Source organism: Salvelinus fontinalis, chromosome 2 (genome assembly GCF_029448725.1).
Source record: "Salvelinus fontinalis isolate EN_2023a chromosome 2, ASM2944872v1, whole genome shotgun sequence".
Taxonomy (NCBI): domain Eukaryota; kingdom Metazoa; phylum Chordata; class Actinopteri; order Salmoniformes; family Salmonidae; genus Salvelinus; species Salvelinus fontinalis.
Window position 1 is genome coordinate 59943826 of NC_074666.1, and position 69871 is coordinate 60013696.

The window sequence follows — 69871 nt, forward strand, 5'->3', positions numbered from 1 at the left end:
TGACGTAGCTTCGCTTGGCGCAAACTGTATTGAAAAGTAAGGATAAATTAAAAAATGTAATAACGCAATTGTATTAAGAATTAAATTGTCTATCAATCCCTGTCCACCCTATATTTTTTAGTCACGTTTATGAGTATTTATGTATAAGAGTAGATCACTGTCTAAGTGGCGCAAGGACGTTTTCTTTACCAGCTTGTCTACATTTCACATTGTCTAACCATGATTTTGGTGGCTAAATATAAACATTTTCGATCAAACTGTATATGCATGTTGTAATGTGATGTTACAGGAGTGTCATCGGAAGAATTCTGAGAAGGTTAGTGAAAAAATTAATATCTTTTGGCGATGTTGACTTTTATCGCTCACTTTGGCTAGAATCAATGCTGGGCTGCTAATTGCTATGTGCTAAGCTAATATAACGATTTATTGTGTTTTCGCTGTAAGACACTTAGAAAATCTGAAATATTGTCTGTATTCACAGGATCTGTGTCTTTCGATTCGTGTATGCTGTGTATTTTTACGAAATGTTTGATGATTAGTAGTTAGGTAAACACGTTGCTCATTGTAATTATTCTAGTCCATTTGTGATGGTGGGTGCAATTGTAAACTATGCCATATACCTGAAATATGCACTTTTTTCTAACAAAACCTATCCCATACCATAAATATGTTATCAGACTGTCATCTAATGAGTTTTTTTGTTGGTTAGGGGCTATAAATATCTTAGTTTAGCCGAATTGGTGATGGCTACTGGTGTTGGTGGACAAATAAAAGATGGTGGATTATGCTAATGTGTTTTTAGGTAATAGATGTACATCTTTACATATTGTGTCTTCCCTGTAAAACATTTTAAAAATCGGAAATGTTGACTGGATTCATAAGATCTGTGTCTTTCATTAGCTGTATTGGACTTTAATGTGTGAAAGTTAAATATTTTAAAAAAATATTTTTTTTGAATTTCGCGGCACTGGTTTTTCAGTGGGGGGGGGGGGGGGTGTGCCGCTAGCGCCACGCTGATCCTAGACAGGTTAAGTAGCAACAATTCCGACATGCCGCCATCTTCTAACTCTGCAACTTCCTCTCTTTCAAGGAACCTCATAATGTGAGTCATCAATGATATGCGGGATTTGTCTTGAACATCTCTTCTCTGTTCGCCTGATATGTCAAGGAAATCACATATCTCTAGTAACTTGTCTTTAGTCAGGGTGTGCAATTCTCCTACTACCTCTTCCTGTAGTTCTTCCAAGGCGGTTGTCATGTTGACAGAACAGGAGGAACTTTTACTGTGCAGGAGTTGACTCTGAATTAGATGGTCCTTACTGTCTCTGATGGTCGATCAATGGCCTCAGTTGACACGTACTTAACCACCAACTTCCAGCTCTCCTCGAACAGCAACACTTTCCTCACTGCAGCCTGCCTGAGTTATTATGTGGGGATTTAGCTGGCTCGGAATTCAGCGACCAGGATGTGGAAACTGGACATCTGAGCAGCTATCTCAGCGGAGCCTCCAAAAATGTTACACCCCTGAAAAAGGGTAGAAAGAATCACGAGAGCGTGATACGGAATGTTTACTCATGGAACGTTTAGTGCAATGAGAAAAAAGACCGCGAATTCTCCGTGAACTTGAGTGGAGACCAGAGCAATCGATCTCAGGCTCATAGATTAAGAGCATTTAGTAGATCACAGATTAACACTTTTATCCACGACAACATAAAGTAATCAACATACCGTTTACACATTCCTCTCACAATTCGTACCCTTTGTATGCTTGACGGATTTTAACATTGATTATATAAATGTTATCAATCTATCAACTAATACTGAATGCATGATCTTCTTAACCTTAGATGTTTTAAGATCCTCACATACTATGAATTTACTTATACTTTTTAATGTATAACAGGCTATTAGTATTTCCTTTAACCTGTCACAACAGCATTATTCTAAAATATATTAACTTATTCCCCCCCCCCCCTCAATCTACACACAATACCCCATAATGACAAAGCAAAAACAGGTTTTTAGAAATGTTTGCAAATATATAACATTTTAAAATTTACTATCACATTTACATAAGTATTCAGACCCTTTACTCAGTACTTTGTTGAAGCACCTTTGACAGCGATTACAGCGTTGTCTACTTGGGTATGACGCTACAAGCTTGGCACACCTGTATTTGGGGAGTTTCTCCCATTCTTCTCTACAGATCCTCTCAAACTCTGTCAGATTGGAGGGGGAGCGTCGCTGCACAGCTATTTTCAGGTCTCTCCAGAGATGTTTGATAGGGTTCAAGTCTGGAGTCTGGCTAGGCCACTCAAGGACATTGAGACTTGTCCTGAAACCACTCTCGCGTTGTCTTGGCTGTGTGCTTAGGGTCGATCTCATCTTGAAAGGTGAACCTTCGCCCCGTCTGAGGTCCTGGGTGCTCTGGAGCAGGTTTTCATCAATGATCTCGCTGTACTTTTCTCTGTTCATCTTTCCATCGATCCTGACTAGTTTCCGAGTTCCTGCGGCTGAAAAACATCCCCGCAGCATGAGGCTGCCACCAACATGCTTTATGGTAGGGATGGTGCCAGGTTTCCTCCAGACCTGACGCTTGGCATTCAGTCCAAAGAGTTCAATCTTGGTTTCATCAGACCAGAGAATCTTGTTTGTCATAGTTTGTTTGTCACAAAGTGTTAAATTTAAACTAATGTTGTCAGCTACTCTAGTTTGAGAGGATTTCCAGTTGCTCTGGAAAGTCCATTGTAATTATGGCAATGTTCTACTCAGTCCAAGCGCATTGTCCTCATGTGCCTGTACACAACTCATTCACTAACAATAAGTCCCAAGAGAATTATCGTCGATTATTGTCACAGCCGTGTATGTCCCCCCTCAAGCCGATACTACAATGGCCCTAAAGGAACTTCACTGGACTTTATGCAAACTGGAAACCATATATCCTGAGGCTGCATTTTCTGTAGCTGAGGATTTTAACAAAGAAAATTTGAGAACAAGGCTACCTAAATTCTATCAGCATATTGATTGTAGAATACACTGGACCACTGCTACTCTAACTTCCGAGATGCATACAAGGCCCATCCCCGCCCACCCTTTGGGAAAACTGACCACAACTACATTTTGCTCCTCTCTTCATATAGACAGAAACTCAAACAGTATGTACCCGTGACAAGGACTACTCAACACTGGTCTGACCAATCGGAATCCACGCTTCAAGATTGTTTTGATCACGCGTACTGGGACACGTTTCGGGTAGCCTCAGAGAATAATATTGATTTCTACGCTGATTCGGTGAGTTTATAACGAAGTGCATAGGAGATGTTGTACCCACTGTGACTATTAAAACCTACCCTAACCAGAAACCGTGGATAGATGGCGGCATTGGCTCAAAACTGAAAGCGCGAACCACCTGATTTAACCATGTAAAGCTGACTGGGAATATGGCCGAATACAAACAGTTTAGTTATTCCCCGTGGCCGACGTGAGTAAGACATTTAAACGTGTTAACCCTGCAAAAGGCTGCCGGCCCAGATGGCATCCCTAGCCGCATTCTCAGAGCATGCGCAGACCAACTGGCTTGTGTGTTTACGAACATATTCAATCTCTCTCTATCCCAGTCTGCTGTCCCCACGTGCTTCAAGATGGCCACCATTGTTCCTGTACCCAAGAAGTCAACGGTAACTGAACTAAATGACTACCGCCCTGTAGCACTCACTTCTGTCATCATGAAGTGCTTTGAGAGACTAGTCATAGATCATATCACCTCCACCTTACCTGTCACCCTAGACCTACTTCAATTTGCATACTGCCCCAATAGATCCACAGACGATACAATCGCCATCACACTACACACTGCCCTATCCCACCTGGACAAGAGGAATACCTATGTAAGAATGCTGTTCACTTACTCCAGCTCAGCATTCAACACCATAGTACCCTCCAAGCTCATCATTAAGCTTGAGGCCCTGGGTCTCAACCCCTCCCTGTGCAATTTGGGTCCTAGATTTCCTGATGGGCCACCCCCAGGTGGTGAAGGTAGGAAACAACATCTCCACTTCGTTGATCCTCAACACTGGGGCCCCAAAGGGTGCATGCTCAGCCCCCTCCTGTACTCCCTGTTCACCCATGACTGCGTGGCCATGCACACCTCCAACTCAATCATCAAGTTTGCAGATGACACAACAGTAGTAGGCTTGATTTCCAACAACGACGAGACAGCCTATAGGGAGGAGGTGAGGGAACTCGGAGTGTGGTGCCAGGAAAACAACCTCTCACTCAACGTCAACAAAACTAAGATGATCGTGGACCTCAGGAAACAGCAGAGGGAGCACCCCCCCTTTCCACATCGATAGGACAGCAGTGGAGAAGGTGGAAAGTTAAGTTCCTCGGCGTACACATCACAGACAAACTGAAATGGTCCACCCACACAGACAGTGTGGTGCAGAAGGCACAGCAGCGCCGCTTAAACCTCAGGAGGCTTAAGAAATTTGGCTTGTCACCTAAAACCCACACAAACTTTTACAGATGCACAATTGAGAGCATCCTGTCGGGCTGCATCACCACCTGGTACAGCAACTGCAACGCCCACAACAGCAGGGCTCTCCAGAGGGTGGTGCGGTCTGCCCAACGTATCACCAGGGGCAAACTACCTGCCCTCCAGGACACCTACAGACCACGATGTCACAGGAAGGCCAAAAAGATAATCAAGGACAACAATCACCCAAGCCACTGCCTGTTCACCCGGCTTCCATCCAGAAGGCGAGGTCAGTACAGGTGCATCAAAGCTGGGACCGAGAGACTGAAAATAGCTTCTATCTCAAGGCCATCAGACTGTTAACTTTTTAGGGATAGGGGGCAGCATTTTCACTTTGGATGAATAGTGTGCCCAGAGTGAACCGCTACCTACTCTGTCCCAGATGCTAATATATGCATATTATTATTACTATTGAATAGAAAACACTCTGATGTTTCTAAAACTGTTTGAATGATGTCTGTGAGTATAACAGAACTCATATGGCAGGCAAAAACCTGAGAAAAAATCCAAACAGGAAGTGGGAATTCTGAGGCTGGTCGATTTTCAACTCATCGCATATTGAAATCCAAGTGGGATATGGATCTGTTTGCACTTCCTACGGCTTCCACTAGATGTCAACGGTCTGTAGAACGTTGAATGAAGCTTCTACTGTGATGTTGAGCCGGATGGGAGCTGTTTGAGTCAGTGGTCTGGCAGAGAGCGAGGTCCTGGTCACACGCATTCCACATGATATCGACTTGCGTTCCATTACTTCTATAGACACAAAGGAATTCTCCGGTTGGAACGTTATTGAATATTTATGATAACAACATCCTAAAGATTGATTCTCTACTTAGTTTGACAAGTTTATTTGACCTGTAATATAACTTTTTGAAGTTTTTGTCCGAAGTTCACCTGGACCTGCACGAGCGTTTGGATATGTGTACTAAACGTGCTAACAAAAGTAGCTACTTGGACATAAATAATGGACATTATCGAACAAAACAACAATTTATTGTGGAACTAGGATTCCTGGGAGTGCATTCTGATGAAGATCATCAAAGGTAAGGGAATATTTATCATGTAATTTCATATTTCTGTTGACTCCAACATGGCGGAGAAATGTTGTTTCTATCTGAGCGCCGTCTCAGATTATTGCAATGGTTTGCTTCTTCCGTAAAGTTTTTTTTAAATCTAACACAGCGGTTGCATTAAGAACAAGTGTATCTTTCATTCTATGTAAAACATGTATCTTTCATCAAAGTGTATGATGAGTATTTCTGTTATTTGATGTGGCTCTCCGCAATTTCTCCGGATATTTTGGAGGCATTTCTGAACATGGCGCCAATGTAAACTAAGATTTTTGGATATAAATATGCACATTATCGAACAAAACATACATGTATTGTGTAACAATAAGTCCTATGAGTGTCATCTGATGAAGATCATCAAAGGTTAGTGATTAATTTTATATCTATTTCTGCTTTTTGTGACTCCTATCTTTGGCTGGGAAAATGGCTGTGTGTTTTTTGAACTTGGCGGTGATCTAACATAATCATATGTTGTGTTTTCGCTGTAAAGCATTTTTTAAATCGGACACGATGCGTAGATTAACAAGATGTTTATCTTTCATTTGCTGTATTGGACTTGTTATTTTTGAATTTCCCGCGGTGCCTTTTCAGCGGAATGTTGTCGAGGGGTTCTGCTAGCGGAACGTGTGTCCTAGAAATGTTAAACAGCCATCACTAACCCAGCATACCACCCTGCTTACCACTGCTGGCTTGCTTCTGAAGCTAAGCAGGGTTGGTCCTGGTCAGTCCCTGGATGGGAGACCAGATGCTGCTGGAAGTGGTGTTGGAGGGCCAGTAGGAGGCACTCTTTCCTCTGGTCTAAAAAAAAATATCCCAATGACCCAGGGCAGTGATTGGGGACGCTGCCCTGTGTAGGGTGCTGTCTTTCGGATGGGACGTTAAACGGGTGTCCTGACTCTCTAAGGTCATTAAAGATCCCATGGCACTTATCGTAAGAGTAGGGGTGTTAACCCCAGTGTCCTGGCTAAATTCCCAATCTGGCCCTCAAACCATCATGGTCACCTAATAATCCCCAGTTTACAATTGGCTCATTCATCCCCCTCCTCTCCCCTGTAACTATTCCCCAGGTCGTTGCTGCAAATGAGAACGTGTTCTCAGTCAACTTACCTGGTAAAATAAAATAAAATTAGTAACGTTTGCGATTCATTTTGTATGCATTTTGATGGAGGGAAACTGGGTGAATTATTGACTGAAGCGCATCAGCTAAACTGAGTTTTTATGGATATGAAGAAGGACATTATCGAACAAAAGGACCATTTGTGATGTAACTGGGACTTTTTGGAGCGCCAACAGAAGAAGATCATCAAAGGCAAGGCAGTTGATATATCTCTATTTCTGACTTTCGTGTCGCACCTGCCTGGTTGAAATATGTTTTTCATGGTTTTGTGTGCGGGGCGCTGTCCTCAGATAATTGCATGGTGTGCTTTCGCCGCAAAGCCTTTTTGAAATCTGACACAGCGGCTGGATTAACAAGAAGTTAAGCTTTATTTTGATGTATTACACTTGTGATTTTATGAAAGTTAAATATTTATAATTCTGTCGTTTGAATTTCGCGCTCTGTAATTTCACCGGATGTTGGGCAGGTGGGACGGTAGCGTCGGTAGCGTAAGAAGTTTAAACAAACTATAGTTTTGGCAAGTCGGTTAGGATATCTACTTTGTACATGACAAGTCATTTTTCCAACAATTGTTTACAGACAGATTATTTCACTTACAATTCACTGTATCACAATTCCAGTGTGTCAGAAGTTTACATGCACTATGTTGACTGCGCCTTTAAACAGCTTGGAAAATTCCAGAAAATGATTTCATGGCTTTAGAAGCTTCTGATATGCTAATTGACATAATTTGAGTCAATTGGAGGTGTACCTGCAGATGTATTTCAAGGCCTATCTTCAAACTCAGTGCCTCTTTGCTTGACATCATGGGAAAATCTAAAGAAATCAGCCAAGACCTCAGAAAAAAAATTGTAGACCTCCACAAGTCTGGTTCATCCTTGGGAGCAATTGCCAAACGCCTGAAGGTACCACGTTCATCTGTACAAACAATAGTACGCAAGTATAAACACCATGGGACCACGCAGCCATCATACCGCTCAGGAAGGAGACGCATTCTGTCTCCAAGAGATGAACGTACTTTGGTGCGAAAAGTGCAAATCAATCCCAAAACAACAGCAAAGGACCTTGTGAAGATGCTGTAGGAAACAGGTACAAAAGTATCTATATCCACAGTAAAACAAGTCCTATATCGGCATAACCTGAAAGGCTACTCCAAAACCGCCATAAAAAAGCCAGACTACAGTTTGCAACTGCACATGGGGACAAAGATGGTACTTTTTGGAGAAATGTCCTCTGGTCTGATGGAACAAAAATAGAACTGTTTGGCCAAAATTACCATCATTATGTTTGGAGGGAAAAGGGGGAGGCTTGCACGTCGAAGAACACCATCCCAACCGTGAAGCACGGGGGTGTAAGCAGCATGTTGTGGGGGTGCTTTGCTGCAGGAAGGACTGGTGCACTTCACAAAATAGATGGCATCATGAGGCAGGGAAATTATGTGGATATATTGAAGCAACATCTCAAGACATCAGTCAGTAAGTTAAAGCTTAGTTGCAAATGGGCCTTCCAAATGGACAATGACCCCAAGCATACTTCCAAAGTTGTGGCAAAATGGCTTAAGGACAACAAAGTCAAGGTATTGGAGTGGCCATCACAAAGCCCTGACCTCAATCCTATAGAAAATTTGTGGGCAGAACTGAAAAAGCGTGTGTGAGCAAGGAGGCCTACAAACCGGACTCAGTGACACCAGCTCTGTCAGGAGGAATGGGCAAAATTCACCCAACTTATTGTGGGAAGCTTGTGGAAGGCTACCTGAAACGTTTGACCCAAGTTAAACAATTTAAAGGCAACTCTGCCAAATACAAATTGAGTGTATGTAAACTTCTGACCCACTGGGAATGTGATGAAAGAAATAAAAGCTGTAATAAATACTTCTCACTACTATTATTCGGACATTTCACATTCAAATAAAGTGGTGCTCCTAACTGACCTAAGACAGGGAATTTTTACTAGGATTAAATGTCAGGAATTGTGAAAAACTGAGTTTAAATGTGTATGTAAACTTCCGACCTCAACTGTATATATTCTTATTCCATTCCTTTACTTAGATTGTGTGTATTAGGTAGTTGTTGTGGAATTGTTAGATTACTTGTTAGATATTGCTGCATGGTTAGAATTAGAAGCACTTCGCTAGACTTGCAATAACATCTGCTAACCATGTGTATGTGACCAATAAAATTTGATCGGATTCATCAGTAATAGCCTAAACATAGAGGTTCCAAGTCATTGTTTATTTTATTTGTTTTACCTCAAAACAACATCAATACACTGTTTAGCAATAGGCTACAACAGTATCTTATCTGACCTGGTCAATACCAAGAAAAAATCGAATTGACCTCCATCCCACCACCCACTCATTTAGACTGCTAAAATATGAAGATCCACAGCCCCCTCCCCGCTTTCATCATGGGGGACAGTCAAGAGATTTCCTGTGGCTATATTTCCTGTCGTCGTCATCTCAGTTTAATAGCTGAAGTAACAGATCAGTATTTAGCCTAGCCCTTAGGGCGACACATTCAGAAATCAGAACAGTGGATAGTTTTTAGACAGAGGGGATATTCTCTCCTTGGCGAAGGTGAGGAGAAATACAGTAGAAGACCGGTTGACAGGTTACAGGCAGGGGGGCTCTATCCTTTCTGTGTTTCCAATGGGTGAATAAATACCACGTAGGCACTGGCTAGTAGTAGTGGCCTCTATTTCAACAGAAATGGCAAACATCTGACCAATTCAATTGAACACTATGCACCATACAGTTCACTCTGGTGACGTTGCAGGAAAATGACTACCCCCCCTTTCCCCCTAAAAACTTTCAGACTCGCTGCAAGGAAAGTTGCGCCCCCTCGCCCGGATTCATATTTTCAGAACATTTGTAATGATAGCTGTAATTCTGATCTTACATATGTAACTTACATTATGGTTGGTGCTAGGAAAGTTGCGTTTGGCTGTCATCTAAACATACATAAAAATTGACCAGTAACGAGGAATGACACCCTGCCCTTGTAAATTACAGTAACGTTAGCTAACTAATATGCTAGCCACATCAATACCATCAGAAAACAGAGACCATACCTCACATTTAAACACACTTACCAAATTGCCACGCGGTCCTTCGGATAATTCAGACGTTCGATATTTCCAAGGAAATAAGGCAGAGAATGTTCAGAGTTGCGGCAGACGAGGGCAATGAAGACCCGCGGGGCAAGAAGTGGAGATTCGGGGCTCCAGCGCTCTTCGGGGAAGTATCCTCGAGCTGGTCCGGAGAACAGTATCGTCAGGGCGGTGGACAGAAGGAAGTTGTACCCGTGCATCGCAAAGCACAGCAAGTGGAGAAAAGCAAGTTATAAACTAACAAAGAAACACACTATGCAGAAGGAGCAAATATTTCACTGACTTGAAGCCCTTCCATATGAAAATATGTCACCACCGACAAAAACGCAACACCTCAATTACAACGCTGCAAACAGTCTCAACGGTATTCAACCAGAGGATTAAAGGAGATGTCCTTCAATGTTTAAAGGGGATGGGCCTAAATTACACAGTGGTTGTTACAATGTAACAGCAAGTTTATGACATATTGAATAATAATTTTTGCATGTGGAAACTACTACGAATTTAGCAATTTATTTGTTTTACCTTTATTCATCAATTCTTAATGTTAATATTGATAATTCTATACACATCTTTCTTTTCATCATTGTACCCTTTAGCCAAGAAGGGCATGTGCTATTTAAGTTTATCATCAAAATCCAAAATTTTTTGGTTAGACAGAAGTGCATGTCCTAAATTATATCGCCCACTTTGATAGTCAAATGCAAAGTCGAACTTTAAAGTACAGAGGTCAACAGATTAGTAACAAAGTAAACACTGGTCCCATATGGAGACTTTCTGGCTGAGGCTAGCTACCATACAACCCGCTAGTTGGAATCCCATACAGTTTCACGAGATTGTACACACTAAAGTTTTCATGACATCAGAACCCTGAAACTTTAATAGTAAATCTATTTGTATTATTATGACGTGACACCGTTTCCTCTGGAATGAATCATCCAGCAACTACTTCAAATGGTTTCCCCATCCCGATACATACACTCAGCACAGTTCTACAACTGATGTGTTAACAATCCAATGTTTTTCCTATTCATTCATTCACTTACATCCCATTTTCATGATATGTAGGTTTTAATCTCATGTCTAAAACGTAACACCGTTAAATAGAAACAGGAATGTTCAGTGATATCCTGTACATTTCTCTCTGTGGATGTTGAGTTATTCAATTCCTTTTTGTCCTTCTCTTTGGTCTTTAGAGTTTTGCTGCAGAGCCTGGTCTCTCCACCTGGAGTGTCAAGGAGGTAGCAGCTGGTTCATCTATGAGCCAGAACAGCTCACCTTGGCTGGGGACCACTCTGGCTGCAGGTAGGGCCGGGCCTTCCCCACCCTCCAGCACTTGCTGTGGGAGACCAAAACAGAAACTCACAAGTTGAAAGGAAACGCTCACTTGTCGTAGTGTTATCAACAACCACAGAAATGCTCTCAATCCATTACTGTTGTACAGCGACATTTATTTTAGTGATTATTAACAATTTTATAACAGTGAATGACTGGTAAACATAAATACAAATAAACTGAATCAATTCTTCATAGTGACATTTCTTGATTCTTAATAGGTTAGGATCAGAGTGAGATATTATTGCATCAGAGAGGATGCCAGTTTGGAGGATAGGATACAGTACCTTTAGCACTGGTGCTTTGCTGCCCCCTGTTGACACAAAGACCACACAGCGGGCTAAGTTCACCATGGGAAATGTCATGGTCACACGTTGTGGGGGGGGCTTGGGCGAGTCACTGATTGGGGCCACAATTTTCTGGGTTTCCTAAAAGAGTGGTAAACCCAAAACACAAGAACGGTCCATACATAGCCAGTGGAATGACTAAAACAACACATGCATGACAGGACAGGTGTATCCGTGTGTGTAAAGGAACACATTAAATAAACACAGTACTGGACAGAACCAGACCTAAATTAACTGAAAGGAAGAATCTAAAGATATTTTTTTAAACCTTACACTGAGACTCCACAAAATACTGTCTGTACATTCATGTATAGCCCCATACCCTTGAATCCGTATTTAAACCTACCGCATATTACAGTTGAAGTCGGAAGTTTACATACATTTAGGTTGGAGTAATTAAAACAAGTTTTTCAACCAATCCACAAATTTCTTGTTAACAAACTATAGTTTGGCAAGTCGGTTAGGACATCTACTTTGTGCATGACACAAGTAAGTTTTCCAACAATTGTGTACAGACAGATTATTTCACTTACAATTCACTGTATCACAATTCCAGTGGGTCAGAAGTTTACATACACTAAGTTGACTACGCCTTTAAAAAGATAGGAAAATTCCAGAAAATGTTGTCATGGCTTTAGAAGCTTCTGATAGGCTAATTGATATCATTTGATTCAATTGGAGGTGTACCTGTGGATGTATTTCAAGGCCAACCTTCAAACTCAGTGCCTCTTTGCTAGACATCGTGGGAAAATCTAAAGAAATCAGCCAAGACCTCAGAAAATATATTGTAGACCTCCACAAGTCTGGCTCATCATTGGGAGCAATTTCCAAACGCCTGAAGGTACCACGTTCATCTGAACAAACAATAGTACGCAAGTATAAACACCATGGGACCACGCAGCTATCATACCGCTCAGGAAGGAGACGCGTTCTGTCTCCTAGAGATGAACGTACTTTGGTGCGAAAAGTGCAAATCAATCCCAGAACAACAGCAAGGGACCTTGTGAAGATGCTGGAGGAAACAGGTACAAATGTATCTATATCCACAGTAAAACAAGTCCTATATCGACATAACCTGAAAGGCCGCTCAGCAAGGAAGAAGCCACTGCTCCAAAACTGCCATAAAAAAGCCAGACTACGGTTTGCAACTGCACATGGGGACAAAGTTCGTACTTTTTTGGAGAAATGTCCTCTGGTCAGAATAAACAAAAATAGATGACCATCGTTATGTCTGGAGGAAAAAGGGGAGGCTTGCAAGCCGAAGAATCCCATCCCAACCGTGAAGCACGGGGGTGGCAGCAGCATGTTGTGGGGGTGCTTTGCTGCAGGAGGGACTGGTGCACTTCACAAAATAGATGGCATCATGAGGTAGGACAATTATGTGGATATATTGAAGCAACATCAAGACATCAGTCAGGAAGTTAAAGCTTGGTCGCAAATGGGTCTTCCAAATGGACCCCAAGTATACTCCCAAAGTTGTGTCAAAATGGCTAAAGGACAACAAAGTCAAGGTATTGGAGTGGCCATCACAAAGCCCTGACCTCAATCCTATAGAAAATTTGTGGGCAGAATTGAAAAAGCGTCTGTGAGCAAGGAGGCCTACAAACCTGACTAAGTTACACCAGCTCTCAGGAGGAATGGGCCAAAATTCACCCAACTTATTGTGGGAAGCTTGTGGAAGGCTACCCAAAACGTTTGACCCAAGTTAAACAATTTAAAGGCAATGCTACCAAATACTAATTGAGTGTATGTAAACTTCTGACCCACTGGGAATGTGATGAACAAAATAAAAGCTGAAATAAATCAATCTCTACTATTATTCTAACATTTCACATTAAAATAAAGTGGTGATCCTAACTAACCTAAGGGAATTTGTACTAGGATTAAATGTCAGGAATTGTAAAAAACTGAGTTTAAATGTATTTGGCTAAGGTGTATGTAAACTTTCGACTTCAACTGTATCTATAAGTGTCGTTAAAAGACGTTCTAATTATGATAGACTGAAGGGTGGGTTCCCAGGGGGATTAATAAAATGGGTGTGTGAATGGGTGTGAGATTTTCTAATATTGTTAAAAGCCCCATATGTCGGTCTGACAGTAATTTGCGATCATGCATTCATGGATTTGCACTACAATACATGATGTTTCTGTCAACATGAACGCCTTCCCTTACATGTGTTAAACATAAATATTTGTATTCAACTAACCGTAGAGGGGTTATGGCTAATTTCCAGTTCAAATAACATGAAACTGGGAGAGGGCTGCTTCTGACATGTATGCTGAGCATTTTCTGTTCTCCCATAACAGATGACAGTTCTTCCATTATGAAAGACTATCTGATGAGAATAGTATCCAACAGCTTTAATTACACTCCCAGACCAAGCAACGCCTTTTTAAACGTTTTATAACCCTCATGGAGAACCAGATGGAACGTCATGATCTGATCATCACAAGACCACATGGTTAAAAAAGACGACGTATCAGTAACATTGATGTAAACAGTTATCCGTTTTAGCTCCTTCGATACCAGAATTACAACCCAGTGAGTGATACAGGCGGGGATCCAGGTCGTCTGAGAAGATTGCTTTATCATAGAAAATGTTAAACACTTCGCGACTGCAAAAACAAAAGACTACCTGGGAGTCAACATGGAACGAGTCTACAGTGCAATAAAGACGACCTGAAACTGGGGTGTAGACTGTGCTCACCTCCAACAGGGGATGGTCTGGGAAGAGAGAACAGGTGTGTCCATCAGGCCCCATGCCCAGCAGCAACAGATCAAACACAGGGATATCCTCCTTCGGGAAGGCCTATATGTACATGAGACAAAATAATTAAAAGGTAGACTCAGTCGAAATGACGTTGCCATGAGCAGCACCGGAGATATTGAGGTGAGCGAGATGCAACACTTCGCTCACACATAGTTACTCACAGTATCTGCACGGGTTCCCTTCACACTGTTCACAGCGTGGTAGACAGGGCACCAAAACAGCAGAGAAGTAAAGTCTTGCGCTTCAACACTCTTAGTTGTTGTGGAAATTGACCAACTATGCGGTTTACTTTTTGCATCTACATCATATCGCTGAGTCTACCTTTCATACCAAAATAGACTATAATATCTCAGTGTTTCATGTCATAACTTTTCTTTGTTTCATAACCATAGAAGTGATACATTCACCGTGTGCGTATATACGTGTGTGTATATACGTGTGTGTGTGTGTGTACCTCCTTCAGTTTGCGGGCATAATCCTCAGCACACTCCTGTACAGATAAGGAGGGGTCAATCGCCAGGACCCCACTCTCTGGGATGTTGATTTTGGAGAACAACTGATTCTGTTGACAAAAACAAAACATGATTGAATATAACGAGTTAGGATGAATATAAGTGAATATAAGTGTTGATCCTAATAGGATCAACACTTGATAGAACTGGCCTTAAAAGGTTTTAATGAAAACTAGAAAAAGGTAAATGCCCTGCCCCTGAATTAAAGATGTGTGCTTGCAGAAAAATACAGACATCAGGCTGTAGGATAAGAATATGCACATACACTGACTGAACAAAACATTAGGAACACCTTCCTAACATTGAGTTGCACACCCTTTTTTCCCTCTGAACAGCCTACATTTTTCGGGGCATGGACTCTACAAGGTTTCGAAAGCGTGCCACAGGGATTCTGGCCCATGTTGACTACAATGCTTCCCATAGATGTGTCAAGTTGGCTGGATGTCCTTTGGGTGGTGGACCATTTTTGATACACACAGGAAACTGTTGAGCGTGAAAAACCATGCCGTGTTGCAGTTCTTGACACAAATTTAAACCGGTGCACCTGGTACCATACCCTGTTCAAAGGCACTTAAATCTTTTGTCTTGCCCATTCCCCTGAATGGCACACATACTGCACACAATCCATGTCTCAATTGTCCCTTTTTAAGCGGTCTCCTACCCTTCATCTAAACTGATTGAAGTGGATTTAACAACTGACATCAATAAGGGATCATATCCTTCACCTGGTCAGTCTATCATGGAAATAACAGGTGTGCTTAATATTTTGTACATTCACTGTATATTAATTGCCATCTTTTGTGCATAGCAGGTTTACAGTAAACTGATTTTAATATATGCAGCTGCAGAGGCGAGGACCAGTAAACGATGAGATTATGTTACCTTGTACAGTCCATAGGTACTCTCTCCATCGTCGAAGGGAACCAGCCTCTCATCACAGAACCCTGCTAGCCAGTGGCTGCAGTCCAGGTCTGGCAGGGCGGGCAGCTCCTTGCTGAGCATGGACACGAGGCTGCCCCCTGAGAGGCCCAGGGAGAACCGGCCATGGTCCAACAGGGCCTTGTCAGCACGAGATGCTACCAGGTGAGCCAGAGCTGGACCAAGCTCTGATGCTGAGGGGAACACCACTACTCTTCTGCCTGACATCCTGACTGGAATAGAAGAAGGGGAAAAAAGAAGGATGAGGTAAGAGAAAACAGTTTATTTTATAATCAGTGATGCCCTTCTTATACCACTAAGGAGGAAGTGTCACTGTCAATACACCACATTGTTATACAATTCACCATGATATTGCAGAATTCCCCCAATTCAAAAGAAGCGGGCCAGCTACCAATAAATATAACAAAAAAAGGCAAGAGTGGACTGGTCTATAATAATAATGATGATGATGATAGTGAGTACTCTTCGGGGAAATTCACACCTCACTGTAGTCCGAATGTGACTACGCTTAACATTGCCTGTACATCAGGCTAAGTTCAAATGTAATTATATTTAACTTTCTGGCTTGTAAAGAAACTTTCCAAGTTTTTGCAGTGCTTAGTTTCAGGCTGTGTAACCAGAAAACTGGTATAACAGTCGGATTTATCAGCATAATCTATCTCACTGATGCACGTTAAGTGTCCACTATGGTGCATGTAAGAGAGTTTTGCAGTGCCATTGATAGCTTGCATCTCAATCTGGAGAGTAGGTGAAGCTCACCAGTTCCAGACAGGTATCAAATTCATACTATTAGCTATAATAAAGCGTGTGAAAAACCAACATATTACTCAAAATTAATCTTGTAGAATTACCTTCTCTTTTTTTGTCAGCGAACGCAATTTTGCAACTCGCAGCACTTCCTGAAACTATTCCTGCACTAGCCAATCAAATATCCAGGATCGCCCTGTTATGTTGAATTCTGGTAATTGTAGTGATTGTGATTGCCTCAAATGCTGTGTGTGTTATGTGCACTGTATTTGGATTTAAGCCTAAAAACGGTCTGTAGTACACTCTAATCGTTTTTGATGATCTGGATTGTATACGATATTAGAAGTAAATCAACTAACTGATAATTAACAGTATAGTAACAGACTATGACCTACGTATACTAATTGAACCCCCTTTACTCGATATAGTTATGGTAGTTATTAAATGAAAACGTTCAAAAATTATTCTCCCAAATGCTTTTTAGATGCAAAGTTGCCAGTTCTCTTTGCTGTGATCCTTTGTGATTTCCCCTCCGATCCTGTAGATGGAACCATGCGTCTTTGTTGTGTACATGTTTGTACGAAGAACTCGAGGCATACATTGTTATATACAACAAACTAAATATTTGACAGCTCATTGAAAGTAATACATACAGTTATCGGCAGATTTGAGTTTTATATAAATACGTTTGCCAAAATGTCGACAGCCTTTTGTTTTCAAGCACAGCTCGTTTCTGTCATGGACGCGTTATCAAAAACAGCAGTTTCAGAAATAAGCAAACTAGTCGACATCGAATCAAAGGTTTTAAAATTAGAAATAACGCGTGGTCGGAATGAAATAGCAACACTTACAGAGAAACTGCAGCTGATGGAGAATTTGCTTTGGATCGACGGAGGGCACAGGCAGGACGCAACGGCAGATACACGCACGAAAACGCCAACAAGAGCGAGAGATGGTTCAATGAACGATTATTGTGAAAGACCTCAGTCTGAGCCCAAAATACCTGCAATCAAAAAAAGGTTTGTAAAGTTGACCCTTATTGAATATTCTATGGGCAGGTAATGTACTTGTATGTGTGAATAGATCTGGGTCAAAGACGTGTGCTGTATTTGAGTCCCAAAAGTGCACTTTTCTAATTTGCTATAGTTTTTTGACCCAGGTCTGGATTATATTGGCCACAAATCACATATATTAGAATGATTCTGCATGAAACCCTGTGCTGCTTGAATCCTGTGGCTTCTGCTTGCTCTTTGGGGTTAGGCTGGGTAACTGTAAAGCAGTTCTTGATAAATGCTGATGTAAAAATGATTTTATTAAATAGTTGATTTATTGAACCCAACCCTTTTCATCTGGCAGAATTTAATCTATTTGTTTTCTTGTATGCTTAGTGAGAGTTCCTGGGAAAATATTTGTCCTCCCCGAGAGATGCACGTCATCCATCAGATTGAAGATGGTGCTCTTGTTTTGGAAACAGTGGTAAGTTAACTGTCATTCCTTCTGTCAAGTAGCCTTACTGTAATGTCCTTCTAGTTACCATTTTTTTGTTAAACTGTTGTTATTTACCCTAAAGCCTACCACAGTGGTGAGAGACCAGCCTGAGTTGATTGTGATCAAGGAGGAACCTTCAGAGGTGGACGTATGGGGTAGTGGGCCAAAGACCGAACTCATAAATGAAAATGGTGAGTGTTGATGGGTTAAAAATCACATGAGGGCCTGGGTGCCAAATAGTACACTGTCAGGGAGGACAGTGACTTGTATTGGCATTGCTGAACAGTTGGGTAACCCAGAAGGTTGGGTAATATAGTGCAATAGGCAAAATGCAGAAGCATCGGCTTGTCTTGTGTAACTGAATATAAAGGTTGAACTGTTTAATTATGTTCTAAAAGATATACTTATACATTCCTTCCTGTGTCACAAACAGGAGCAGTAACATCACTTGATACAGATGTTGGGTGTCTCGATGTGCTTCAGCATTGTCCAGACAGCTCAGACAACCACCCTATATTTACTGAGAGCCAGGTGAACCACAGCACTCAGCCCTCATCCGGAGTGCAATTGGAGGACCTGGACACGCATTGGACGCCACCTGCATGTTCACAGAGCCAGGATGCGCAGCAGATCACACCTGCTGCACAGAGAAACTCCATAACTGGAAACAGCTGTGGTGGTATAACAAATGTGCCCTCTCAGAGCTTCAGTGTGGCAAAGTCGAACATGAAGATCCACAGCCTGAGAACATCAGGAGCTAAACGATTTGGCTGTATGCAATGTGGCAAGAACTTCAGGTGTTCTAGTCAGCTGGAAATACACCAGCGAAGTCACACTGGAGAGAAACCGTACCGATGCACGCTGTGTGGAAAGAGATACGCACAGAAAGGGCATCTTTATACCCACCAACGCACACACACCGGAGAAAAGCCATATCGCTGCCTCGACTGTGGCAAGAGCTTCATTCAAAAATGCACTCTCGATATGCACCAGCGCACCCACACCGGAGAAAAACCTTATGTTTGTGTGAAATGTGGGAAGGGATTTACTAAAAACTGTAACCTTAAGAAACACATGGGTGTACATACAGAGTTTAGCATGCATGTTTACAGTGAGTCCGGTTTACAAGAGGACAGATGGACAAATAGACCTCATCCGTACTAGTACCAACCATAGGCCTACAGCCTCTGCAGTGGATTTGCTGGACTTCAGTCATTCAAAGTTTTCCTCATAGAATATTAGTCTTTGCTTTTCAGAAAAATTAAGCTGTCCTATTTTTCAACATTTGCCAGGTCTCTATTTTGCTGTCTGACATTTTTATTTTATTCAAATGTAACCTTTATTTAACTAGGCAAGCCAGTTAAGAACACATTCTTATTTACAATGACGGCCAAACCCGGACGACGTGGGCCAATTGTGCGCCGCCCTATGGGACTCCAAATCACGGCCGGATGTGATACAGCCTGGATATCGTTTTCCTCATTTGAAATCGGTTTTGGAGGTGAAATATAGCCGTGAAAGTAACAGCCGATTGCCAAGGGTGTAGTTGTTAATTGGATCTAAACATTACCGCATTGGATTGTGGGATATTTGACGTAAACCATGAATTAAAGCACAACAAAAATGTGGCCGTGACCTTTACTTATGGGATTTACGGTAAAGTATCCCACAATTCAAAGCGGTAATGTTTAGATTCATGAGCGAGAGGTCTTATTCAGAGATATTTTTGAGAAGATGGGAAACTCCATTGCATTCATATTACAGCCCATTGTCTACGATGCCCATGCGTCGTCAATGAGCCGCGCGGTGCATTCTGGGCGATTCTGGGACAAGGAGAGCTCTCCTTCAAGGAGTGAATGGGAGTCAATTGGGCTAGCTCTAAACCCCCAACATTAGCATGAATTTAGACAAGAAGTACAAAATTAAAAATATTTTCGGAGATGTGAGATAATTAACTTATCTGTAATATCGTATAGCTTTTGCATCGTACTTTCGAGGAAAATAGGCATACCCCGACTTTGAGAAGGGATTGCGTGACGATCAGTTTAGCAACCGCGTGACGCAGCATGACAACTTAAACGCGATTGGTCGGAAGTCTGATGGGTGAGGCTTTATACATTCGCAGTTCTTTGGCCAATGGGATTCCTATCTCGTAATTTCTCTTATCCCTGGTCTATTTCAGCTAGCTAGCCACCCAATCAATGTCTATTATTATTCCATTTTATTAATATCGCCAGCCTATCATACACGTTGGACTTAGTTTCTTTTTAAAACAAAACCATGAATACGATGATAAATCGGGGAAGTTTTCAGAACCAGTTATCTTGCATTATGGAAATGCTAAGCAAAGCTGCTGTGGTTGAAATCGGTAAACTTGTCGACGAGTGCTCGGCCGTTCTCCGTTCTGAAATATCCCAACACATGAATGAGAACGAGGCATTAAAGAAGAAATGTTATCTGCTAGAGATTGAATTAAAGACTGTAAAACTGCACGAGCGTAAAAGGGTCATTGCCAGCCGTTGTCAGAATGGAGTTCAGGTCTCGGGACAAATATTTACGCATCGAGCAACAGAGAACCGAGGTGAGCATTTTTAGACGGTAACGTTAGCTAGCTTGCTACTGTAGCCGATAAATACATTCCACGATTAACGAGTTAAGACTAGTGTAGGTAGAATTTATTACAACTAGTGATTTCAGCCCCCAAAGAATACCCCGCAATTAGCTGCACACATTCTGTGTAATTGCGGGCTATTCTTTGGGTGATGTAATCAGTACATTGTTAGTTTTGATAACTTTTTATGTGACGTCGGCCAAACAGCCAAATAACGTTATTCCATCTCAACGTGACTCTATTCTCAATTGCGGTACAGTTCTAGAAACATAAAGCTCTCTACTTTCATATTACATCAAAAAACATTTAACAAATGCAAATTATACAGTTACTACACTGTTTTAACCGGTTTTAACACAGTTGCAGGCGACAACATGTTTGTGGCGTCCATCTTCCGTTTACACGAAGGTGTTCTGAGACACAGATGGCGAACGTTAATTAGCACAGGTACGCCTCTGTCTTCCAGCTGTTTTCCGTAAACGAGCGCTGTGACATGGACATTGGTCCGTGTCGGAACCCTAACCCTGTAAATGTGTATGGTAATTTAACCGTTTGTTAAACTACAGCTCAGCATTCAACATCACAGTCCCCTCCAAGCTCAGGACCCTGGGAGGTTAGCAACTGGTTCCTGGACTTCTTGACTGGCCGCCCCCAGGCGGTGAGGGTAGGCAACAACACATCTGCCACACTGACCATCAACACCATGGCCCCTCAGGGTTGTGTGCTTAGTCCCCTCCTGTTCACCCACAACTGCGTGGCTGCGCACAACTCCAACACCATCAAGTTTGCCGACAACATGATGGTGGTAGGACTGATGACTATGCGGCAGCCTATAGGGAGGAGGTCAGAGACCTGGCAATGAGGTGCCAGCACAACAACCTCCCCCTCAACGTCAGCAAGAGAAAGGAGCAGATCGTGGACTACAGGAACAGAGGGGTGAGCATGCCCCCATCCACATCGATGGATGAGGCCGAGCTCCCTGCCATCGAGGACCTCTACACCAGGCAGTGTCAGAGGAAGAACCCAAAATGTGTCTGATGCCAGCCACCCAAGCGATATAAACCGTTTTCTGCGACCGCATGGAAAGTGGTACCAGTGCACCAAGTCTGAAACCAACAAGACTTCTAAATAGCTAATCAAATGGCTACCCGGACAACCTGCATTGAACCTTTTTTGCACTAACTCTCTTGCACCGACTCTATACACACATTAGACTCTACCCACACACATACTTACACCCCAACATACACACTACATAAGCCCACACACACTTTCACACTCAACACACACGCTGCTGCCACGGTTTATTATCTATCCCGTTGCCTAGTCACTTTACCGCTACCTATATGTACATAGCTACCTTAATTACGTCGTACCCCTGCACATCGAATCAGTACTGGTATTCACTGTATATAGCCATGTTATTTTTTTACAAGTTATTCACTGTGTATTTATTCCTTGTATCATTATTTTGGAAAAGGTCAGCAACTTCTCAATTGCGGTACAGTTCTAGAAACATAAAGCTCTCTACTTTCATATTACATCAAAAAACATTTCAAAAATTACAAATTATACAGTTACTGCACTGTTTTAACCGGTTTTAACACAGTTGCAGGCGACAACATGTACGCAAGCATTTAACAATTAGTCTACACGTGTTTACGAACACATGACAAATACAGTTTTATTTGATATGACAATCTCCTCTTTGACCACAAAGCTTCTATTCATCTTCTCAGTAGACAACTCTCTCTGCAAGCATGTATGTACTTCCAAAAACGGTCTAAATAAAAATGTATAAGCAACCGGACATTTTTTCTATGTATTGTTTTTGACCTGGAAGAGCTACCAATAGGCACCTCTTCGGGTCGAAAAACAATACTTAATTATTTTCTTCCGGTTGCTTATCGATTTTTATTTAGACCTTTTTTGGAAGTACATACCGGGCGTAACGGCAGTAAATGGCGATAGTTGCAGGCAGGGCAGGCCTATTTGGTGAGTAACATATTTTAACGTTATAATGCTTGCAGAGCTGTTTAATGAGAAGATGAATGGAGGCTGGTTCAGCCACGGTCAGTATATTCATGATAGACGCTTCCATTTTCAGAGAGGCAGTCTGCCCCCGCGATAGAGAGTGTCTTTGGTAAGGACTGGTGCATGGATCTATGGAGAGATGGGGAGTCAATCCCTCAGGATAAAGAGACAACAATTGGATCGGCAATCTTGGGCGATGATGAGGTCACTCAGGTCAGATTTATTAATATTCTTGAATAGTGCATCTGCTAGCCAGGCTGTCCCAATTTGCTCCCTTCCCCTGACAATAGTCCTACCGATTTGATGTTTGCAGATCTGTAAGATTAAAGACCAAGCAATGTGGTGGAAGCTGAGTGTTTATACCTATCCAGACCATTCAGATCAAAGGGTTAGGGCCTAGGGAAAGGGTTAAGGAGTGAATTGGGACTGGGAAGGGTTATACTCTCGGATCACAATGAAGGTTACAAAGGTGCTTCTGTTACATTCAGAATAAAAAATAACCATGTGTTGTCTAGTAACGGTCACTCACCTGTCATGTGTAGGCAGTAGACTTGGTGGACAATGAGCCTGACTTGGTGTTTATCAAAGAAGAGCTGTTTGAGGATCAGCCAGTGGACCAGCAGAGGGGACATGCAAGCAACAGAAAAAGTATGTGTGTCGTGATCATTGAAATTCGGACAGCTCATTCATATGTAAAATAAATGACATCCTTTCATGAAGGAAGGATGCAAGTTGCAATTGTAAGTCTCTGGATAAGAGTTGTATGCTACTATGACTTGTTAAGGAACTAGGGCTGTGGCGGTGATTACATTTTGTCAGCCTGTTATTGTCATGCGAAAGACAGCTCGTCTCACGGTAATTGACTGTTAAATAACATAAATACGCTTAGCATCTCCAGGCTCCACTCGTACAAGCCTCTGATGCGCGCCTTTGGAATGTCTGCATTTAAAAAAAGTTGAATACATCAATTGACTACACACCACAACCTAAAATAATGAATTTATGACAGGTCTAAAGAAACATATGACAAATGTATTTCAGAAGAACAGAATGAGTTGGCCAACTGTATGTTATCTGGCTATGCACGATGCCATAGGCTTGTTCATTTAGCAGACAATATATGCTTATAAGATCTGTGCCATTACTTTATATTATGATTTTATAGTAAGAAGAATATAATTGAAGTTACCTGAATAAAATAGAATGGATGTGCACAAATGAAGTGGCTATATTTAGCGTAAAATGGATAATTTGAAACAGATTTAGAGTTATTTGGCAACTTTCGTTGTGAATGATACAAGCCTTAGAAGTCCAAAGATATACAGTTGAAGTCTGAAGTTTACATACACCTTAGCCAAATACATTTAAACTCAGTTTTTCACAATTCCTAACATTTTATTCCAAGTAAACATTTCCTGTCTTAGGTCAATTAGGATCACCACTTTATTTTAAGAATGTGAAATGTCATAATAATAGTAGAGAGAATTAATTATTTCAGCTTTTATTTCTTTCATCACCTTCCCAGTGGGTCAGAAGTTTACATAAACTCAGTTAGTATTTGGTAGCATTGCCTTTAAATTGTTTAACTTGTGTCAAATGTTTCCACAAGCTTCCCACAATAAGTTAGGAGGAATGGGCCAAAATTCACCCGACAGAGCTGGTGTAACTAAATCAGGTTTGTAGACCTCCTTGCTCACACACGCTTTTTCAGTTCTGCCCACAAATTTTCTGTAGGATTGAGGTCCGGGATTTGTGATGGCCACTCCAATACCTTGACTTTGTTGTCCTTCAGCCATTTTGCCACAACTTTGTAAGTATGCTTGGGGTCATTCTCCATTTGGAAGACCCATTTGTGACCAAGCTTTAACTTCCTGACTGATGTCTTGAGATGTTGCTTCAATATATCCACATAATTTTCCTACCTCATGATGCCATCTATTTTGTGAAGTGCACCAGTCCCTCCGGCAGCAAAGCACCCCCACAACATGCTGCCACCCCCGTGCTTCACGGTTGGGATGGTGTTCTTCGGCTTGCAAGCGTCCCCCTTTTTCCTCCAAACATAACGATGGTCATTATGGCCAAACAGTTCTATTTTTGTGTCATCAGACCAGAGTACATTTCTCCAAAAAGTACGATCTTTGTCCCCATGTGCAGTTGCAAACCGTAGTCTGGCATTTTTTATGGTGGTTTTGGAGCAGTGGCTTCTTCCTTGCTGAGCGGTCTTTCAGGTTATGTTGATATAGGACTTGTTTTACTGTGGATATAGATACTTTAGATACTTCACAGGTACACCTCCAATTGACTCGAATGATGTCAATTAGCCTATCAGAAGCTTCTAAAGCCATGACAACATTTTCTGGAATTTTCCAAACTGTTTAAAGGCACAGTCAACTTAGTGTATGTAAACTTCTGACCCACTTGAATTGTGATAGTGAAATCTGTTGGGAAAATTACTTGTCATGCACAAAGTAGATGTCCTAACCAACTTGCCAAAACTATAGTTTGATAACAAGACATTTGTGGAGTGGTTGAAAAAGGAGTTTTAATGACTCCAACCTAAGTGTATGTAAACTTCTGACTTGATGTGATTTTCAACTGCATTTGCATTGGTGTCAGAGTGGTTAGAGACAAAGTAGTGCCCTGAGTACCAGACCATTAGGACCTGATGAGTTAGCGAGTTGGGTACTACTAATTTTACTGCAGTTGTGACTCATGACTGCCGGTGTGGCAGTCATGCAATAGCCCTATATGGGACTGGTTATTGAATTGTTTCACAGCTGTGATGCCAGTATTGATTTGTTTTCATTTGTACTGTACAGGGAGCGTAGCTGTGGAGGATGCTCCAGCAGTAGAGAGAGCAGCTGCCAGTCAACTTCACCTATACAAGGGGGACTTGAACACATACCCTACAGGCAGCCATCAGGTACAGCCTGACACAGAGCAGCCCACATCCATTGAGAGTCTCATGGAAGACCCCACTCTGGCTGGTCTGGTTGACCACACAGCAGAGCCTGGCCCTGACACAGCCGATGGGATGTACATGGACTATCCTCCCCGCAACACATACGCACCAAGAAACCGCCCAAGCCACCAGCAGGGAACTGGAAAAGACCTGAAGCAGCAGTTTGACTGTTTGTTTTGTGGGAAGAGCTTTGGTTATTTGAGCTACTTGAAAGTCCACATCAGACGCCACTCCGGAGAGAAACCGTTTGGCTGCACCGTTTGCGGGAAGCGCTTTGCTCAGAAGACTTACCTGAAGCTGCATCAGCGTACACACTCTGGGGAGAAACCTTACAGTTGCACAGAGTGTGGGAAGAGTTTCTCTCAGAAGAGCTCGTTGAATGTCCATCTCCGGAGTCACACCGGGGAGAAGCCTTATAGCTGTGTCGACTGTGGGAAGAGCTACACCTATAAACACGGTTTTAACACACACCAATGTTTCAATTAATTGTATTTTATTTACATTTCAACCTTGTTTTGAAAACTGGCAACTGAAACATCTTTAGCCGTATTGTAATCATGGTTTTCAGTAGGTAGATTTTTTTTAAAGTTAACTGTTTTGCGCTACTGTGTGCCCTAATGACCAAGCTGTTACTCTTCACTACATGGCAGATAACTGTTCCATTCAAGTTTTCCCTCTGCTCTGATTGTAGGATTGCCCACACACTGCCTTGTTGTCACACAATTGGCAAGAGACTAGACATTTTTGAAGTATCTCTAAAGACATGTACTGTTTGTGCTAAACAGTGGTGGTCCTGATACCAGTTGTTTGTGCTACTGTGAAGAATGCCAGTGTAGTAGACCGGTCACGTAAACGTGTGCCAAATAATTTTCTGTAATGAATTAAATGGGTACAGTAATACATTTACTTATTTGTACTCACATTACATTTGTATTCCATATGTTATAAAAATGTAAACATGGCAATGATTAAATGATTGAAATGTTATACCCTTAATGCTGTTTTAATTATGAAAGCAAATTAATATATTCCAGAAAAACAACTGACACTCATGGAAGCATTATGTACAAAACAAGTATAAAATGCACTGCTGGGAACAGAACTTGAAAACATCCATTTAATGATATCTTATGTCATTTGTACCAATGTATAGAGGACAATGCAGATACAGTACCAACTGCCATCTTGCATCAAACATTGGCAGGTTAATTCCTTGAGCCTAAAATATAGAACAGGCTAGTGGTAGGAAAACATTACAGTACTTATGAACTGTGCAATACTCATGCGCCACGTTCTTTGCAAAATAAAACTTCAATTTACTTTTATTGTAGGTAAATCATACCTAATACAACGTTAGTGTTGTAGCGAATTCAGACAAATAAAGCCTACAACATACTGTAGTGTACTTGGGGGGGGGGGGGGGGGGGTCACCCGACTGGGACTCCCATGTCCAGCGTTCAAACCCCTTGACAAGGTCACTAGAATATTGTGAAGTATGACATACATTAGACAGCATTTGGTTCTCCAGTTTGAGCAGAGCAGGCACGCAATCAGCGGTTCAGATAGAGGCATCCCCACGCGTTTGGGTAAAAAGCAGACGGCTGGGCCTGGAGAAATGTAGGCTAACAACTCATTCAAAGAGCTATCGATGCAAGGACTGACCATCAAAATGGTTTTATCCATGTTTTGAGGCTATTTGGGGTGGCAGCCTAGTGGTTAAGAGTGTTGGCCTAGTAACCGAAAAGTAACAGGATCGAATGCCAGCGCTGACAGGGTGAAAAATCTGTCAATGTGCCCTTGATCAAGGCACTTAACCCTAATTGCTCCTGTAAGTTGCTCTGGATAAGAACGTCTGCTAAATGACAAATGTTAAGTGTTTATTTTGAGTTCTGATGGGGTACAACAGTTCAACTAAGCTTATGAGGCATTAATAAGTTATATTCAACAATAAATGAGTACATCATTTCTAAGTCCCAAAATAGATGTAGCAACTGCAGCTTGCCCCTTTAAGTCAAGAGTATTGCAATCAACCAAAAATACTTCATTTATTTTTATGAACAGTCATGTGTGTTTGGAGCAGTTGCTGATTGACGAAAGACAACTGACACTTAGAACATTTGTGCACTTGCGCCTTCTTTTTCTTATTATCTTCCTTTTGACCGTGAGCTTTGGCCAAGTGCTGAGTGAGGTATACTTTCTGGGTGAAACCAATTTCGCATGTGAGGCATTTGAACGGTTTCTCACCAGTGTGAAGGCGCATGTGACATTTCAGATTGCCCTTCTGTGTGAATCCTCTCCCGCAGACAGTGCACGTGTGGGGTCTCTCTCCAGTGTGCACCAGGTGGTGTATCCTCAGGCTTGACGGACAGCTGAAAGACTTGCCGCAGTAATGGCAAAAGTACTTCGAGCTGTTCGAGGCCAGATAATCAGGAGCAACACATTTGTGTTTTTTGAGCTGAGTTTTCCCAGGATAACAGTTCTTACACACACTGCAGTACAGCGATTTGTGAGATTTCATATGCATCGTCAGATGGTTCTGCCGCAAGAAAGTCTTCTTACAAATCACGCAACTTAACTTGTTTGTGTCGGATTTACTATGGGAGTGCAAGTTAAACCTGTTAAAGTAACTGAAAGTCTTCCCAGCAGTCTTTCCAGCTTTGCTTTTTGACTTTGCTAAAGACTTCTTTGCATACGTTGGCTTTGTGATGTGTTCATCTTGTGCTTCGTTGGGCAACAGCTCGGTATCGTCTGGTAGGAACTCATTTGTCTCATCGTCCTCAATGGGAAAGACATGTTCGCCATATTCCTCCTCCACTCCGTCGATGGATATGAAACGTAAAGTGTGTCCTGTGGAGACATCCGTAGTTGACATCTCCAGTACCTGTTTATCCCGTCTCCCTGGCCTGTCCTGGCGGAAGGAATCAAAGGATGGATACTCATTGGAGGGCCCTTCTCTTCCATTGTCCAATAAGTCGTCATCTCCTGAAGCAACAGAGAAAAGACAAAAAGAAGAATACACATACGAGTTGTGGCTTCGATTGCCTGTCCACCTATTCATGAAAAACAATGTCCAACCTCCACGATGACCAAATAAGAGAGGGTCACAGTGTCTTATAACTGTGCATGTCATCAAACGCATACAGTTAAACCTATGCGATTTAGCACTACACCAGCCAGGCAATTCAAACATCTCAGGTTAAAACCTCTAACAACTTACCATCTAAAATTATTGTTGGTCTTTCCTGTTGGTCTCTGCTGTTTATGATTTCCACCTCACAATCCTCCTCTTTAACGTCAGCTTGGCCTGAAGGCGCCTCTGTTGACTATGAGAATAAGACAAATATTTTTAGAGCCACTTGAAAAATGCAGACACTAAATAACAAAATGCATTGAAGGAATAAGACTTTTAAACATGACAGAAGGGGTAAGTGTCAATAATGTAGGGGAGCCTCTGATTCACTCATTTCAAATAGCTGGGCATCTGACAGCATGTCCTCTGTTGGTTTCCACAATCCTGCCTAGTGTTTTCTCATATCAGTGCGGATGAGGCAAGGGAAACTGTCCTCAGTCTACTCACTCACTTTTGCAATGTGTTGCGGACTGTTCTCTGTGTTGTAGGGATCCCCATGGTTCCATAGATCAAGGCACCATTCCTTCCCAAATATTCCTTCGATGGTGGGGGACCCGTTTAGCCCTGGAAGAGAATGCAGAACTGAATTGGCACTTGGGAATATTGTGTCAAACACATTGAAAACAGTGGCCCCTATAGGACGAATAGACTAAAAGGGAAAGGAATGAAGACTATAAAATCCCCATTGTGCATGCATTCTTGTCAACAACATGCATCCTCCTCCTTGTCATGTATGCATTATCAAAGGACCACAACATACCTCTGTCTATTCTGGTGATAGTTTCACCAGTTTGAACACCAACAGAGCGATAGTTTCCAGCCAGCTTGGGAGCTGTGCTTTTCACAATTGTCAGTTCACTTTCCAGATTATGCAATTTATCAGTGAGAGCCTCATTTTCTAAAGAAATTCCCGCGTATTCGTCGTCAACCAGTTTGCACACATGAGCCATTGCGGTTCTAGACAATATTTCCATGATGGAGGACAGTTGTGTGTGAAAAGAAGCGCGTTTAGACATGGCTCTGCGTTATTGTCCAAACACCGTTTGAATTGATATTAAAGTTGTTCAAACTAACCAAATATTTCGTAAATATCGAACACAAAAAGCCTACCTAACCCAGCTGCTGAACAGAATCTAACTGGGAACAAAAACAAGAGGCGATGGAAATTCAATTTCCGGCCGACGCATACGTATGACGTGAAACAGATTAAAATAGCATACATGTGGATAAAAATATGCTTTGTTAACATTTTATAGTTAAACGGAATAAATACCAATAATTTGATTAAACATATAGCACCGTAGTAAACGCTACATTTTAAGCCTTTATTATTTTGTGGGGCTGTGACCCCATCTACTGGTCCAAAATTATATTACTGAAAAAAGCTCCACATCAGTAAAAGGAAGTACGCAAATCAGAGGATAAACAGATTTTTTTAAATGACAATCTGAAAATGACAGTGAATGCATATGGTAAAAAAAACTAAAATGTACTTATTTGAGAAGCAACATTTATTTATACTTTTCTGAGAATCTGAAATGTTGGTGAATTATCCTTCCATGACATGGCACTGTACAAAAATGCATTTAATTACATCCCTTAATTATTCTATACTTTGTCAGAGAGACAGTTAATGACACAATGAAAAAAATTCAGTGATTTGACAAGAGCAACAATGCATCACTAAATAATTTGTGGATTTAGTTAAGCAGCTAATCTTAGAAGAACATAGAAAGTACAAAATGGTGAAATCCACAGGAGTCTGAGGAACAAGTGGTGTCTACTTCCACAAAAATGGCAGTTACAGAAAAATAAATAGACAAAAAACCTGGGACAAGGAGAGCTCGGTCATGGCTAGAAGGGATACAGCTTTTGTCAAATGAATGTCAGATTTGGGTTTTCGTAGCAGGTTAGGAGAATTTACGCAGCAGATTAGGAGAATTAAGGTTAGGAAAAATGTTTGGGTTATTCATGCTAATTTGGGGATTTTGAGCTAGCGCCCAATTGACTCCCATTCACTGTTTGAAGGAGAGCTCTTCTTGTCCCAGAGTTGCCCAGAATGCACCGCGTGGACCAAGTGATTGGTCGACAGTCTTCTGGATGAAGTGTTATACATTACTCCATTCATTGCCCAATGGGACTGCTATCTCATCCTTTCTCTAATATCTCTGGTACAGTCTCAGCTGGTCTCAGTTCGATCCCTTCCCCTCCCTTTGGACCTAACCCTTTGACGCTTGCATATATGTAAGATAGAAGCAATACGGTGGAAGATTTACCCCTAGCTACACTGCTTATACCTATCCAGACCCTTTAGACATGCCAATATTGAGGGGTTAGGGCTACGGGGGGGACAGATAGGGAGCAATATGGGATCGGATGTCTGATGTAACAGACAGGCTAGTGGCTGGACGCAGGTCTCTTCACTCCCATGACCCTGAAAGTGCTGCTGGCAATCTTCTCGTAGAGCAGGAACATGAGGGCAGCGGTGAGGACAGTCTGTAGGAGTTTAGCTTCCAGGCCTTTGAACAGGCCCAGCATGCCATTCTTCCTAATGGTGGGAGAGAGCGTCGAAAAACAGAATATGTAGGAGATGAAGGCATTGGCTGCGTTCCAGGTAGTCTTAATTGCAATGGTGCTGCACATATGATCAGATCTCACAACGCCTGGAGAAGTGTTTGACAACTCAGGAAACACATTAATATGGTATAAGAATCCTCTGAGATGCACAGCACGACGGCATTAAGACAACCTGGAACGCAACCACTGACTAAGGCTGGGTGTGGTAGCAGTCATGGTGCTTGGTAAATAAAATGTTGAAATAAGGTAGGCAGGTGTGTGTGTGTGTGTGTGTGTGTGTGTGTGGACCAACCTCACTCTATTGATCAGCAGATGCATCACACTTCTCAGGCTGTTCAGCAATGGTGATCCGTCTGTGTGCTGCGCGTGTTGACCGAACTGAGAACGAGATGCAGATAACGAGCAGTGAAATTAACACACAGAGAGCTTATTCCACTGGAATAACACCAAACATTGGGACAGCCCAATGTTCACAGCACAGCACTAAAACGCAACATCCAAACTGGCAGACACACTCATACACAGTCACAGGACAGACAGACAGCCCTCATGAAAGAGTACTACAGAATTACTACACAGAACCTATTTGTGCATTAGCAGCAATGTAGAGACTTGTAGGGATTGTGTAGTGAATGTGTAGTTTACACACTACTCAAGATACACAAGTAGAGTTTTGTAGTGTTCAGTAGGAAAACAGTAGTGTTTCCAGTAGTAATCAGGTGAAGTGTTTTACTATTTCACGTTGGTAGCCGAGCTGTTTGCTAGCACCATTGAAATGTAGCTATGTAGCCCCTGTTTTCGGCATGCTAGTTAATAAGAAGGTGTGTTTGTATGCAGATGTACAGTATGTTCATACTGGTATACTTACCCAGTCTACTTACCTCTTTTGACCTGTTACCAAGGAGGCCCTCGACATAAGACGACTGGAGGCCATTGTTGGTAAGATTAATATTGTTTATCAAATATTTATTTGTTTGTCTTATGTGACTTCTGTTAGCAGAGGATTGACAATGGCTTATAATTGTTTGTTTCTTGTACTTGTCTTTATATTTTAAATATAGATAAGGATTAACAAAAAGTGTAAATATCTAATTTAATAATTAATTCATGTAATATTTTTTGCTATTACATTTGTATAAACATTTCTTGTTTGATGATATAACTACATGTGCACTAGTCTAGTAGAGACACAGTAGTGACACAAGAAGATGTCAATAGGGATTTTGAATAGGCAAACGGTTGTAAATGTGTCAGTCTTCATTTGTAATTCAAAAGGGTTTATGTAGGAAATGAAAAGGTATCAGGAGCAAATCAGTACTGACAACACCACACACTGAATGTGTAGGCATTAAAATGTAATGACTTAAATGTAGGCATTAAGTAGTAATTCAATAGTGAACATGTAGGAATTGTGGTAGAATGTGTCGGTTTTAAGTAATAGATACCCAAAAGCTCAGTAGTTACACAGTAACTAGGAAATACATAGTGTTCACAAGTCTTGAAACGCCCCAATTTATCACTCATTTCTACTTAAATAACTACATAAATCACTATTGGTTTACTACACATCTCAAACAAATAGCAAAACCAGGTTTTGTGTAGATCTTGGGTAGAAGTGATTCAGTAGTACTTTTTCATGAGGAACATTCACACAAACACACGCATGATCACATACACACACTGTTCTTACCCTCAGGATGGACTGTACAGTCTGTAGTGGGTATGTGACTGTGGTGGCCACTGCTTTGGCTATGGCACCAATCAGAAAGACCTCAAGAGACAACAGCTAGAGAAATGGACAGAAACAGTATCAGGATCAGCTAGTTCCAGTTTAAATAGGGTTGGGCAGGTATATGATAATACAGCATACCAGGGTATTTTTATATATTGGAGGTATGACTTCCAATACAATGGAAGTGTTTGTTAATGTCAATATTGTACTTTTTAAATCAATATTTTCAATCAAGATGTGTACTGATGCATATTTATAAATCCCTCTTAGGCCTCACTCCCCCCTATCTGAGATACCTACTGCAGCCCTCATCCTCCACATACAACACCCTTTCTGCCAGTCACATTCTGTTAAAGGTCCCCAAAGCACACACATCCCTGGGTCGCTCCTCTTTTCAGTTCACTGAAGCTAGCGACTGGAACGAGCAGCAAAAAAACTCAAACTGGACAGTTTTATCTCCATCTCTTCATTCAAAGACTCAATTATGGACACTCTTACTGACAGATGTGGCTGCTTCGCGTGATGTATTGTTGTCTCTACCTTCTTGCCCTTTGTGCTGTTGTCTGTGCCCAATAATGTTTGTACCATGTTTTGTGTTGCTACCATGCTGTGTTGTTGTCTTATGTCTCTCTATGTAGTGTTGTGGTGTCTCTCTTGTCGTGATGTGTTTTGTCCGAAATTTTTATTTAATTTTTATATCCCAGCCCCCGTAGGAGGCCTTTTGCCTTCTGGTAGGCCATCATTGTAAATAAGAATTTGTACTTAACTGGCTTGCCTAGTTAAATAAAGGTTAAATACAAAAAATAAAAGTACTGGTTGACAGAAAGCTAATGATTCCGCTTTGCTTTTCTGTTATACCATTTTTTTGTTAGTGAGGGAGGACTGAAGGGCTTTTCCCCATCAATGAGAATTCAATTCCCATCAATAATTTCCCCCAGTCTTTGCAAGTAATCCCTCCGCCCCCTCCCATTACCTCTCTGTGAACCAAGCTTCTCATCTGCCTCTTCAAGCCCTCATAGATCATGAACTGGACAGCCGGGTTGAGCACCAGCAGGAGAGAGGGGAATGTCCCGTTCCACAGGGCCCCCACCCCTTCGTCCTCAATGATCTGCACAAAGGCATCTGATGGGAGGAGAGAGGGACACTGTTTACCCTAGAGACAATCTGACATAGTGACAAAGAAACCAGACTAGGACAACAGTAGTACAATGTGTGTTTGCCTGCGTGTTTGAAAGAAAAAGAGAAAGACAGAGAGTGTGTATGTGTCTGTACGATGATCGAGAGAGAGAGAGAGAGAGAAAGAAAGAGAGAGAGTGACATTATACTGACACACATCTACAACTTTATCTGTTTCCAACGCTCATACTGCAGCTGCCTTTACCCATGATGCCTGAGTAGTTAGTGGGACGGATGTCTGCATTGCGGAACTTTGCCCCCTGAAGTTTGAGTCGTGTGTTGACCACCCACAGTGGAGTGGTCATAAGCACGTTCACTACACCTGCAGAGAGAGAGAGAGAGAGAGATGGGGAGTGAGAAAGCTCAGAATCATTCCATGACACTGTTTAAGTGTTATTACGTCTTAATAACTTGGTAAGTTAGTATCAGCGTATGGGTCTTTAGGGTCTTATGTAGGCCTACCTGCAGCGGTGCCCATTAGCAGGTCTCTGCTTGGAGTTGACTTGTGTCCCCGGAGCCAGCTGACTCTCAGGCTGTGGAAGCAGTAGAAGTAGACGAAGTTGGAGCAGCAGAGACTGCAGATCACTGGGAGCCAGCCCCTGTAGGGCGCCAGCCTGCAGAGAGGACAGGCAGGGGGACAGACACAACCTCAGCTGATTCTGTTCAAATACAAAAAGGCTAAAAGACCAGAGAGAAAGCGGAGCAAGAGAAAGACAGAGACAGAGCTCTTGTTTACTCACAACCCCTCTTCCTTGACAATCTCTGACAGAATGGCAGGAGTGGACCTGGCTTTCCTCTTCTCATCCACTATAGAAAAAGAAGAACAGAGAGAATATGAATATGAGACTTGCACCGAGATATCTTATGTCCTCTATTCAGTTTGGCACAAAGGCGTAAAGATATAGCTAGCCTTACCTTGCAGCCGTAGTCTTGCAGTGTCAAGTGGGAAGAAAACGGTCATTGCTGTCACACTCCCCTAAAAACATATAGGCCTACTGTCAAATGTAGGGTCTTCAAAATGTGAACTTTTTCTGATATTAAGCTAACTTTATTTATAGGGGATACAGGTTTGGCAGTATTGGCCTGTCAGATAGCAATTTAAAGAAATACTGCCCCTTGTTTTCATGTAATGCAGAGAATCTGCAATAACCTATTATTTAAAAAAAGGGAATGCACATAAACAAAGTTTACTTACCACTGCTCCTGCCATTGCATGCACCAAGCTTTCATACGAGAAAACTTCAGCAAATCGAAATTCTCGAGTGCTCATTTTAATTGCGGTAGATACAAATGTAAACTTGACAGTTTTGTTTACATTCCACTATGCAAAATAGTTAGTGAATAGAGAGTTTTATCCCCCCGTTCCTTCCAGAAAACATCAACGCGGCTGAATGCTCTTATGGGTTTTTCTCATAGACATTAAAACCATTTTCCCCCGAATGCGCTTCTTACTCATTTTACATCCAGGTCGTTCGTATAGCCAATGATACATATATTCCTTTTCCCAATAAGGTGATTGGACAATAGGCGATGCCGCGTGTTCATTTTATTGGATTTTCCAGTTGTCTCTCAAACAAATTAAACAGCAGGGCTGCCTTCAGTAGGCATTTGCGTTCTGGAACTCTCAATTGAACGGAAACGGTGCTGTACTAAATGACCAATTGAAGAACGGGGACGGGTTGTCATACTGTACTGTATTTGGTTGGTGGAACGCTGTCAACAGTACCACTGCCCTTTAAATACACTCATTACTTTAAGCCACACCCACCAAACCGGAGCAAACGTACCTCAGTCGGTTCAATAACGTTTTGTGTAAACGTGTCGTTCAGGACAAACCGTTCCGCAACATAGCAAACGTTCAAGTGAACTAAACGGATCTCAGGCTTGTCCAGATACAGTACCACAGACAGAACAATGGTTTAGTTATAAAACAAAATGTGGACTGGGCTGCTGAGGGGAGGACTGCTCATAATAATATCTGTAATGGAGCAAATGGAATGGCATCAAACACATGAAACCATGTGTTTGATTTATTTGATTCCATTCTCTCTCTCTCATCGTACAGACACATACACACCCTCACAAAGTAGATGTCCTAACCGACTTGCCAAAACTACAGTTTGTTAACAAGAAATGTGTGGAGTGGTTGGAAAACGAGTTTTAATGACTCCAACCTAAGTGTATGTAAACTTCCGACTTCAACTGTATATGCATATCCTTGCTTCAGGGCCTGAACTACAGGCAGTTCGTTTTGGGTATGTCATTTTAGGCAAAAATTGAAAAAAAGGGGCAGATTCTTAAGCGGTTTCAATTCCGCTCCAGCCATTACCACAAGCCCGTCCTCCCCAATTAGGGTGCCACCAATCTCCTGTGGTTTGGAGTTACTTTTCTCTAATATCTCTGGCTTGGCGCTTGTCCCACAATGTTTTCCGGTCGTCACATTTACCACAACCACAAAGTCATAAACCCTGCCTATTTCTAAAATAAAGATTCTTAAACCTAACCCCTTTATTTAACTAGGCAAGTCAGTTAAGAACAAATTATTATTTACAATGACGGCCAAACCTTCCACTAACCTGGAGGACGCTGGGCCAATTCTGTGCAGCCCTACAGGACTCCCGATCACAGCTGGTTGTGATACAGCCCAGGATCGAACCAGGGTCTGTAGTGACATCTCTAGCACCGCGGTGCCTTAGGCTTCTGTGCCACTTGGGAGCCTAACAACACTTAACTTTGTGCCTAACCCTAACCTTAATTCAAGACCAAAAAGCACATTTTTAGGATAGACAATTTTGACCTTGTGGCTGTGCCATCTAGTGGAAATCATGTTGTTTTCATAGTCTTGTTCATTCTACAGGCTACCTACTACACCTGTCTGTATTCTGAATTCTAAAATGTGCTCCTTTCTAAAAAAAAAAGGGTATGTAGTTTTATTGTGTTTTGTGGTTGCAAATATTAAAGTTCACTACAAAATGTACTTCTGCAGCCCTATTCAACAAATTCTAAACTTTTAACATTTGTAACAGTAAATCATATTGGGAAATAAATGCATTTGAGACTACTAATCACAGTAATTAATCACAACAAAATTAGAAGACAAATATATCAAGCATTGAGAGGCCTCTTTCCCCATCCAAAGGTATTCAAAAGTCTCTCTTCTTGTCCATGATATGTATTGATGCTTATAGCTAAAAATAATCTCTCTACCACCTCAGCAAAAACTTGACAAACAGCCTCCCCACCCCTCCAGGACAGAAAGGCTATAGAAGCACCCAGTAACACACTGACCAGGGCTGAGTACATCTGCAGAGAGAACCCCAGGCACATGGATCCAACCACAGCTACAGTCAAGCCCACTAACCTTCCTATTAGATGTCTGGGTGAGAGTTGCCCCAATTTATCCCACATCAAGAAAACTGACACACCACCACCAAGCCACCTTTGCCCTGCACACCACCCCAACCCCAGCACGACTAGAGCCACCAAGTTGTGGAGGTCCCTCCCGGTCCCTAGGATGGATACTACCAAGGCTCCTGTGGCCATGCACCCGGGAACCAAACACAGCACCATCCTAGCAGCCCCCACAGCCACTGACACGGTAATGAACTGTGCCATCCTGATCTCACCGCTCTTTGCCACATTCTTCACTGCCCTGACCGTCATGATGCTCATCAAACCAGCGATGACCACCCCACTCACTGCAGCCACCCTGGCCCCCACCCCAGCCCCGCTCACCCCGTTACCCACAACCTCCCACCACACCCCAGGGTCTAGGAACTCCTCCGCCCGGCCCACCCCATCTGCAGCACCCAGCCCCAGCCCGATCAGAAGCCCCAAGAAGGGGGCGCGGAGCACCGATGCAACCAGGCCATTAGACCCAGACAGGACCTCTGCTATCCAAACCACTGAGATGGCTGCTAGTCCTCTCAGAAGCCCGATGGCACCCCCTCTGGCCGTGGCTCTCAACACCAGCTCCATATAGAGGTGGTAGTCCAGCAGTCTTGTTGGTGGAAGTGACTCTGCTTCCCCTGGACTCTCCTCCTCTATGTCTTCCAGTCCCAGTACTGACCATGCTCCAAGAGAGAGAAAGAGTGCTCCCAGACTCACCACTACCAGTATGGTCCTTACAAACGCCCACTGACGTCCCATGATGCTCCAGCATCTACCCCCTCCTAAGTCCTTCTCGTCTTTTCTTCTCCCCTGGGTGGAGAACGATCTGTCTCTCTCTGTTCCCTCTCCCATCGTTTTGTTTTTGATGATTTTTTATTTATTTTTTATTGAATCACCTAAACTGTACAGTCAAATCACCCTCCCATTGTTTCTGTCTCCATTGGATGAGTTGAGGCGAAAGGTGAAACCAGAATTTGGTTATCTGATATCCCCACCCCCTCAGAGTGGATCAGTTCCTTCAGTCTGTCTCATGTTGACCACTGAAGGTGCCTCTTCTAAGGAGATCCCTCTCCATCACTGAGGTACTGGTTGCATCTATAGGTTAGAGAACCACGATGGAAATAAGTCGAGACTTTGTGTCATCCTCAATGATTCGATTTACGCACCTTGACTATACAGTATTTTTTTTTTATTTTTTTTTTAACAAGCCGGCAACACTATGAAAACACCCATTTATAAAACATTGCTATCATTTAAGATACTCTTTGTCAAACAATTCACTTACTGTAGCGACAGGTGCTGTTCTCTAAGGTTGTTAGCCTGTCTCAGAGTGTCTGCATCTGCCTCGGTCTGAATCGGCCTCATGCATGCTGCCTGACAATCAAACAGTTGAGAAGGCGGTGTGTGTTTCGGGAGTTACTGGTTGGACCAGATGCCAGACTAGTGAGAACAAGTCTCACCTACTATTTCACAATCCTTATCCATCTGTGTAGGCCTAAATTGTGGTTTCCACTCACCATACCGGTTTCTCCAACCATAAATGCTGCAACCAAATGCTGCTATTGTATATCACTTCGATTATCATGATCAATCATTAATTAATAAACAATTTAAATCAATCAAAATTGTTATTCTATTGTAAATTCTACAACACAATCAATTAACATTATCTGAGTCTTCGTCCAAAATGGCACCCTATTCCTTACATTAGGCAAATTCGAATATGAACCTCGAACCCAGTTCCACTGCTAATTTTAATTATTCCCCTCTAATCAGGGACCAATTTAGACCTGGGACACAAGGTGGGTTTTTACTGGGTTTTAGCTCAGATAGTGCACAATATAGGGAAAAAGAGTACCCCTTCGGTCGCATGCTGAGTCAGCCTCCCCGTCTCTCTCGGCCAGGCTCTGCAGTAGGGCGTTTACAGTGATTATATAGCCATAAACTCAAAATTCATGAAAACAAACATGAGCTTTTTGTACTTATTTTAAGATTAGGCATAAGGTTAGCAGTGTGGTTAATGTTAGGTTTAAAAATCAAAATTTAAAAAGATGAATAGTAAAAATAGGCAGTGTTTAGCCATAATTATGGCTGTGGCTATAGAAGCTAGTGACAACCCGGGGCGATGACGGTCACTTTCTGTCTCTCTCAGCCAGTCTCTGCAGCAGGGCAATGACTGTGTCCTGTTTGGAGGAGAGCAGCTCCAGAGCCGTGGCCATCCTACCCAGGGACTCTGCCATGCGCGCCTCCCTCCTCTCGCGCCTCCTCCCCCGGGCCTCTGTCCTGCTGCGATGCCCCTGCTCCTCCTTGGCCTGCCCCTCCTGCCTCCTCAGGAACTCCTGCAGCAAGGAGGTGCCTTCTTCCGCTCGCTTCTGCTGCTGGGCCAGAAGGGAGGCAATGGAGAAGCCCTTGGAGGAGAAGCGACGGCTCTTCTTTCTGCGGAGGTGTACGTGGCTGAGGTTGGAGGGGATGTGACGGGAGGCAGGGTGCTGTGCGACCGGAGCAGGGGAGGGGTTCGGCTGTAGAGGGTCTGTGTTATTGGCTATCCTGGGGGAGGGCGTGTCCAAGGGGGTGGGAAGAGGGAGGGAGGAGCGGACAGGGGGAGGGAGGGATCTGACAAAGGTGTAGAGAGGGAGGGTGGAGGGAACTGGCGTGTGGAGTGGGAGGGAGGAGGGGACAAGGGTGAGTGTCCGAGTGCATGCAGTGATGAGGTTGCCATGGGGAAGGAGGGGCTTCTGCTCTGTTTTGGCGGTTTCCGTGGCGACGTTCACCTTAGGGATGCTGGTTACTAGGGTAGGGCTGCTAGTGGTCTCGGCGCCGATGGTGTCACCAAGCATGGCATCCATCATCTTATGAGCGAGTGAGAGACAGACAGAAAGAGACAGAGACGGAAGGTTGAGATAAGAGGGTCTTGTTAGCACCCTTGGGCAGCTTATAACTATCTTGTTTCTTACTTTCATAATATTTCACTAGAATTGATGAGCATTCACTACAAGACCACTAGAACATTTTCAACAAAACGAATAGACGGTTACCTGAAAACGTCACGAAAATTATGCGTGAGCTATGCATGAGTAGAAGGCTATGCGTTGCTGTGATCCTGAACAGCCAGATAGCTAGCAACAATGACAAGAAACTGCCATGTGGGGCATCGTAGGTGGCTTGTATCTTGTTTGTGATGTAATGTTTTAAGGTGTTTTGACTTATACCACGTCTATGATAATATGGCTCAAATTCGCTAGATAGCTAACAACTGTCACAATGTATTTGAGAGACAAAAAGTGCTTATTGTGTTTTCAATAAATATTTGGAGACTAAATATAGTTTCAATAATCCTATGATTCTAAGCCAACCCTGTCTGTTTTGCCCAGAAGATGCACACCCATCGGTTTTCTTGCTAAACAACACACGTCTATTATAATAAAACAAACAAGTACCTCAAAGTACTCCCAGGAGGTTCTGGCCTGGCCGGTCTCCCTGCCTCTGTATTTGACCCTCTTGTAGGTGACGATCAAGTTGTTCCACTTGCGGCGGATCTTCTCAACGGGAAGACAATGACCCTGCTCCTCCAACTCCTTCTGCACGCTCTGGAAGAGCTGAGAACGCTCCCGCGTCCCATACAGGCTCCAGCGGCGCCCCACTGCTTCGATCAAGTACACGATGGCCTGGTAGGAGAACTCTGGGGAAACCTGGGGAGGAGGCCGAGGAGTCGGGAGGGTCATGACTGCGGCTGAGGAGGAGAGGAAGGAGGTTGGAGAAGAGGGATGTTTAATAAGTATATAAGTACTGTAAGTCGCTCGATCAGCTAGCCAGCATGCATGTGAGATTTGGTTCCGAGTGCTGCAGATAAATGGTACATCTACAGGTGGTGCTTAGACCAAGAAATACAGGAAGGAGTTATATTTATTTGATGTTCCCTCTTCATTTTACTCCCCTCTATCTCCCTCACTCTTTAACGGGAAAAATAGGACTCACCTGGGGCTATCTTTAAGATGGTGTTACCATCTGCAGAAGTAGAGGAAAAGAAACGGTCAGCACTCACAGGATCTAGTGGACAGAAAGAGAGGCAGGTGTCACATGCAAAACCGTCAAATACAGTTTAGTATTTTGCGATAGTTCATAATGTCAATAATATTCTGATCATTGAATTATAGATTATACAAATATTTCTAAAGTGTGCAGAGCCTTTTTCCTGTTTCTCCAGTTTGCCTTTTACGTCAAATACATTCACTATTCAGTTCTGGGTGTGCGGTAGATTCGGCCTATTATCTAATAGTGTTTTTAAAGTAAAAGTGAAAGTTCCTGTGAGACAAGACTGAAAAATATGCTCTCTCTGTCTGATTATACAGTACCAACAACTTACACAGTACGATGGGTTTGCTGGTCGTTTTAGTTGCTAGCCGCCCATGCTGTGTTGAATATCCTGCATGGTCTTCTATTGGACCGCCTTCTCCCGGAGAAATATCATGACGAGCTGCAGACTCCGAGGCTCGTTTGCCCGAAAGCAGCGAAGATGATTCGTCTTCTTCGTCAAAGGACTCGGAGTCTTCACTTTTCACAGTGATATTCAACGACATTACCGCGTCTACCAAGCGCACTGTCTTGGTTATGGAATCGCTCGATCACGTCTAAATAGGCTGCCTATGTGGCTGTTTCTCTCAATGCTTATGAGAAGGAAAAAGTTTTAGTCTTTCATTTAGATAAATAAATTCGCCCACAAACCCCAACATCAGCCACTATTGCAGTATTTGCATTCTCGGACCTGTGACTTTACAACAAGCTGAAGAGAAATGGCTGCGTAGTTTACCAAGCATGTCTGCGCAACGCTGCTTCGCAGCTCTGGGCAGGGATTCTCTGCTGACAATTGTGGTGACGTGTACTAGCGTGTGCAGGCCCTGCACGAGTGCAGAGACGCAACGCAGACGCTGCCCAAACTGCCCTGAAGAGGGCGCTGCTGCTCTGTTTGACATTCTCCTCAACAGAACCACAATCTGGTAGGCTACACACAGTCAAACAAGTAGACTTATTGTATGTTGTACAATGTTTTAGAAAATGTTGGTTTATTTTCGACAGCAAATCTTTAAAAAAACGCACGTACAAAGCAGATAAAAAAACTATGAAGGTGACATCACAGATAGAACAATGAGACAGATATTTCACTGGATGTTTAAATGTGAAGCATCCGCTTGACGTGTCCACTCGCTACCAAATATGGTACTGAGAGGAAGACCACTGGCGGACAGTAGGAGAAGATGGAACGATGGATTTTGGCCGACATTCTGCAAATGTTCTCATCGATGAAACATTTGTTCTCAATAAAGTTTTCTGTTCCCAAAACTAGAATATGTTATGAACAGAGTGGACTAAAGTTAGTAGACATTACCCGTTGCAAACGTTTTTTTTTGTTTAAATGGCGTTGTTTAGGAGTGCTAAGGCGAATCGAGTTATTGTACACGCGCACCCCACGTAGTAGGCGTTCCCTAACGGAAATATGCAGATGACGAAAGAACGCGCCAATAGGATTTCGCTAGCTCGTGCTTGGCTCTGCCTGTCTGCCCGCCCGCCCCTTGAAGTTGGATGCTGAATGTACTCTTGAACGCTCTCTCAAATAGATCCTTCAATCTTTCGCCCATTCCACGGAACTCTGCATTATCCCTCAGAAAAAAAGACAGACACATTTGTATAGAAAACATAGTAAACAAGCTAGAAATGCAATAAATGACACATTTAGCCTAAATCATTTTTGTTATGGATTTAACAAGGGCACATTGTTAAAGTGTTATTCATTCATTAGCACAAGTTGACTACTATAATCAAAATGCCCTGAGTCTTCACATTGGATTCTGCAGTAGTGCAGTCTCACCCTGTTAAATGTGGCACAGTTGGTGAAGATAAGCAACACATCAGACACAAGGTTTTGCACTTTTTGGTAGAGATTTTGCTGCAGCTTCTCCACAACCCTGTCCAGCCATATAGGGGTCTTTATCACACTGGAGTAGTTTCTCACCCGGCAATGAAACATACAGACAGAGATATCTTCTTGCGACTATAGGGGGTGCTGTTTCAAATTAGCATAATTGTCTCTACAGATGAAACGGCTTCCTACTCAATTCTTGATCGTACAATATGCATATTATTGTTATTATTGGATAGAAAACACTATCTAGTTTCTATAGCCGTTTGAATTATGTCTCTGAGTGGAACAGAACTCTTTCTACAGCGAAATCCATGACAGGTTTTGCGAAGGTCTGAGAGCGAAGCTCTGATCTCAGTTCAGTTTAAAGGGGTGTGTATATCCTATGGAACGACACGAACTGCACCCGCCTTCCCCTGGATGTCAGTAACCAATGAGAAGTGGAATGGGCTTCCTACGTAGCTGTCAGAGGTTATAAAAGACCAAGGAGTGAGGTACGCCTTCTTTTCGACGTTGAACTTTACGCAGAGAGAGACCTAGGGATGCCATTTTCGAACGCTAAGTAATGAACTTTAGATATATCAGTCTGTAATTTAATTTGATATAGGTGTTAGAAACATCATAACGAAGCTATTTGAAACCGAGTTATATCAGATTATGCGAGTATATTGCTATTTTTCGGAATTTCCTCAGTATTGCGTAATGAGGATTTGGACACGTTAACTAATGTTAGCAATTGTTAGCTATAGTTAGCTGCTATATCAGAAGTTGAATGCAACGTTTTACAACCAAGCAACGATTCTTTTGGACAAAAGTACCACTTGGCCAAGATTCCGATGGAAGCTCGTCGAAAAGTAAGAGCTATTTATGATGTTATTCCATTTTTATGTGGAAAAATGTAAACTCAATAACGGTAAATAGTGACGCCGTTGTTGCGGCACTAGTCTGTCTAACGCACACTGTATGTCTAGTAACGTTAATTTTAAAAATCTAACTTAGCGGTTGCATTAATAACTAATGCATCTTTCATTTCATGGCCAACCTGTATTTTTTTAGTCAAGTTTATGAATAGTTTTCGATAAAAATAGTTGTATTATCATGATGCTGCCGGGCAGATTGCTTGAGTAGTTGGACAGTATTTCCATTGTGTAAGCACGATTTGTGCCGCTAAATATGCACATTTTCGATCAAACTCTATATGGATTGTGTAATTTGATGTTACAGGAGTGTCATCGGAAGAATTCTGAGAAGGTTAGTGAAAAAATTAATATATTTTGGCGATGTTTACGTTATCGCTCTCTTTGGCTAGAATCAATGCTCTGGTAACGTTTGCATATGTGGTATGCTAATATAACGATTTATTGTGTTTTCGCTGTAAGACACTTAGAAAATCTGAAATATTGTCTGTATTCACAGGATCTGTGTGTAACAGTATAACTTTACGTCGTCCCCTCGCCCCGACACGGGCGAGAACCAGGGACCCTCTGCACACATCAACAACTGACACCCACGAAGCGTCGTTGGCCATCGCTCCACAAAAGCCGCGGCCCTTGCAGAGCAAGGGGAAACCCTACTTAAGTCTCAGAGCAAGTGACGTAACTGATTGAAATGCTACTAGCGCGTACCCGCTAACTAGCTAGCCATTTCACATCCGTTACACTCACCCCCCTTTCAACCTCCTCCTTTTCCGCAGCAACCAGTGATCCGGGTCAACAGCATCAATGTAACAGTATAACTTTAGACCGTCCCCTCGCCCCGACACGGGCGCGAACCAGGGACCCTCTGCACACATCAACAACTGACACCCACGAAGCGTCGTTACCCATCGCTCCACAAAAGCCGCGGCCCTTGCAGAGCAAGGGGAAACCCTACTTAAGTCTCAGAGCAAGTGACGTAACTGATTGAAATGCTACTAGCGCGTACCCGCTAACTAGCTAGCCATTTCACATCCGTTACGTGTCTTTCGATTAGTGTATGCTGTGTATTTTTACGAAATGTTTGATGATTAGTAAGTAGGTAAACACGTTGCTCTATGTAGTTATTCTAGTCCATTTGTGACGGTGGGTGCAATTGTAACCTATGACATCTACCTGAAATATGCACATTTTTCTAACAAAACCTATCCTATACCATAAATATGTTATCAGACTGTCATCTGAGGAGGTTTTTTCTTGGTTAGTCGCTATCAATATCTTAGTTTAGCCGAATTGGTGATAGCTACTGGTGTTGAGAGAAAATGGTGGACAAGAAAAATTGTGATTTTTGCTAACGTGTTTAGCTAATAGATTTACATATTGTGTCTTCCCTGTAAAACATTTTAAAAATCTGAAATGGTGGCTTTATTCACAGGATCTGTATCTTTCATTAGGTGTCTTGGACTTGTGATTTAATGATATTTTGATGCTACTATTTAATTGTGACGCTATGCTAGCGATGCTAATCAGTGTGGGGGGGGTGGGGGGTGCTCCCGGACCCGGGGTAGGTGCTCGGTAGAGGATATATGTGAACTTTGACACTTTGCTGTTATTCTGTCTACACTTTTTAATGTGACTAAGTTAGTTATAGTTGGCATGCTAGCAAGCAAGGCATAAGAACGTTGCCAGCCAGTATGGCAATGGAACATTTAGAACGAACGGGTCACATCTATAGATACAGAACAAAAAGACTGAACCACTGGGTCGCGTCTCTGGCAATCGAACCGATAGGATGAACCACCAGCCGGCTTGGGTAGCAACCCTAGATGTGTGTCGGGACTATATCTTGTGGAAGGATTAAATAGAATGAATAATTGAATCAAAATAACATTTATGAAAATATGTAAATAATAATTTGAATATGTTGGTAACCCATTGTATAAAAGGGTTAATGGCCTTGAAGCCGGTGGTTGGAGGATATATTGGCAAGGTTTGTTGGCCCTCGACTTCGTCTTTGGCCCAGCAACACCCGTGCAAATACAGTGCATTCTCGAAGTATTCAGACCCCTTGACTTTTTCCACATTTCGTTATGTTACAGTCTTATTCTAAAATTGATTTTAAAAAAAAAAGAATTCACCCTTACTAAGCTACACACAATACCCCGTATTGACAAAGCAAAAACAGGTTTTTCAAATTTTTTGCAAATGTATAAATCAAAAACAAAAAATGTAACATTTACATAAGTATTCAGACCCTTTACTCAGTACCATGTTGAAGCACCTTTGGCAGCAATTACATACCTTGAGTCTTGGCTTGGCACACCTGTATTTGAGGATTTTCTTGCATTCTTCTTTGAAGATCCTCTCAAGCTCTGTCAGGTTGGATGGGGAGCGTCGCTGCACAGCAATTTTCAGGTCTCTCCAGAGATGTTCAAGTCCGGGCTATGGCTGGGCCACTCAAGGACATTCAGAGACCTGTCCCGAAGCTACTCCTGCGTTGTCTTGGCTGTGTGGTTAAGGTCATGTCCTGTTGGAAGGTGAACCTTCGCCCCAGTCTTAGGTCCTGAGCGCTCTGGAGCAGGTTTTCATCAAGGATCTCTCTCCCAGTCCCTGCCGCTCAAAAACATCCTCACAGCATGATGCTGCCAAGGTAAGAAACAATCTAACTGGTTGGTTTTTTATCAAAATCTTGTCAGTGGTGTCATTTCAGCAAAAATCGAGGGCATGGAATGGCAAAATGACTTCCGTAGCTAGCCTAGGTTTTCAATGGCCTTGCTTTAGAGTGCAAGGGACTGTCGATGGTGCTGATAGAGCACAGCAGAGATTCCGTGCCAACCTGTCACTTTTGGTCAAAAGCACTCAATGGTGTTGGCATTTGAACTATGTTTATTGTGGTATAGCATGATATAAGCACATTTCAATATAATTCCAATGCAAAAACCCAAATGACTCCCCTGGGTGAAGCTACAGTGCATTCAGAAAGTATTCACACCCCTTGACATTTTCCACGTTATAGGCTGAATTTAAAATTGATTAAATTGAGATTGTGTGTTACTGGTCTACACACAATAGCCCATAATGTCAAAGTGGAATTGTGTTTTTAGAAATGTTCACAAATTAATAAAAAATGAAAAGATGAAATGTCTTGATTCAACAAGTATTCAATCCCTTTTGTTATGGCAAGCCAAAATAAGTTCAGGTGTACAAATTGACTTAACAAGTCACATAATAGTGTTTAACATGATTTTCAAATGACTACCTCATCTCTGTACCCCACACAATTATCGGTAAGGTCCCTCAGTCAAGCAGTGGATTTCAAACACAGATTCAACCACAAAGACCAGGGAGGTTTTCCAATGCCTCGCAAAGAAGGGCACCTATTGGTAGATAAACATGAGGGAGTTAATTACACCGTGGATGGTGTATCAATACATCTAGTCACTACAAAGATACAGGCGTTCTTTCTAACTCAGTTGCTGGATAGTAAGGAACCCACTCAGTGATTTCACCATGAGGGCAATGGTGACTTTAAAACAGTTACAGAGTTTAATGGCTGTGATAGGAGAAAACTGAGGATGGATCAACAACATTGTAGTAACTCCACAATACTAACCTAACTGATAGAGGGAAAAGAAGGAAGCCTCCTCCTATGTCCTCCTTGTGTTTTCTTTTCCTCTGGATGGAGAACGATCTGTCTCTCCATATCCTCTCCCATTGTTTATTCTTCATTAACAATTGCTTTTTATTGAATCGTCTAAACTGTAGTCAATGCGCACGTTCAAGAGGATTATCCTTGTCAAATCGGTGACCATTGTTGGTCACCACCTTTCAAAGTGCGTTGCATTACGGGTTAAAAATAACCAGACTTGCACCTACATGTTGACTGCATGAACTTTACAAAACTCATGTGATCTAAGGTCATGAAGCTTTGACTGCAAGTTTCTGCAGTTGCTTTTTACCAACTTCATCCTTCAGCCGACGCCTGCATGGTGGGAGGATTTATTTTCAACCAATCATTAAGTTGTTTTTGTTTGACCATGCAAACGAGACCAAAGACATGAATGTGATATTTGAGGCTCTCTCCTATGATTCCAAGCCAACTGTTTGCTTTGCCTGGAAGATCCGCAAACATTTTATTTTGCGATAACTCATCATTTCAATACAATTCTGATCTTTCATTATAGATTGTAATAGCATTTTCCCTTTTCTCCAGTTTTTGCCTCCAGCACCTTCGCTAGCTAATCAGCTCTGGGTGTGCGGTAGATTCTGCTATTATCTACTAGTATTTCTAAAGTTAAAGTTCCTGTGAAACAATACTGAAATATGAAATATATATCTCTATCTCATTATACAGTACCAACAACAACTTACAAAGTACTTTGGGTTTGGTAGTTGTTTTAGTTGCCATCCGCCCATGCTGTATTTTATACCCTGCATGGTCATCCTTTGGACCGCATTTTTCCGGAAAATATCATGAAGCTGCAGACTCTTTACTCGAAAGCAGCGAAGATGATTCGTCTTCTTTGTCAAAGGACTCTGAGGTCGCATTCCAAACACTTAAAAGACACACCCTCTCCCCTCAGCCCTTAGTGGACACTTCTGATGAGGTATCATGACATCTGACGAGTTGACAATTGCAGGGCGAGGGAAGAATTAATTCATTTTAAATGGACTGCTCTTGCCTGGAAATTTGTCTTTCAATTAGATATAAAGAAATGTGCCTACAAACCAACATAAGCTACTGTTGCAGTATTTGCATTCTCAGACCTGTGGCTTTACAACAAGCTGAAGCCAAATGGCTGCGTATTTCACCAAGCAGGTCTGCGCAAAGCTTCTGGGCATGGATTCGCTGCTGACAATTGTGGTGACGTTATCAGCGTGGGGCAGAGACGCAAAGCAGACGCTGCCCAAACTGCCCTGAAGAGGGCGCTTCTGCTCTGTCTGATGATATTCTCCTCAGCAGAACCACATTCTGGAAGGCTACACACAGTCAAACAAGTAAACCTACAGTATGTTTCCACAATGTTTCAGAAATTCATGAGTTTATTTTCAACAGAATCCCTGAACATAAATCTAGTGAGGCCTAACCAGAAGTAAGAACCTGGAAGGTAAGAAATTCTAAGGCTCTTGCATGAGAGGTGAAATGCAATTTTATCACCATTCTATTTAAATTATTATCACACACCCATTTTGACTGGTAGAATGAATTACATAAATTCATAAAATGACTAGATGGATAACAATGTACATGCAAGTCTGTATGAAGGCTGTATAGAAAGACCAGGGCATGGTGAATATTCCCTGTTGTCTCATAGCTCACAGATCACTGCACCTGTACATAGCTCATCTGTAAATAGCCCATCCAATCTACCTCATCCCCAAACTGTATTTATTTATTTATCTTGCTCCTTTGCACCCCAGTATCTCTACTTGCACATTCATCTTCTGCACATTCTACCATTCCACACATTCTGCACATTCTACCATTAATTGCTATATTGTAATTACTTCGCCACTATGGCCTATTTATTGCCTTACCTCTCTTATCCTACCTCAGTTGCACATGCTGTATATAGATTTTTCTACTGTATTATTGACTATGTTTTGTTTATTCCATGTGTAACTCTGTGTTGTTGTATGTGTCGAACTGCTTTGCTTTATCTTGGCCAGGTCGCAGTTGCAAATGAGAACTTGTTCTCAACTAGCCTACCCGGTTAAATAAAGGTGAAATAAAAAAAAAAAAAAAAAAAATAGTGAGATAACAGTACAGACTTGATGAAGGCTCTACTGGCTGTTGGATGCAGTTGGATGCTGAAGTTGGATGCTGAATGTACTCTTGAACTCTCTCTCAAATAGATCCTTCAATCTTTTGCCCATTCCACGGAACTCTGCATTATCCTTCATTAAAAAAAAGACACACACATTTGTATAGAAAACATAATAAACTAGAAATGCAATAAACACAACTCATTTAGCAAAGACACATTGTTATTCATGCATTAGCACAAGTAAAGTTGACTAGCATAATTCCAACATTTTCTTGGAGTCTTCACGTTGGATACTGCAGTAGTGCAGTCTCACCCTGTTAAATGTGGCACAGTTGGTGAAGATAAGCAACACATCAGACACAAAGTGTTGCATTGACTGGTAGAGATTCTGCTGCAGCTTCTCCACAACCCTGTCCAGCCATATAGGGGTCTTTATCACACTGGTGTAGTTTCTCACCTGGCAATGAAACACACAGATGGAGATATATGTGAACTTTGACACACACACACACACACACACACACACACACACACACACACACACACACACACACACACACACACACACACACACACACACACACACACACACACACACACACACACACAGAGAGAGAACCAAGCAAACTTACATTGATGCAAGGATCTTTCACAAAGACGTGGCCCTCGTCCGCATGGTAGAGACACAGCAGGAGGTACTGGCATTCCTGTCAGAGTAAACACACCATTATGTGGTTATCAAAGATAGTTTACATTTAAGTCTGAATAATTATTTCATGTCAAGTATATAGTGATGCTTATAATGGACAGACAGACAGTTGATTGATTGAAGGCAATTGGCCCAAATTAATTCAGGCTCCTCACCAGTAGGTGGTCAGAGATTCGGCAGGTCAAGGCTTCTTGGTAGGTCATTTGTGTGGGGTGATACCACGAATGACTGGCCCTCAGTACACAGAATGTACACATCCACGGACGATCATCCCTGTGATTACACACACACACACAAACATTTCAATAGTGCACAAATAATCTGACAGCTAAATTTACCTACACAGAACAAACAGACCTCTCTTGTATCAATCTCTTTCTCTCACTCTGTCTCTCATCAACCCTCAACTCTTCTCACCCCAGGATAGCATCATCCACATTAGGAAGATGACATCTATGATGGAAGGAGCGAGGACACTCATCACAGCATATCAAGCTGCCCTGGCTTCTACAGATGAAGCAGTCGTCATTGTTATCTTGATCATGCTGCCAAGACAGAGAAGAGAGGAAGGTGAGAAGGAAATGGTTAACAATTAAGCACCAACTGCCTGTTTGTGTGTTAACGAATATCGTACAGATTGGTTTCTCACACTCGGGTGTAAAACAAGGAGACTCCTGATCAAAGACTCTGTTTGCTATGTTTTATTAATGATTTGGTGAAATAAATTAAAACAGTTAAATATTGGAGTAAGATACAATGCATTCTGAAAGTATTCAGACCCCTTGACTTTTTCCAGATTTTGTTACGTTACAGCCTCATTTTAAAACTGTCCGGTTTCCTCCAGACGTGACGCTTGGCATTCAGGCCAAAGAGTTCAATATTGGTTTCATCGGACCAGAGAATCTTTTTTCTCATGGTCTGCGTTCTTTAAGTGCCTTTTGGCAAACTCCAATCGGGCTGTCATGTGCCTTTTACAGAGGAGGGGCTTCCATCTGATTGGTGGAGTGCCTTTCCAAATCATGTCCAATCAATTGAATTTTCCACAGGTGGACTCCAATCAAGTTGTAGAAACATCTCAAGATGATCAATGGAAACAGGATGCACCTTAACTCAATATTGTCTCATAGGAAAGGGTCTGAATACTTATGTAAATAAGGTATTACTGTTTTTATTTGTAATACATTAGCAAATAACTAAGCATTTGAGGGCATTTGTACAGCTAAATGGTCAAATGAAGTTAATCTGTTAATCCAGAGGATGTGGTATATTGAAAGTTTGGTCTCCTACCTGTGCACTCTTTCTTCTTTTAAAGTCTGGTGAAGTTAAATGACCTTCCTGAGGTGGGTGGGATGATGATGGGAGGGGTTAGAGAAAAAGGGGACAGACATTGCTTTTGAGTGTTGAGTGACTGAATGGCATATATCAGTGAAATACCTGTACAGTTAGTTTCTTTACAGAAAAACCGAAAGGGTATAATGTGTAGCTATAGTTCGTTGCTCTGTCTGGCCCAATTTTCTGGTATATGTAATGATAAACCGATATGCTGTGGTAAGAGTAGGGGAGACCGGGGTTGGTTGCCTCACGGGTTGTTTGTCACATTACTAATAACTAGCAACCTAAATGGAGCTGTGTAATATTTTTAAAGTTAAAATGTGTGAATTCTTATGTGCACCATGTCATTGCTCTCTTGCTCTGCTGTATGTGCACATTGATAGCTGTCAATCAAATGGCAAGAGGCTGAAGCTGATAGGGTGGAACTCTAATTGCTAAGGGGGTGGCCCACATGGGGGTAAATGTAGGGAAAATGGCGCCGCACAGCTCAAAGTAAACAATCACTTTTAAACTAGGGATTTCATGGCTAATTAAATAAGACAGTCATTCTGCTCATAGATTATGCATGTATGAACTACACATTGACACATCCAGCCCAAAGCGGGAGGTTTAAAAAAAATACTTACTAGTTGCCAAAGTTCCGGAGCATGTCTTTAATTGTCATTAAGGGGATAGCTGGGGATGGTTGTCACATGGAATGTGGGGTTGGTTGTCACTATCAACATTGCCACTGCCAGTGCACAATAAATCCCAAGATCTTTTGTGCTTGTGTTATAAAGAGATCCCTTTGTTGCCTCTCTCTCAAACACATATTTTTCCTGTCACACACCATTTACTCAAAATGTCATATGTTATTCTTGAAGGCATAAAATGCTGAATTTTGTTAGGAATATTGTTTGATCAAAGAAAGGCTATTTCTAAGAATATGCTTGCTATATTGCTTCACTTCTTGTTAAAAAAGGAATAACTACTAGAAAACATTGTGACATCCAACGCCGCGATTGGGCTAGTTGTAAGAAGTGGGCAGAATGTGTTTCATGGTTTATAAAATCTAATCAAATTATATTTTATTTACACGCTTTGTAAACAACAGGCGTAAACTAACAGTGAAATACTTACTTACAGGTCCTTTTCCAACAATGCAGAGTTAAAGATAACGAGGTAATTGAGGTAGCTATGTACTGTAAATGGGGGTAAAGTGACTAGGCAACAGGATATATAATAAACAGTAGCAGCAGCATATGTTGTGTGTGTGTGTGTGTGTGTGTGTGTGTGTGTGTGTGTGTGTGTGTGTGTGTGTGTGTGTGTGTGTGAGTATGCATGTGTGTACATGTTAAGTGTGTGTGGGTGTTAGGGATTTACATGGGTAACTGGGATCCCTGACTGACCCAGCAACACTTCATATTTCCCCGAAAAAATTAAGTGACATTTTCCCCCAATGTCAGCACTAATGCAATTCCACAAAATAGACAACAGGAGCAGCATCAGATTAGCAAAAAATAAAATATTACATTGTCCTAATAGGTTGTCGTATGGAAGCCTTCAGCCTAGCGTATTTACTTCACACAAAGTCGGTATTAATTCAAAGCACACGCATAATTGATATTGCCGGACTGCACATGCGTCCCGAATGCAGTTAATAAAACCTACAGGAAACCCCTACAGTATAGCCTCTAAAACAGGGCTCCCCAACTGGTGGCCTGCGGACAGAATTTGGCCCGCAGGTGGTTTTATTTGGCCCACCAAGTTTTCTGAGCACCAGTTGTTGAACTTTTATTGTTGGACATAAAAAACTGTAAAAACACCAGGAATTCAGCTCCAAGTGATTTTACATTTGGGAAACCTGTTCCTAAGTATTTCCACGCATAATAGCGACACACGTGGCCACCCCTCCCACTTTTCTGTGTTATATTTGATGAATATGTTATATATATTTAAATGCAATGTATCCATGTCTGGTTGAATTGTGTTTTTAAATGGTCAAATAGATTAAATCAAAATATATGCTGTACCTGGATCAGTTCTCCCAGAGTGGTGCCGCTACAGCGGATACTGTACTTCCACTTCTTACTGCTCTTCTTCCCCCCAAACTCCTCAAAGCCACTTGGGGTGAACCAGCGACCCTGGACCACAATGCACCTCTTCCCTGAGACAGACCATTGAGGAAGTCAGACATCATACACCACTACAAATTAAAACCATGCAAAGTCAAATTGAACGTAGTACACGTGCCTGACTGTGTCTCCTGCACATCTCACTACTGCGTTAACCCACTAAAGACTATACATTAGATCTGGGCCCGTATCCACAAAGGGTCTCAGAGTATAACATTTATAGTAAGTGCTGATGGGTAAACATAAAAGCTATGCATGATGCCTTTAGTCATAAAAGTCACACCTTGTCAACAGATATTTTGTACACCTCATAAACTGTCCTAACCAGTTAAGGGTTATCAGCAGGTGTCTTGGTAATAGAAAAATGCAGTAAGTCAGTGGTTCCTGCCCCGCACGCCATTACTTTGGAGTTGTTAAAATAACGTTTTGATATTTCTATATGATCAATCCATAAATAATCTAGACCTACTGTACATGTAACAGTATGTCTTGAGCTTTTGACAATGATGTCACATGAGACCTATTTCACAACTTACATGCCTAAATACTTATAACCACTAGGCTAATAAATAAACACGTTTTTCTTTTAGATTATTTAATGACCTACATCATGTTATTTCAAGTTATCAATTTGGAGCGCAATATTACTTTGTTAAAAAAAAAAGTCTAAATTGGGCATGCCTATAAATTGAGTAATTGAAGGCATCTAGGATTTATGCTGAAATGATAGACCTTTCAAACGTATGCAATGTTGTATGCAACATTATCAGCAAGTGACTTGATGCCTCCTGTGGCAAAGCAATTCAGAGTTGTTAAATGTGAGTGACAAGTGTTGATATAAAGGTAATCTTGTAAAAAAAATCCACCTTTAGAAACCATCATAATAAAATAAAAAAGGTTATGCATGCCAACATATTACAGTAGGAAAAGTGATCGTGCCAGGCGAAAATTATATCAAACTTTTTACCATTGCAACATTTCTGATGTAGGCTAGTCAGATTCGCCGTGGTTGCCTGAAGCGTGTTCCCTACAGTATGGAGTTCACAACTGGCAATGCTTCATCGCGATTGGTTATTCCCCATCATTTGCAACAATGTCAATGAGAGTCAGCACTATCTTTCCTTTGCGGTACCTCAAACTGTCGTGATTACCCGCTGAGATAAACTTTTATGAGTTGATTTGAATCCTGACTCAGAATTTGTCTGGGAAGTATCTTACGACATTCTAAAACCTACTGTGAGTTGCCTTTTTGTTGTCTTAAAACTTGTTTTAACAGGATCCCTAGGACCTTTTCTGAGATGCTTTGTGGATATGGGCTCTGGTCTCTGGGTTGGAGAAATGTAACCACTCTCAAATTCATAAAATGGACTATGGATGTGAAGACTGACTATTACTATTACTATACTATTAACATTCTAGTTTTAACCATGCTTTGAGGGTATAGAGTGTGTGTTTACATTTACTTTGATTACAAACATTGGAGTAAAAAAAGCTTATATTTTGTTCTGATGGGGTAAGTCAGTTAAACTAAGCTCACAAGATATTTATAAGTTATATTCTTCAAGAATCAATGGATACATATCATTAATGTCCAAAAACCAATGTAGCAACTGCAGATTGCCCCTTTAAGGTCTCAGGCACGGTTATTGGGACCGAACCACATCCACTGTTACACAGAAACACAGAGAATCACATCACATTGTTACGACCTACCTTTGGCCAGCTTGTCCCTCTTGAGCATGCCTTCTTTGTCCCCACAGGTGACTGGGAGCTGGGTCTTGTAGATGGGCCAGGTCCAGATGTCATCTTTCTCTCCCTTCCTGAAAGGAAAATCTGCATGGGGACAGGTTCCGGACAAACATTAAGATGTGACTTGAAATTAAAAATAAATATATTTTACCCCCCAAAAAAGGTTACAGAGGGACTTTAGACTTTCTGACTCAAGTCCTCCTCTTTCCCAGAAGGCAGCATGAATCCTGGGACTCACAGTTGGTCGGCCTCTGGACGTTCCTCTTCTGACTGGGGTTGGACTGGGTGGATGTGCTGGGCTGCTCCTCCTCAGCACTCTCACTTCTCTCTTTCTGTTTACTCTTTTTCCTTGTTTTCTCCTCCTCCTCTTCCTCCTCCTCTTCTTTCTCCTCCTCCTCCTCCTCCTCCTCCTCTTCTCCTTCCTCTGAAGCCTTCTTCTTATCCTCCTCCTCCTCTTCCTCCTCCTCTTCTGCTGAAGCCTTCTGCTTTTTATCCTCCTCTTCCTTCTCCACCTTCTTTGGCAGTTTTTCATAGAATGTGAACGACCCTGCATGGGATTGGAGGCAAAATTTAGCAACCCATGCAACCTAAATAATTTACAACTAATTAAAACAATTATAATATCAATTTGACAGGGCATTGAACCTCAACTTTAAAGAATCCACCATTGTGACTACATTTATACTCTACTAGGAGTTAGAATTATATATAGATATTAACCTATCCATACAAATGCCATAATAATGCCATGATAATACAATAATAAGAGTGAAGACTCCAGAACTGACCGTCCAGCAGGCGGTTTCGTAACAGGCGTAACGTGGGGTACTGCTGCAGGAGGTGGTCCCTGAACACACAGTTCCAGAACACCTTGATGCTGTCGGGCCTCTCTGACTCCACCCAGTCCAACACCTGGTACACACCCTTCTCCCTCACGTCCTTACTCCTACACCGAATCAGCTTCTGCAGGAGGGGTCAAATACAAAACTATGGTCCAATTTGTGGGGGTTGTCAAATTAAGGCTGTAGTGGAGTGATAGACTTGATTCTCTAGCAACCACCATCTCAATAAGTTCCTGTGACAGACAGGGATTTATGGACACACATCAGGCCTTATGAATCAATGATCATCAACTCCAATTTCCACTCGTACAATAACATTCAGAGACCTGTTACCAGCTAGCAATAGGACAGTAACTGGTGTTAGTTTTACCAAATAAATTATGTAGACTACAATTTGTTTTGTTACACGGTTTAATCTGGGTTTTATTCAGTAGAGTAAAGTATAGTACAATACAGTATAGTTTACTTCAGTAGAGTACAGTAACATATAGTAGAGTTTAATACATTAGAGTACAGTTGTTTAATTCAATAGAGTAGATTAGGACATTAGGCTGTGCTCTGCTGTATTGAACTATACTTTACTTTTATTAACTGTGCTGTCCAAACCTGTAAAACATAGATGTCTATGATTTCTCAACTAAAAACATCTGTCAATGTTTGGGCCAAATCCCAACCGGACCAAATCTGAACCAATTATAGCCAAATTTATTTTACCTTTATATAACTAGGCAAGTCAGTTGAGAACAAATTCGACTAGATGTCTGTGGATGTTAAAATCAAGGCCAGCATAGACCGGACCAACCAAACATTGACCTCCTTGATTGGTTCCGATTTGGTCCCCCCCCCCCCCCCCCCCCCCCCCCCCCCACACCCCCACCCCCCCCCACCCCAAAAAAGAGGCCGGTCAGGACAAAAGAAAATACATCCAAAAGACGTCGGCGTGGGGCCGTGGTTGGTAGGATGTAATTTAGCGCTGCTTGCTTAAACTTTGAGTGGGCGGGTGTGTGAATAGAAACTTGGTAGTCCAGTCTACTGCTCTCACCTTGTACATTTTTTCCGGAATGAGGTGGTGGTCTCGGAGCTGGTTAAGAAAGGTGTGTGGTTGCTCCATGCACGACATCTCTGTCCTACTACAGCGGAAAAACCGCAGTAACTCCTCATCTGTCAGAAAATCCAACTGGTCCATTGGCGCAGACGCAACTGCAAGTCTTCAATACACTTTTCTTTGTCGAAATAAATCCAATATTTACCAGGTCACTGAATATTATTAATAGTTTAATAATGAACGATCCGGTTCATATTGGGTGGCATATATATACACTGATAAATTAAAGTTTGACGTGATGTAGACTATTTACATTTCAATACAGGCCCCGGGCGGATTGATTCATTCAGACGAGTGCACATACCGATAGACGCGCGTTTGGACGAAGGACGGAGAGGACGTAATGAAAACGTTTTCAACTGTAGGCCAACAAGTTGTTATTAAAGTTATTTTCGAAGATAAAATAGATATCGCGCAAGCACGGAAGTACACTTCAAGTGATGTTTGGAAAGTGAAAGTGTTCATGTGATTTCATATGAGCCACAAGGGGCGAGGCTATGGATTTTTTGGAAAGTGAAAGTGTTCATGTGATTTCATATGAGCTATATGTGAGGAGCTCCGTGGACCCTTCTTGTTCGGAAGTAATTTAGCCATTGTAGCCTGGGGGAAAGGGTTGACAGGTCTTGCTGAAATGTCTAGCCCAATGACCACTCAACACTGGACCACAAGGCCTGTAAGCGAGGAGTTGCCTCATTTAGCCAATAAACCCTTTCCCCATAACGTTATCGAGCGAATAAAGAAGGAATATCAACATAACTTGTAACGACATAAGAAGCCAAATTCGGTTTCCCATCAAAACAATCATTCTTGAGAGCTAACTTGACTAACAAAGGAATTTAAATTATAATTCTTCCTCATTAAACACCCCAGATAATTTTCCATCAATTAATGTCCATTTAACTGCTGTGATTGTAAATAAAACCTTATGACATGTGCATAGCTATAGATACATCCGACAGGAGTTTGTTTGAGTGATGAAAGTTGGACAGAGGATCTCGAAGTCTCTGAAAGAAATACTTGGACAAAATTTTAAAACGAATGTTAGGCAAATTTCTGGCAATTGTGACTTTATTATGTGCCAGATTTTAAGGCTACAAACTGTTATAAATGGCCAATTTGCGAGATTGACTTGTCATTTCAATAGGAATAGGCTAGGCCTACTGACAAAAATCTGGGTTTATATTGTAATTACATTTTGCCATAGTTTGGTTAGCTAGATGCAGGTAGCCTACAGCCCCTGATCGGCATACATCTAATTTCAGATAGCCTACAGTAACCTAGACAAGATGCAGGCAAGATGTAAAATGAAGGATTTATCAGCTTGCTTGGTTCAAATTCACAGACTGATTTATTCTTGTAATATTGTAAAATGGCGCCGGAGCAGAAGCAACATATGGTTGGAGTCATTAAAACTAGTTTTTCAACCACTCCACAAATTTCTTGTTAACAAACTATAGTTTTGGCAAGTCGGTTAGGACATCTACTTTGTGCATGACACAAGTAAGTTTTCCAACAACTGTTTACAGACAGATTATTTCACTTATAATTCACTGTATCACAATTCCAGTGGGCCAGAAGTTTACATACACTAAGTTGACTGCCTTTAAACAGCTTGGAAAATTCCAGAAAATGATGTCATGGCTTTAGAATCTTCTGATAGGCCAATTGACATAATTTGAGTCAATTTGAGGTGTACCTGTGGATGTATTTCATGGCCTACCTTCAAACTCAGTGCCTCTTTGCTTGGCATCATGGGAAAATCAAAAGAAATCAGCCAAGACATCTGTCACGCCCTGACCTTAGAGAGCCTTTTTATGTCTCTATTTGGTTTGGTCAGGGTGTGATTTGGGGTGGGCATTCTATGTTTTGTTTTCTATGATTTTGTGTTTCTATGTTTTGGCCGGGTATGGTTCTCAATCAGGGACAGCTGTCTATCGTTGTCTCTGATTGGGAACCATAATTAGGTAGCCCTTTTCCCCTCCTTTCGTTGTGGGTAGTTAACTTTGTTTGTGGCACTAATGCCCTGTAAGCTTCACGGTTGTTTTTCGTTTATTGTTTTGTTGGCGACAGTTTGTAATAAAAAGGAAAATGTACGCTTACCACGCTGCACCTTGGTCTTCTTTCAACGACAGCCGTGACAGAACTACCCACCACCAAGGGACCAAGCAGCGTGCGCCATCCTGGAGGACGAGCTGGACCGGGGAGGAGAGAATGGCAGGGGACAAGACCCGGTCACGGAAGCCCGAGAGGCAGCTCCCAATTGTTTTGGGGGGGTGGCACACGGGGATATTGGCGGAGTCGGAATTTAGACCTGAGCCAACTCCCCGTGCTTACCGTGGGGAGCATGTGACTGGTCAGGCACCGTGTTATGGGGTGATGCGCACGGTGTCTCGAGTGAGCATTCACAGGCCGGTGTGCTCTGTGCCAGCGTCCCGCATTTGCCGGGTGGAAGTGGGCACCCAGCCAGAACGGGTTGTGCCAGCTCTGTGCTCGAGACCTCCAGTGCGCCTCCACAGCCCAGTGTATCTGGTGCCAGCGCCAAGAACCAAGCCTCCAGTATGTCTCCCCAGCCTGGTGAGTCCTGTGCCTGCTGCCAGAACCAGGCCTCCTGTATGTCTCCCCAGCCTGGTGAGCCCTGTGGCAGCTCCACGTACCAGACTGCCCATACGTCTCTTCACTCCAGTGATGATCCATTGCAAGAAGCCTCCAGTGATGATTCATGGCAAGAAGCCTCCAGTGATGATCCATGGCACGAAGCCTCCAGTGATGATCCATGGCAAGAAGCCTCCAGTGATGATCCATGGCACGAAGCTTCCAGTGATGATCCATGGCACGAAGCCTCCAGTGATGATCCATGCCAAGAAGCCTCCAGTGATGATCCATGGCACAAAGCCTTCAGTGATGATCCATGGCAAGAAGCCTCCAGTGATGATCCATGGCACGAAGCCTCCAGTGATGATCCATGGCAAGAAGCCTCCAGTGATGATCCATGGCACGAAGCCTCCAGCGAGGAGTCATGGCACGAAGCCTCCAACGACGGTCCCCGGTCCGGAGCCTCCAACGACGGTCTCCTGTCCGGAGCCTCCAGCGATGGTCCCCGGTCCGGGGCCCGCAACAAGGGTGCCCGGTCCGGGGCCCGCAGCGAGGGTGCCCGGTCCGGGTCCCGTAGCGAGGGTGCCCGCACCAGAGAGAGTGTATGTAAACTTCCGACTTCAACTGTAGCCTACTGCTGAAATGCGCTGAATTATTTGAGGAACATGATAACGCTCAGAATTTATGAACGGTCTGTTTTGCAATTCACAATTGGCGATCAAAGATCATTCTATCAAGGCGTCACTACAGATCCTGGTTCGATCCTGGGCTGTGTCGCAGCCGGCCGTGAACGGGAGACCCATGAGACGGCGCACAATTGGCCCAGCGTCATCTGGGATAGGGGAGGGTTTGGCCAGCTGGGATGTCCTTGTCCCATCGCCCTCTAGCGACTCCTTGTGGCGGCCGGGCACATGCACGCTTACTTCAGGTCACCAGCTGTATGGTGTTTTCTCCGACACATTGGTGCGGCTGGCGTCCGGGTTTAGCGAGCAGTGTGTCAAGAAGCAGTGCGGATTGGCGGGTCGTGTTTTGCAGGACGCATGTCTCTCGACCTTCGCCTCTCCCGAGTCAGTACGGGAGTTGCAGCGATGGGACAAGACTGTAACTACTAATTGGATGTCACAAGGAAAAAATATATAATGAAAAAATTATAAGTTAATTCTAACATTACTAAATATCAGTTTCATTTGCTCTGAAATCTTTACATAGTTGTGCAGCCAAGAAGACAAGGTGGCGCAGCGCCACTCTTATTTGGAGAGAACCCTGGCATATTGACCATATCTTTTAAAATGCTTTAAATGGGCACTTTCGGTTGTTATGGACATTTCCCGGGACTCTGGATAATTATGAATTATTCCTAGTATTTAGACTTGGTAGATTCTCTGGAAAATAATTAATCCCAAGTGGGTGTATGCAGTGTGTGTTTGTATGTGTGTGTTTGAGAGTCAGTGTAAGTATGTGTGAATGTGTGGGTAGAGTCCAGGTTGTGTGCATAAAGTCAGTGCAAGAGAGTTATTGCAAAAAAGGGTCAATGCAGGTAGTCTGGGTAGCCATTTGATTAGCTATCTAGCAGTCTTGTTTAGAAGTCTTATGGCTTGGGTGTAGAAGCTGTTCTGGGTCCTGTTGGTTCCAGACTTGGTGCATTGGTACCGCTTACCGTGTAGTAGCAGAATTAACATTCTATCGCTTCGGTGCCTGGAGTCTTTGACATTTTTTGGGCCTTCCTCTGACACCGCCTGGTATAGAGGTACTGGATGGCAGGGAGCTTGGCCCCGGTGATGTACTGGGCCATACGCACTACCTCCTGTAGCGCTTTGCTGTTGGATGCCAAGCAGTTGCCATACCAAGCGATGATGCAGCCAGTCAAGATGCTCTCAGTGGTGCAGCTGTATAACTTTTTGAGTATCTGAGGGCCCATGCCAAATCTTTTCAGCCTCCTCAGGGGGAATAGGCGTTGTCGTGCCCTCTTCACGACTGTTTTGGTGAGTTTGGACCATGATAGATCCTTAGCGATGTGGACACCGAGGAACTTGAAGCTCAGGACCGGCTCCACTACAGCCCTGTCGATGTGAATGGGGCGTGCTTGGACCACCGTTTCCTGTAGTCCATGATCAGTTCTTTTGTCTTGCTGACGTTGAAGGAGAGGTTGTTGTCCTAGCACTACACTGCACTACACTGTCAGGTCTCTGACCTCCTCCCTATAGGTTATCTCAACGTCATCTGCAAACTTAATTATGGTGTTGGAGTCGTGCGTGGCCACGCAGTCGTGGGTGAACAGGGAGTACAGGAGGGGAATAAGCACGCACCCCTGACGTGCCCTGGTCTTGAGGGTCAGCGTGGCTGATGTGTTGTTGCCTACCCTCACCACCTGGGTGGGTCCGTCAGGAAGTCCAACATCTAGTTGCAGAGGGAGGTGTTCAGTCCCAGGGTACTTAGCTTAGTGATGAGCTTCGAGGGTACTATGGTATTGAATGTTGAGCTGTAGTCAATGAACAGCATTCTCAAGTAGGTGTTCCTTTTGTCCAAGTGGGAAAGGGCAGTGTGGAGTGCAATAGAGAGTGCGTCATTTCTAGATCTGTTGGGCCGGTATGCAAACTGGAGTTGGTCCACGATGTCTGGGATGATGGTGTTGATGTGAGCCATGACCAGCCTTTCAAAGCATTTCATGGCTACAGATGTGAGGGCTAGTCAATAGTCATTTAGACAGGCGATAGTAATTTAGACAGGTTAAGGTTGGCGTTCTTGGGCACAGAGACTATGGTGGTCTGATTGAAGCTACGTAAGTATTACAGACTGGGTCAGGGAGAGGTTGAAAATGTCAGTGAAGACACTTGCCAGCTGGTCAGTGCATGCTCTGAGTACGCATCCTGGTAATCCATCTGGCCCTGTGGCCTTGTGAATGTTAACCTGTTTAAAGGTCTTACAGTGACTTCATTTTGGAATTAGATATGAAGATTAAAAGGGTCGGTCCCCATTTCAACCCAAGACCTTGGTGTTCCCCCTAATATTGAAAAGAGTTTTGTATCAAATAGGGGAGACTGCGTTGGTTGTCACACTTTTTACTCTTGTGTGTATTTCTCAGCACCAGTAGGTACACAAGAGTAAAAAGTGTGACAACCAACGCAGTCTGCCCTATATTATACAGACTATATGATACAGACCTATATATATATATCCCAGAGTGTAGTGTATGGTAACATTGTTCAAATGACATAGGCCTGATATGAGTATGAAAAGTGACCAAGCTGTTCAACTTTTCTGTGTTATCACGTCTGGTTGAATTGTGTTTTTAAATGGTCAAATAAATTAAATCAAAATATATGCTGTACCTGGATCAGTTTTCCCAGCGTGGTGTTTCTACAGCGGATACTGTACTTCCAGTTCTTACTGCTCTTCTTCCCCCCAAACTCCTCAAAGCCACTTGGGATGAACTATCGACCCTGGACCACAATGCACCTCTCCCCTGAAACAAACCAATCAGGAAGTCAGACGTCAACCAGCAACCATGGACCACAATTCTCCTCTCCCCTGAGACAAACCAATGAGGAAGTCAGACATCATACATACCACCACAAATTAAAACCATGCAAAGTCAAATAGACTGTAGTAGTACACATGTGCCTGACTGTGATTGAAACCTCTGTTTCCTGCACATCACAATACTGTGTTAACCCACTAAAGACTATACATTAGATCTGGGCCCGTATCCACAAAGGGTCTCATAGTAGGAACATTTATCTGGTTGATGGGTAAAAAGCTATGTATGATGCCTTTAGTCATAAAAGTCACACCTACTCGACAGATATTTAGGACACTTCATGAGCTGTCCTAACCAGTTAAGAATTATCAGCAGGTGTCTTGGTAATAGAAAAATGCAGCGAGTCAGTGGTTCCTGCGCCACATGCAACTACTTTGGAGTTGTTAAAATATTTTTTAAATATTTCTATATGATCAATCCATAAATAATCTAGACCTACTGTACATGTAACAGTATCTCTTGAGCATTTGGCAATGATTTCAAGAGGCCTATTTCACAACTATATGCCTAAGTTATTCTTTTGATTCTTTATTTCCCTACATCATGTTATTTCAAGTCACCCCCCCAAAAAAATAATGGGGCATGCCTATAAATTGGGCAATTGACAGCATCTTGGGCTTACGTTGACTTTGTGTTCAATGAAAATGATAGACCTTTCAAACGTTGTATGTAAGAGTGTATGCAACATTATCTGCAAGTGACTTGATGCCTCCTGTGGCAAAGATATTCAGAGTTGTTAAATGGGAGTGACAAGTGTGTTGATATAAAGGTCATCTTGTAAAAAAAATCTGCTTTAAACAATAAAAAATATGCATGCCAACATATTAGAGTAGGCAACAGTGGAGGCTGCTGAGGGGTGGACGGCTCATAATAATGGCTGAACGGCGCAAATGGAATGGCATCAGATAGAAACCATGTGTTTGATGTATTTGATTCCATTGAGCCTCATCACTATCTTTCTTTTGCGGTACCTCAAACTGTCGTGATTACCCGCTGAGATAAACTCTTAGGAGTTGATTTTACTCCTGAGTTAGAGTTTGTCTGATCAAATCAAATAGCATTGATCACATGCAGATGTTATTGCGAGTGTAGAGAAATGCTTATGTTTCTAGATCCGACATTGCAGCAGTATCTAACAGGTAATACCCTCCACTCAGTACTTTTGTTAAACAGAAAACCCAAACATATGTCAGCAGATCCACAAGGTCTGCCATGAGAGGTGACTGTGTAGTTCCCTTAAGGAAAAGCACCTTTAGTCAATCTGCTTTCTCTGTGAGAGCTTCCCATGTTTGGAATACACTGACATCAGACACACATAACTGCACCACCGATCACACTTTCACAAAAAACATGAAGACATGGCTAAAGGCCAATCAGATTTGTGAACATAATCTCTAGTTGTGTATTGCCGCTTTCCATGTTGTCTGTAGCTTGTGAGGTGTGGAAACACTTAGTTGCTTTTATGGATTTTGTCTTGTTGCATTTTGTGCTATGTTGCTCTGTCTGCATGCTACGTCTTGCTTGTCCTATGTTGCTCTGCATGTGCTCACTGCTCAACGATTGTCTGTATTGTTATTGTAATTGTTTTTAATAACCTGCTTAGGGACTGCGGTTGAAAATAAGACGGCTGGCTAAAACCGGCCCTTTTACTGAAACGTTGATTAATGTGCACTGTCTCTGTAAAAATAAACTCAAACAATTCCACAACAAAACCTAATACACACAATATAGTAAGGAATGGGATAAGAATGTATAAGTATAAAATATATGGATGAGCAGTGACAGAGCAGCTAAGAAGCAATAGATAGTAAAGAATAGATAGTGAAGGATACAGTATACAGTATATATATATGAGATGAGTAATGCGACATGTGTAAACATTAAAGTTGCATTATTAAAGTGACTAGTGTTCCATTTATTAAAGTGGCCAATGATATCAAGTCTGTAGGTAGGCAGCCACCTCTCCGTGCTAGTGGTGGCTGTTTAACAATCAGGTAGTTTGCCTCCAGTGATGCGTTGTGCAGACCGCACCACCCTCTGGAGAGCCCTGTGGTTGTGGGCGGTGCAGTTGCCGTACCAGGCGGAGATACAGCCTGACAGGAGGCTCTCAATTGTGCACCTGTAAAAGTTAGTGAGGGTTTTCGGTGACAAGCCCAATTTTTTAAGCCTCAAATTTTTACCACATATTCGGCTTGCCATGATTAATTACGGTGGTAGGTGCTTTCAGTTTTGCGCGAATGTTGCCATCAATCCACGGTTTCCGGTTAGGGAAGGTTTTAATAGTCACAGTGGGTACAACATATCCTATACACTTCCTTATAAACTCGCTCACCGAATCAGCGTATACTTCAATGTTGTTGTCCGATGCTATCCGGAATATATCCCAGTCCATGTGATCGAAGCAATCTTGAAGCATGGAATCAGATTGGTCGGACCAGTGTTGAACAGACCTGAGCACGGGCGTTTCTTGTTTTAGTTTCTGTCTATAGGCTGGGAGCAACAAAATGGAGTCGTGGTCAGATTTGCCGAAAGGAGGGCGAGGGAGGGCTTTGTATGTGTCGCGGAAATTAGAGTAGCAATGGTACAGAGTTTTGGCATTCGATATGCTGATACAATTTAGGGAGCCTTGTTTTCAGATTTAGCCTTGTTAAAATCCCCAGCTACAATAAATGCATTCTCAGGATTTTTTGTTTCAAGTTTATATAGCGTCCAATGAAGTTATTTCATGGCCGTCGGGATGTCTGCTTGGGGGGGGGGTATACATGGCTGTGATTATAATCGAAGAGAACTCTCTTGGTCGATAATGTGTCAGAATTTGATTGTGATGAATTCTAGGTCAGGTGAACAAAAGGACTTGAGTTCCTGTATGTTGTTATGATCACACCACGACTCGTTAATCATAAGGCATACACCCCCGCCCTTCTTCTTACCAGAGAGATGTTTGTTTCTGTCGGTGCGACGCGTGAAGAAACCGGGTGGCTGTACCGACTCTGATAACGTATCCCGAGTGAGCCCTGTTTCCGTGAAACAAAGAATGTTACAATCTCGGATGTCTCTCTGGAAGGCAACCCTTGCTCGAATTTCGTCTACCTTGTCAAGAGACTGGACATTGGCGAGTAGTATACTCAGGAGAGGTAAGCGATGCGCCCGTCTACGGAGCCTGACCAGAAGACTGCTCCGTCTGCCCCTTCTGCGGCGCCGTTGTTTTGGGTCGCCTACTGGGATCCGATCCATTGTCCTGGGTGGTGGTCCAAACAGAGGATCAGAATTTGTGGCTGTGGGTTCTGGTTTTCGTAGGCAAGAAATAATTTTGTTGTAGACCTCCTTTGTCTGATCATTCACACTGGGATGGACTCTCCTTCTGGAGGTCTTGGGTGTCTCTCAATTTGTGCTTGGTCCACTGGGGCTTGGACTGGTGCTTGCACTGCAGAGGGGTCTTCTAGGCTCATTGTGTATTTTATCATCTTCCTGAAAAGCAAAACAAATCATGTTTGTGTGAGGGAAAAAAATGTCCAAAGGCATCTATGAACAGTAGTTTATTCACATGATTTAAATCAATGTTTCTCAATAAATTCCTAGAGGAATTGAAGGTGTGGCTATTGTCCTAGCTTTAACATGGTCCCCTGATCTTGACCTGCCTGCTGTAGATGAATCATATGATGCAGAATTTGTCCTTTATAGCTGAAGCTGTTGCGAAGAAGGATATATATTTTTTATTTATAATACCTTTATGCAGACAAGACAGAAATGTATATACACCCACACATTAGTTGGAGAGGCTGGATCAGCATCCAAATGAACATACTTATGGGATCGGCTTAGTTAGATAAATCTGCCTATTATTTAACAAGCTTCAGCAAGATACGGTTATTAGTCTTTACATCTGACCAACTTATGTAGATGTTGGAGGATGTCAAATGTCACTACTTTTGCCCACTTTAAACTGAGTTGGAGTGTGTCTGGCTTCTTTATTCATCTGCTAAACAAACTCTAGGAGGCAGGGCACAGCCTGGTTGCAAACAAATAACTGTATAAGACTGGGGGGGAAACCATGGCCGCAGGTTAACACGTCTCAACATCTGGATCTGGCTAACCAGGCCATGGTATGGAGTAAACCGTTGCTAGCATTGCTAGCTACCTTCATAAGAAGCCTGATTTGTGCCGTTTTGATTGCTCTGATTTAATAGAATTCAACATCAACTAATGTATTACAGTTTCTCTTAGTTTTAGTTATCCCAGGAGTTTACATTGCAGTTGACAAGCAGCTAATTTAGCAACGCGATCGCAATATATATATTTTGACCTTTTCTACCTAGCTAACGTTACCCCCTATCCTGCATTCCACTAATTAGCTGCACGAATGACAGTTCAAACTTCCCGTTGACAGTGGTGGTACAGTGGCATCGCGCCATTGTGCTTGATAAGATGTTATATCAAAGACGACTCCTTTCTTAGAATAGTTAGTTAATATGACTGCTCAGTGATCACTCCTGTCTCTTGCTTCTTCTACCAGCAAAGACAGTCAACGCAACCGCCATTAATGAATTCAGGTTTTCTAATTTATCTGTGGTTTTCCTTTGTGATTGGCTAGAAGGGAGTAAGATATATCATTGTTCTTCTACTTTTCCTGGCTGGCAAAGTACCAGGATGTTGTTGAGAGCAGTTTGGAAACTGAATCCATCTGAGAAATTGAGTAAATGAAACTTTGGTCAAGTTGAAATTATAGTTTGTAAACTTGATACACATCAAATTTATGCAATATCTACCATATTGAAACTGAATATAGAAAATATTGAATTTGAATATTGAATTAAATTTAAATTTAATTAAAAAAAACATTTGTTCAATTCAGTTTCAAATCATGAAATACAAGTTCAATTTAAGAATTTAATTATTAAATCTGTGAATTACGAATTCAAAAATATTGAATTCAAATTAAATATCCTAACTCAAATTATAAAATTAAAATGTAATATCATAACACAAATTATAAAAGTAAAATACAATTCTGTTGGCACGGAAATTTCTATATACTCTTCATACCTCGAAATCGCCTCGCTATTCATGTTGAATAAATTAGTCTGTGAATTTGAACCAAGCAAGCTGATAAATCGTTCATTTTACATCTTGCCTGCATCTTGTCTAGGTTACTGTTGGCTATCTGAAATTAGATGTATGCCGATCAGGGGCTGTAGGCTACCTGCATCTAGCTAACCAAACTATGGCAAAGTTTAATTACAATATAAACCCAGATTTTAGCCAGTAGGCCTAGCCTATTCCTATTGAAATAAGTCAATCTCGAAAGTTGGCCATTTATAACGGTTTGTAGTCTTAAAATCTGGCACATAATAAAGTCACAATTGCCTGAAATGTGCAATTCGATTCATAAACTTCGTCCACGTATTTCTTTCACAGATTTCGAGATCCTCTGTCCAACTTTCATCCCTCAAACAAACTCCTGTCAAATGTATCTATATTATGCACATGTGCATATTCTATTTACAATCACAGCAGTTAAATCGACATCCATGAATATGTATGAACTTTCCAATTTGTAAGTCGCTCTGGATAAGAGCGTCTGCTAAATGACGTAAATGTAAATGTAATCCATTGATGGAAAATGATCTAGGGAGTTTAATGAGAAAGGATTATCATTTAAATTCCTTAAATTCCTTTGTTAGTCAAGTTAGCTCTCAATAATGATTATTTTGATGT

The 69871-nt window shown here is 42.3% G+C and overlaps 6 protein-coding genes across 11 annotated transcripts; 1 reads left to right on the plus strand and 5 right to left on the minus strand.

Moving 5' to 3' along the window:
• Positions 1 to 10326: 10326 nt before the first annotated feature.
• Positions 10327 to 17428, minus strand: pgls (6-phosphogluconolactonase). 2 transcript variants are annotated; one of them, XM_055880470.1, is made up of 6 exons: positions 17331 to 17428; positions 15676 to 15944; positions 14736 to 14843; positions 14219 to 14320; positions 11452 to 11592; positions 10327 to 11168 (listed from the first exon to the last, which is right to left on the minus strand). In XM_055880470.1, the coding sequence occupies exons 2-6, from the start codon at positions 15937 to 15939 to the stop codon at positions 11022 to 11024; spliced, it is 762 nt and encodes a 253-aa protein (XP_055736445.1). In that variant the 5' UTR covers positions 15940 to 15944; positions 17331 to 17428; the 3' UTR covers positions 10327 to 11021. The 2 variants fall into 2 exon arrangements, with proteins under 2 accessions (XP_055736445.1, XP_055736455.1); XM_055880480.1 differs by lacking the exon at positions 17331 to 17428 and adding an exon at positions 16584 to 16684.
• LOC129822272 (zinc finger protein 572-like) lies at positions 15894 to 26561 on the plus strand. Of its 5 annotated transcripts, XM_055880437.1 has the most exons (8): positions 17408 to 17498; positions 17868 to 17955; positions 18050 to 18158; positions 18401 to 19468; positions 22686 to 22825; positions 23155 to 23260; positions 24222 to 24287; positions 25432 to 26561. In XM_055880437.1, exons 4-8 carry the CDS (start codon positions 19351 to 19353, stop codon positions 26058 to 26060), a joined length of 1059 nt encoding a protein of 352 aa, XP_055736412.1. In that variant the 5' UTR covers positions 17408 to 17498; positions 17868 to 17955; positions 18050 to 18158; positions 18401 to 19350; the 3' UTR covers positions 26061 to 26561. The 5 variants fall into 5 exon arrangements, with proteins under 5 accessions (XP_055736421.1, XP_055736386.1, XP_055736412.1 ...); XM_055880446.1 differs by lacking the exons at positions 17408 to 17498; positions 17868 to 17955; positions 18050 to 18158; positions 18401 to 19468 and adding an exon at positions 15894 to 15978; XM_055880419.1 differs by lacking the exons at positions 17408 to 17498; positions 17868 to 17955; positions 18050 to 18158; positions 18401 to 19468 and adding an exon at positions 19475 to 20548.
• A 428-nt stretch (positions 26562 to 26989) lies between these two features.
• LOC129822257 (myoneurin-like) lies at positions 26990 to 29929 on the minus strand. Its single transcript, XM_055880388.1, has 4 exons — positions 29465 to 29929; positions 29156 to 29268; positions 28792 to 28897; positions 26990 to 28556 (listed from the first exon to the last, which is right to left on the minus strand). Exons 1-4 carry the CDS (start codon positions 29718 to 29720, stop codon positions 27616 to 27618), a joined length of 1416 nt encoding a protein of 471 aa, XP_055736363.1. The 5' UTR covers positions 29721 to 29929; the 3' UTR covers positions 26990 to 27615.
• Positions 29930 to 30194: 265 nt separating this feature from the next.
• Positions 30195 to 36095, minus strand: LOC129822296 (peroxisomal membrane protein PMP34-like). The gene is made up of 9 exons (XM_055880458.1): positions 35385 to 36095; positions 35105 to 35165; positions 34930 to 34996; positions 34652 to 34803; positions 34395 to 34511; positions 33987 to 34135; positions 32972 to 33067; positions 31574 to 31659; positions 30195 to 31252 (listed from the first exon to the last, which is right to left on the minus strand). Exons 1-9 carry the CDS (start codon positions 35457 to 35459, stop codon positions 31102 to 31104), a joined length of 954 nt encoding a protein of 317 aa, XP_055736433.1. The 5' UTR covers positions 35460 to 36095; the 3' UTR covers positions 30195 to 31101.
• Positions 36096 to 39373: 3278 nt separating this feature from the next.
• Positions 39374 to 46337, minus strand: LOC129822264 (uncharacterized). Its single transcript, XM_055880397.1, has 4 exons — positions 41943 to 46337; positions 41555 to 41626; positions 41017 to 41309; positions 39374 to 40428 (listed from the first exon to the last, which is right to left on the minus strand). The coding sequence occupies exons 1-4, from the start codon at positions 42154 to 42156 to the stop codon at positions 39712 to 39714; spliced, it is 1296 nt and encodes a 431-aa protein (XP_055736372.1). The 5' UTR covers positions 42157 to 46337; the 3' UTR covers positions 39374 to 39711.
• A 3084-nt stretch (positions 46338 to 49421) lies between these two features.
• LOC129822253 (nuclear body protein SP140-like protein) lies at positions 49422 to 58514 on the minus strand. The gene is made up of 11 exons (XM_055880376.1): positions 57964 to 58514; positions 56868 to 57042; positions 56318 to 56626; positions 56044 to 56163; positions 54229 to 54362; positions 52172 to 52219; positions 51302 to 51429; positions 51040 to 51157; positions 50808 to 50882; positions 50489 to 50632; positions 49422 to 50305 (listed from the first exon to the last, which is right to left on the minus strand). The coding sequence occupies exons 1-11, from the start codon at positions 58105 to 58107 to the stop codon at positions 50192 to 50194; spliced, it is 1509 nt and encodes a 502-aa protein (XP_055736351.1). The 5' UTR covers positions 58108 to 58514; the 3' UTR covers positions 49422 to 50191.
• Positions 58515 to 69871: the final 11357 nt, after the last annotated feature.

Excerpts from the sequence above, each read along its gene's own strand:
- LOC129822272 (XM_055880411.1), top strand. The coding sequence starts at position 17,176 with ATGTCGACAGCCTTTTGTTTTCAAGCACAGCTCGTTTCTGTCATGGAC. Across the intron at positions 17,499-17,867 it reads ATACCTGCAATCAAAAAAAG|TGAGAGTTCCTGGGAAAATA; the intron begins GTTTGTAAAGTT and ends TTGTATGCTTAG. Across the intron at positions 18,159-18,400 it reads CGAACTCATAAATGAAAATG|GAGCAGTAACATCACTTGAT; the intron begins GTGAGTGTTGAT and ends TGTCACAAACAG.
- LOC129822264 (XM_055880397.1), bottom strand. The coding sequence starts at position 42,156 with ATGTCGTTGAATATCACTGTGAAAAGTGAAGACTCCGAGTCCTTTGAC. Across the intron at positions 41,310-41,554 it reads CATCTTAAAGATAGCCCCAG|CCGCAGTCATGACCCTCCCG; the intron begins GTGAGTCCTATT and ends TCTCCTCCTCAG. Across the intron at positions 40,429-41,016 it reads CCTCCTGGGAGTACTTTGAG|ATGATGGATGCCATGCTTGG; the intron begins GTACTTGTTTGT and ends CTCGCTCATAAG.
- LOC129822257 (XM_055880388.1), bottom strand. The coding sequence starts at position 29,720 with ATGTCTAAACGCGCTTCTTTTCACACACAACTGTCCTCCATCATGGAA. Across the intron at positions 29,269-29,464 it reads TATCACCAGAATAGACAGAG|GGCTAAACGGGTCCCCCACC; the intron begins GTATGTTGTGGT and ends ATTCTCTTCCAG. Across the intron at positions 28,557-28,791 it reads ACCAACAATAATTTTAGATG|GAGATGACGACTTATTGGAC; the intron begins GTAAGTTGTTAG and ends CTGTTGCTTCAG.
- LOC129822253 (XM_055880376.1), bottom strand. The coding sequence starts at position 58,107 with ATGGACCAGTTGGATTTTCTGACAGATGAGGAGTTACTGCGGTTTTTC. Across the intron at positions 50,633-50,807 it reads TGAAAGATCCTTGCATCAAT|GTGAGAAACTACACCAGTGT; the intron begins GTAAGTTTGCTT and ends TTTCATTGCCAG. Across the intron at positions 50,306-50,488 it reads ACTGTGCCACATTTAACAGG|GATAATGCAGAGTTCCGTGG; the intron begins GTGAGACTGCAC and ends TTTTTAATGAAG.
- LOC129822296 (XM_055880458.1), bottom strand. The coding sequence starts at position 35,459 with ATGAGCACTCGAGAATTTCGATTTGCTGAAGTTTTCTCGTATGAAAGC. Across the intron at positions 35,166-35,384 it reads ATGCAATGGCAGGAGCAGTG|GGGAGTGTGACAGCAATGAC; the intron begins GTAAGTAAACTT and ends ATATGTTTTTAG. Across the intron at positions 34,804-34,929 it reads ATTGTCAAGGAAGAGGGGTT|GCTGGCGCCCTACAGGGGCT; the intron begins GTGAGTAAACAA and ends TCCTCTCTGCAG.
- pgls (XM_055880470.1), bottom strand. The coding sequence starts at position 15,939 with ATGTCAGGCAGAAGAGTAGTGGTGTTCCCCTCAGCATCAGAGCTTGGT. Across the intron at positions 14,844-15,675 it reads GTACCTATGGACTGTACAAG|AATCAGTTGTTCTCCAAAAT; the intron begins GTAACATAATCT and ends TTTTGTCAACAG. Across the intron at positions 14,321-14,735 it reads ATGCCCGCAAACTGAAGGAG|GCCTTCCCGAAGGAGGATAT; the intron begins GTACACACACAC and ends ATGTACATATAG.